Genomic DNA, 72,089 nt, shown 5'->3' on the forward strand with positions numbered 1-72,089 from the left:
GAAGTACAGCAGAAACTACACAACACTGTAAATCAACTATATTCCAGTAAAAATTAAATAAAAAGTGGGCAGAGCATTTGAATACAGTTTTTACAAAGAACACATACAGGTGGCCAACAGGTACATAAAAAGGTGTTCAATATCATTAATCATTAGGGAAATGCAAATCAAACTATAGTAAAATATTACCTTACACCTGTTAAAATGACGAATAGCAAAAGGACAAGAAATAAAGTATAGCTTAGAATGTAGAGAAAAGAGAATACTTGTGTACTGTCAATGGGAATATAAACTGGTGCAGCTGTTATGGAAGACTATGGATTTGCCTTGAAAAATAAAAAATAGAACTGCCATATGAGCCAACAAATCTTCTGTGTATTTATCCAAAGGAAGTTAAAATGCTGACTCAAAATGATATCTGTACCACCATGTTCATTGCGGCATAATTTACAATAGCCAGTAAATAGAAATGACAAAGATCGGTCAATGGATGAATGGATAAAGAAAATGTGGTATATATATATATATATATATATATATATATATATATATACACATACATATACACTTGCATCTCCTTATGTTGAGCACTTATAAAAAAGAAAACACGTGAGTGCTAGATATATTGACACATGGATGACACATGTACACATGTAGGGACAGCCATAATACATTAATTTTTTAAAATGAGGGATAGTTTATATGGGATCTTTATAAAATAAACACATAACATACAACAGAAAGAACAGACCTATGAGTTTATATGCTTACATGATTATTCTAGTAATCACACAAAACTTGCATTTCTCCCCAATGAGGATACCTTTGTCATTTTGACTATATTAATGATGATTTTACTTATTAAGCCAAATATCATCAAAAATGCAATTAAGAAAGTAAAAGTTACCTGAAATTTTACCACCCTGAGAAATGTATTAGCATTGTAGTAGTACCTAACATGTTAGACACAAACACATATCCATGCTGCTGCTGTTGCTAAGTCGCGTCCGTCGTGTCTGACTCTGTGTGACCCCATAGATAGCAGCCCTACAGGCTTCCCCATCCCTGGGATTCTCCAGGCAAGAACACTGAAGTGGGTTGCCATTTCCTTCTCCAATGCATGAAAGTGAAAAGTGAAAGTGAAGTCTCTCAGTCGTGTCCGACTCCTGGCGACCCCATGGACTGCAGTCTACCAGGCTCCTCCGTCCATGGGATTTTCCAGGCCAGAGTACTGGAGTGGGGAGCCATTGCCTTCTCCGACACATATCCATAATTTCCTCTAAATGGAAAAACCTCTTTAAAAATCTAAATTAGGCAATTAAAGTCTTTTAGATGACTGGTAGATCTAGATATATAATTCTTTCATAAGCAAGGAAGAAAGAGAGACAAAGAAGAAAAGAGAGGGAGAAAAAAGATAATTTCATTTCTCAGTTATCAATATTTATAACAATCCTTTCTTATTTGAGCTATTATTGCATACCCTCTAGGATCTCCAAAATAATGTCAAATTACAATGTTCTTGGTAGGGATTCCTGTCATGTTTTCTATTTTAATGGAAACTGAATTTTGCATTTTACCTTTTATGATGACAGCATTTTCTTAGGGATGACTTGTTTTTACTCTTTTGATAGGTTTATTTATATTTTTTGGATATTTTATAAGACTATGCTGAAATTTCTCATATTTTGGATTGATTTATGCTATCAGTTTAGTGAATTATGTTATTTCTTGATAGTATCAGCCAGTGTTCTCCAGAGAAACATTACCAATAAGGAGCATGTATACATATACATATATATGTACAAGTGTGTGTGTGTGATCTGTTTGCCACAGATCATAAGTCTGACCGTTTCTCTTTCTAGGAAACATGACCATTCAGGTACACTGCTCAGAGTTCTGCCCACAGGTGGACTTCCTGTCACTACTTCCTTCAGGGATGTCCTAGAAACAGGCTATAGAGCTACATCTGTCCACATGCACGTGTTGCTTGCATATATAGAATGAACCATAAACTAGGTTCAAGGTTTTCCTTTCTCTGTCAACAGACTGCAGGAAACATCCTGTGAGGGCATAGGTGTAGGCTGGGAGAAAGAATGTAGTATAATAGGAGTAGAAACCACTCCTTCATGTAACTTACTTGTGCCTTCAGTGGTTACTCGAGCCCAATCATGTAGACACGTATCACTTGCATTTAATGATGGAGTGCTGCTGCTCATGCCTGACTCTATGGCATGGTGGGCAACTCAGGCTTCATGGAAAGTTGGTGGCCAATAGTTAAGCATTCATTTTCTACTAGTGCCTACAGCAGGCCAAGATCTGTTTCACAAAAGTGAAGTCCTTTCCTACAGCAGGTGGTAGGGCTTTCCTTAAATTCCAAAGGGGCTGAATTGAGATTCACCTAAAGGGGCCTACCAGAGGCTCCACAAATCACCCCTGTCTGGTACTGTGTCTGTGAGATCACATGAACCAAGCAGCAGAGTAGTTCTGCACAGTAACCTGGACCTGTTGCTGAGCCTTTGTTGTTGTTCTAGTCCCATTCCTAGTACCTTTTTTGATCACTTGGTAAATGGACTGGAGTAACACAGGAAATGGCAACCCACTCCAGTGTTCTTGCCTGGAGAATCCCAGGGACGGGGGAGCCTGGTGGGCTGCAGTCTATGGGGTCGCACAGAGTCAGACATGACTGATGTGACTTAGCAGCAGCAGCAGCAGCAACACAGGAGGAGAAGGGCATGACAGATGATGAGATGGTTGGATGGCATTGCCAACTCAATGGAGATGCGTTTGAATAAACTCCAGAAGTTGGTGATGGACAGGGAGGCCTGGCATGCTGCAGTCCATGGGGGTCACAAAGAGTCAGACAGGACTGAGTGACTGAACTGAACTGAAGAAGCCCAAATGAGGAATATATTGCCTCCAAAATTCACTATGCACTGTGCCTTTTTTTTTTTTTTGGTTTTAGGAGGGGCCAGATGCAACAACTTATTGTTCACCTTAGAAGAGCTATCTCAACATGCACCACACCAAGGGACTCCTAGAAATTTCACTGAGATAAAAGGTCTCTGAACTTTTACTGAATGTATTTTCCATTCTCTGACACACAAAATCTTACCAATAAATAGAGTGTAGGTTATATTTCTTGGTCACTAGGTCCAATCAGCATGTCATCAGTATAATGGACCAGGGTGAAGAAAAATGGTGATCAAGATTCCTGCAAACTAAATTACAGCCTAGTCCTGGAGAGCTGCTATATTCCTAAGGTAGGACAGTAAAAGTGTGTTGCTAGCATATTGCTTCTGGGGTTCCTTATTGACGGAGATAGAGAAAAGGGCAATTGCTAGATCAATAACTGCATACCAAGTACCAGGGGATGTGTTAATTCACTCAAGCAATGAAATCACATCTGGGATAGGGGCTATAATTGGAGTTACCACTTGGTTAAGCTTGTGAAAATCCACTGTCATTCTCCAAGATCCATCTGTATTCCACACAGGGCAGCTAGGGAGTTAAGTGGAGTTGTGATAGGAATCACCAGCTCTGCATCTTTCAAGTCCCTTTAACTATGGAGTACAGAAATATCCCAGTGTGAATTGAGAATTTAATATGTAATCTAAATAGTATGTTAATTCAGGAGGAAAAATTTGTTTCTATTTAAAATGAGACTGTCTGAAATGTGTATCAATTTAGATAAAAAGTAGGCAGAATTCCTACCTCATACCTCACCAAAAAATTACTTGAAATGGATATAAGGATTAAAAATAAAGATAAATATAAAAATATTCAAGACAAGTATAGCTTTGGGAGTGTTTTATAAACAATACAAAAGTTTTAAAAAGGATAATAAGTGTATTTAGATTTTCTGCTAAGTTGTGTCCAACTCTTTGTGACCCCATGGGCTGCAGCACACCAGGCTTCCCTGTCCTTCACCATCTCCCAGACTGTGCTCAAATTCATGTCCATTGAGTCCATGATGCCATCCAACCATCTCATCCTCTGCCACCCCACTTCTCCTCCTGCATTCAATCTTTCTCAGGATCAGAGTCTTTTCCAATGAGTTGGCTCTTTGCCATCAGGTAGCCAAAGTATTGGAACCTCAATTTCAGCATCAGTCCTTCCAATGGATATTTAAGACTGATTTCCTTTAGGATTGACTGGTTGGGTCTCTTTGCAGTCCAAGGGACTCTCAAGAGTCTTCTTCAACACCACAGTTCAAAAGCATCTATTCTTCGGTGCTCAGCGTTCTTTATGGTCCAACTCTCACATCTCTACATGACTACTGGAAAAACAATAGCTTTGACTACACAGACCTTTGTCAGCAAAGTGAAGTCTCTGCTAATCCTTTCATTAATCTTGCATTTCTTCTTTAATAATTAAGGTGATTTTTCCAGTTAGCATAGATTTAGCTGAATCACATAATATTATGAAAATAATTGTAACTAACAATATTTAATATATTAAATACTGACATCTTTTTTGATCTAAGGCATTCTTAGTATGCACTTTCCTAAATATTAAGTATTTTTCTACTTTACATTTTATTGTTTATTTTGAATGGTAGTGGATTATTGTCAGGAAGCATTTAACAGGAGGCTTTCTGTGTGCTGTTTTGGATCTGTCAGGAATTCTCTGTTCCTTATTAATTCCAGAATACTCAGGAATTAAGAGGAGAGGCAAGCCTCTCCCCGGGGCCGAGGAATCCAGGCATTTCCTTCATTAGTTTTTCTATAGGGTGATAAGTACCCTCTTCCTTCTTGTGAACCATACATTATAAGTGATTATTTACAACTCTCTCTCTCTTTAATATGGATTGCCTATACTTTGTAAGATTGGAATTTTAATCTTTATCTTTGCTGAGAATAACTACAGTACATATGCCCACACCATGTTGATTAAAACACTTTTGCTCCATCAGAGCTTTGGTCCCTGTGTCTTTCTCTCTCTCTCTCTCTCTCTCTCTTTCTCCCTCTCTCTCTTTTTCAGGCTGATCCCCTGGAGCACAGAGGCTCTCTGAGTTCACTTTCCTACCTGGGCTTCTAAGACCCTCTTGAGAAGGTGCTTTTCACCTTCACCCCAACGAGAGGGAGCCTAAGGCCTCCGTGAACAGAGCAAGCCCCGTGTCAGGGACTTTATTGGCTTTCTGCATAAACCAAGGAATATCAGCCTCTTTCTCTCTCCTTTACTTTCTTATTGGTCAACTCTGGGCCACCAGGTTCCAGTACATTAAAGGACCTCAACAGATTATCATCAGAGAATGTGACATGAAAAGGATTTTACAATCCTTAAGGTTTATTTTGTTGCTAAGTGATTATTTTTGCAATATTCATGGACATATACAAGTATGTATTATTTTATGAAGCAAGTTATGTGATTATAATACATTTAATATATGTATAATACACATACATACATATTACATATATATTACATATGTGTATAATACATATACATACAATACATATACATACCCATTACATATGTGTGCACAGATGTAATATATATTATTGTATTATACAATAATGAGATCACTATATTATTTATTTTTCATCTGATAGATCTATTTGATTGTGAAAAAAGCATACTCCAATGTTCAAGCAAAACGACATTGTTTTCAATTCTCCTGATAGCTGTAATGATTTTTGCTCTAACTTCTATGTGATTTGATACATTTATTGATTGTCAGAGAAGCCCCATGTGGCTCAGCCAGTAAAGACTCTACCTGCAATGCAGGATACCTGGGTTTGATCCTTGGGTTGGGAGGATCTCCTGGAGAAGGAAATGGTTACCTGCTCCAGTATTCTTGCCTGGGAAATCCCATAGACAGAAGAGCTTAGTGGGCTACAGGCAATGGGGTCACAAAGAGTCAGACACGACTGAGCAACTAACACTTGACTGTCAGAACTTCCATGTAAACTACATATTTTTTATTGCTTGATGTGGCTTTCATTGTTTATTATAGCTAAAATTATACTTTGATATTTTTCATATTCATTAATACTTTTATTCATCTCTTCATTTTAATGTCTATATTTTTCTTTGTTCTATTTTATTATTAAAATTTGCATACATACACAAGTGCAAAATTCCTAAGTATACAGCTCAATGAATATTCACAAATTGAACACATCTGTTTAACCAGAACCTACATGAAGAAATAAAATGATAAATTGTCAGCACCCCAGATGCCTTCCCCTCAAGGAAAGCTGCCTGGATTTGTAATATCACAGATTACTTATGCTTTTTTCACATTTAGTTCTGCAATTCATCAAAATTGATTATTGCATATGGTTTGAAGTAAGAGTGTATGTTTGTGTGTATGTTTCCAATTTTCCCAGTACCACTTCTTGAAAGATCCTTACCCCATTATATAGCAGTGATGCCTTTCTCATAAATCAGTTGATTTTATATGTTTATGTTTCTGTACTCTCCATACTGTTTCATTGTCCTATTTTTCTATTGTTATACCAACACCATCCTATATTAATTTTTTTTTAGTATTTTCAAAGGACAATGTCTGATCGGGTAAGTCCTTTCATTTTTTATTATTATTATTTTTTCCTTCATAATTGCATTAGCTATTCTTGAACATTTTCTCATGAAATTAACAATCAACTTGTCAGTTTTCATGAATTCTTTATCACTTTTATGCCTTTTCTGAGGCATTATATATTAACAGTATCATTAAATCATTTTGAATTTACAGTTAGATGAGTTTTGTTAAGTGTATGTAGATTTACACCATTACAATAACCTAGTTTTAGAATACTTCAGTTGTCCCCAAAGCTTCCTCCTACACCTTTGCAATTAATCCCCCTGCCCCTTATGTTGGGTCCAGGTAACAGCCAACTTGCTTTATATCACTATAGTTTTGCATTTTATAAAAATTACTATAAATGAAGTGAACAAAATTCTTCACAATCCTTCTCCATTTGGACCCAGAAGAATCCAAGGGCCTGTTTGCACCATCTTGGCTGCTGGCATGCTTAATTGAGGTGGGCTACTCTACTCAGGAGAGAGAATCAGATAAACGGTCAGAGAAAAGGGCAGTAGAGACATGCATTTAAACAGTTATTTTTCCCACACATATATTTATTAAATTTAAAAAATCTAGGAAAAAAAGACTCTAATGGGACATAAATATGTACATCTATACAATTATTTAAGACAGATTAATAACTAGTATAAATAGGAAAATAAGTCCCTAGATAAAATTTTAATTTAGAATAGCTAACAGGATATGTAAAGTTATTGAGCTAAATGTTTTTTGGTGTATTGACAAATGGATCTAGAGCACCCATCCATCTAGCCAACTTCATCAAGATTAATTTGAAGCATCTCTTTTTGAGGGAGATTTTCTAATGTGACCATGATGAGTTGGTGTGCTTTCTTAATGCACATTGCCATTTAACTCATTATATATCATTACTTTTTTTTTTTTACTATGTATGCATATGCACAGTATGAACTGTGGTGTTGAAGAAGACTCTTGAGAATCACTTGGGCTGCGAGGAGATCCAACCAGTCCATCCTAAAGGAAATCAGTCCTGAATATTCGTTGGAAGGACTGATGCTGAAGCTGAAACTCCAATACTTTGGCCACCTGTTGTGAAGAACTGACTCATTTGAAAAGACCCTGATGCTGGGAAAGATTGAAGGCAGGAGGAGAAGGGGACAACAGAGGATGAGATGGCTGGATGGCATCACCGACTCAGTGGACATGAGTTTGAGTGAACTCTGGGAGTTGGTGATGGACAGGGAGGCCTGGCATGTTCATGGGGTCGCAGAGTCAGACATGACTGAGTGACTGAACTTAACTGAGGCATATGTCTTCATGCTCGATTTCAATACATTTTTAACCTCAGCTATGTATTGGAATCACATGGGAGCCATTAAAAAAATAATAGCTAAGTCCCACCACAAAAGAACTTAATTTTATTTATCTGAGGTGTGTGTAACTGAGGCATCAGAATTTTGAAAATTTTCTAAAGTGATTTAAATTTGCCATCAGAGCTTGAGATCTTCGGTTCTGAAAGAGCACTAGTTCTCCAACCTGAAGGGTCATGAGAATCACCCAGGGAACTTGGAAAAATTGATGTTTGGAGTCTGTCTCAGACCAATTAAACCAGAATCTCTATGGGTAGGGGATAGGCACTGTTCTATTTTGTTGTTGTTTCTGTTTTGTTTTTTAGCATCTCAGGTCATTGTAATGTTCATTTAGGATTGAGAAGCAGTGATCTATCATTTAGTAAACTGTTAATAAAACAAATTTCTGAAGCCCACCACAGGCAACTGAATCAGAAATTTCAGAGTGTTACCCAGTAATCTATGTTCTGACCATCTCAATAATTAATACAGATATACCTCTAAATTTTGAGAACTGCTGATGTAGCAAGGGTTATTCAACTTTGACAATATACTGGCAGCACCTGGGATGTTTTAAGAAGTACTAATGCCTGGTACTTCCTCATTAGCAGTCTGATTTAATGGTCCTGGAGTATGATCTTGACATTGGGATTTTTATAATATACTCCAGATGATTTTACTGTGTCACCAAGATTGAATACTTACCTTCTACATGAACTTCTTGAGAATGGAGATCATGACATAACTAGCTTTGTAGCTTCTGAATTTTGCACAGAAGGAAACTTGAAAATGAGGGAGAACTTGAAAATGGGCATGGGGTGGGGAAGAGGAGACCAATCATGCTAAAAAGAGTAGGGTATTTTGATTTTTCTGTAAAGAATGCAGGCCAACTGTATAGCCTTCAGTAGTCATTCAGAGATTCTTTCTTTGTATTAACTGAGATGTTCTTCATTTTTCTTTCCAAAAATAAAACATTGGCTTGAGAAAGACAATCTTTGGAAAATAGGAGATACTATGCTACTCCTTATTAATAATTAAAATATAAAATATATTCAAATGTGCAACCATCATTCAAGTTTATAAAAATGTATCCAGCTGATCATAACTGGAAACCATTCAGCACTAAGTAAATCTGTTAAGAAAGTAAGAAATTTAAAATGCATTCACTCCAGGAAAAGATCAGTCATAATAATCTTTAATTATTTATGAAGACAGCTGCATTTCCTTTTTAAAATCTGTTTTGCAGCAAAATCCTTAAATTTCAAATTGTTTTAAACTAAATGCGATAAACAAATATTCCACTGTCTTCAAAAAGACAAAAAGCTTAATAATTAACCAAGTTTAGGACTTATTAAAGACTGTCTAACTTAAATTTAATTAATGCTCAAACCAAGAGGGGGAAAAATTGTACTTTTTTTAATTTGGTAATATAATGTTGAATTTTTTAGCACTTCATTTATCTAATAATTAGTATCAGTTCAGTTCAGTTGAGTTCAGTTTAGTATCAAAAAAGATTAATTTGAAATGTGCTGTTAAAATATTTTTTCTAAATTGTAATATCAAGATAATTGTCATGTTCAAATGAATACAGTGAAAACAATCAACTATGATGTTCTCCTATGCAGTATTTAGTTTCACAAAACAATAATCAAAATTTTATCAACAGTTTCTCAGCATCCTAATCAAATAGAGTTGTTTGCTGATCTTTTTAGAGATTTTACTCATCCTGGAGCTTGACTATAGACTCCTCAAGGGCCCGATTTTTCTCATAACCGTGATTTGCCCTTCACTGATGCAGATGACTAATATATCCTGAACAGAGAAAATGACTGCATTTGTCTTCCAAGCATGATGGTCTTAGTAGATAAGAAGACCCATGGAGATACCAGCTCATCAGACAAATTGGATAAAATGGCTGATGGTTTGGTTAGTATAATACTGAATTCAGTGTTACAATTTTAATAAAGATCTAGATCACAACCATTATCAGAATGTTAAAAATTGAATTAATTATCTTCCTTACAGTCATACAACCAGAGCTCTGCTTATTTCAAGTAAGTTTTAGTGTAATTGGTCAATGTGCTTGGACATGAAACTAATAGCAGGTAAAACCTGAGGCAAAAATATAACTACCATTCAATTTAATACTTTTCCCAAGAGCACATAAATGCTTGGCACTGTACTGTGAAAGTAAAGGGAGATAACTTTAAGTTTTCAGTCAAGATCACACTGTAAAGACCTTGAATGCCAGGCTTTTTAGCCTCTCAGTAGCATCTTCCATCAGAGAAGGCAATGGCACCCCACTCCAGTACTCTTGCCTGGAAAATCCCATGGATGGAGAAGCCTGGTGGGCTGCAGTCCATGGGGTCGTGAAAAGTCGGACAAGACTGAGTGACTTCACTTTCACTTTTCACTTTCAAGAATTGAAGAAGGAAATGGCAACCCATTCCAGTGTTCTTGCCTGGAGAATCCCGGGACGGGGGAGCCCGGTGGGCTGCCGTCTATGGGGTTGCACAGAGTTGGACACAACTGAAGTGACAGCAGCAGCAGCAGCATATTCCATCATAGGTAAATGCCCTTGGGTGGACCTTAATTTTTATAGTCTCCTTTCTGGGTTTGTTTTCTCTCCTGAGTATTGGCTCCAAAATTCTTCACTGCCCCATTAGTACTGCAATGACCTAAAGCAATTAAAAAAAAAATGTTATCCAGACCTTTTAGCTGTTCCCAGCATTATTGCTGGTCTTAACTACCTGATCTGCTTTATTAAAAGGAGAAATAGACATTTTTCCTTTTGTATTTGCTTATTGTATATTTCAATTCTAGAAGCCCTTTCCTTTTGTAAATTCGCTTGATCTATTTATGATTTCTTATTTCCTGACAACTACAAACTTATGTGTTATATTGTATAATAACAATAGTTGTCTTATAATATCTGATCATTCCAACATAGAAGTTTATTCTGTTTATTCTTCTTCACAACAGCTTACATGTTGGGTTATCCTTGATTCAGTTCAGTTCAGTCACTCAGTCGTTTCTGACTCTTTGTTACCCCATGAATTGCCCCACACCAGGCCTCCCTGTCCATCACCAACTCCCGGAGTTCACTCAGACTCACGTCCATCGAGTCAGTGATGCCATCCAGCCATCTCAACCTCTGTTGTCCCCTTCTCCTCCTGCCCCCAATCCCTCCCAGCAGCAGAGTCTTTTCCAATGAGTCAACTCTTCACATGAGGTGGCCAAAGTACTGGAGTTTCAGCTTTAGCATCATTCCTTCCAAAGAAATCCCAGGGCTGATCTCCTTCAGAATGGACTGGTTGGATCTCCTTGCAGTCCAAGGGACTCTCAAGAGTCTTCTCAAACACCACAGTTCAAAAGCATCAATTCTTCAGCACTCAGCTTTCTTCACAGTCGAACCCTCACATCCATACATGACCACTGGAAAAACCATAGCCTTGACTAGACGGACCTTTGTTGGCAAAGTAATGTCTCTGCTTTTGAATATGCTATCTAGGTTGGTCATAACTTTCCTTCCAAGGAGTAAGTGTCTTAATTTCATGGCTGCAATCACCATCTGCAGTGGTTTTGGAGCCCAAAAAAGTAAAGTCTGACACTGTTTCCACTGTTTCTCCATCTATTTCCCATGAAGTGATGGGACCAGATGCCATGATCTTCGTTTTCTGAATGTTGAGCTTTAAGCCAACTTTTTCACTCTCCTCTTTCACTTTAATCAAGAGGCTTTTTAGTTCTTCTTCACTTTCTTCCATAAGGGTGGTGTCATCTGCATATCTGAGGTTATTGATTGTGTAATGCTTATTGGCACCGAAAAAATGTCAATATTGAGAATTTTTGTAGAACAAAATGATGTCCCATCCACAATGATGTTGGTATCCTAATATTTGGAACCTATGAATATGTTAAGATTTTGGCAATGGGCAATTAAGACTGAAAATAGAATTAAGATTGGTAATCATTGGAACTAAAAATAGAGATAGTACTATGATTTAATGAGGTGGGCCTAGTGTAATCACAGATGTCTAAAGCTGGAAGTCTGTTGCAAAAGAAAATATCGAGAAGATACAACTGTCAGAAAGAAGTCAGAACAAAATGGTCAAAGAGATGCAATATTGCTGGCTGCAAAGGTTCATGAGTCAAGGAACATAGGTACTGTATAGCACAAGGAAAGGGCAAGGGAATGGCTTTTGCATAGGAAGACTACTGTTGGACTTCTAATACATAGACTCTATAGCTATAGTTAGGCTTCCCAGGTGGTGCTAGTGGTAAAGAACCCAACTGCCAATGCAGGAGATATAAGAGAGGCAGGTTCAATTCCTGGATTGGGAAGATCCCCTCAAGGAGGGCATGGCAACCCACTCCAGTATTCTTCCTTGGAGAATTGCCATGGACAGAGGTGCCTGGCAGGTTGCAGTCCACGGGGCCAGAAAGAGTTGGACATGACTGGGAGACTAAGCACAGCACATAGCTATAGTTTATTCTAGTCTCATATAATATATAGAAATTTAGATAAATTTGTATTTTTTTAGGCCCCTAAGTTTGTGGCAACTTGTTAAAGCGGCCATAGAAATGTAGTACAGAAATTCCTTGAGATTTCAGGGTAAAATAGCACCTTCATCCAGAGAACCTTTGCGTTTGCATCTGTCAGGCGCCTGGAAGTGATACCCATCCCGGGATTCCTTAAAGCAAGTGAATACTTTGAGCTTCCCTGTAATCATCCTAAACCAGTTTGCAAATGTTAGCTCTATTTATCAACAAGAAAGCCTTTCCTACAGTTCCATGTTGTGGAGAAGAGGAGATATGTTACAAGCCATTGAATCATGTACTTTAAATCTGTGAGTTGTATAGAATATGAATTATATCTCCTAAAGCTATATTTTAAAAATGTGACTGTGGTTTTCTGCTTTTCTAGTCCTCTTATTAATAGGTGCCTGTTTTCATTCTGATATTGGCATAATTTTTCTATTTTTATAAAATATTTCATGGGTTAAAAAAATTATACATGAACATATATATAATTTCATTTTTTTCCAAATGTCAGGAAATAAAATAGCATGTGGACTTTTCTTGTATCCATATATGTGTGTGTGTGTGTGTGTGTGTAGTCATCTTCTCAAAGCTGGTACACTTATTTTAGTTTATATACCATGGTCAGACTCCCATCCATTCTTTTACTCATGCTCCATATGCCCTCCCAGATAATAACTCTACCTTTATTTTGTTTGGTTGTATATTATGTTAGCATTTTTTCTTTAGTCCTTAAGGGTTAAGGCAATAAATGCTGTATAAACATGTATTAAAATGAAAAGTTTAGCCATTTCTATTCAAAAATCATTGGGATTTTGGTAAAGCACTACAGAAAATATTTCCAGGCACAGAAAGGTGATGAATAATATTCATGCCTGGTTTTCATTAAATTCCCACTGACATCTCTTAGGAAATCATTTATAAAGAAAGCAAAGTGATTTTTCTTTTAATTAGGAGACTTTTTCTAAAGCAGTGTTAAGTTTGGAAAAAACTGAAGATATAGTACAGGGAGTTCCCATATAACTCCTTCCCCTGGCAGTTCCCCTATTAGTTTGGTGCAAAAGTAATTGCGGTTTTGCATTGTTGAACTTTGCCATTTGATATTGGAATACATTCTTAAATATGGTTATGCTATACATCATCATGTACATTTATCACTTTATATTTTTTGTTAATGACTTTTTACTTGTTTATTTTATATTTATATTAGACTAGGGAAATAATGTTAAACAAAAAGCAAATGCGAGTGGTTTTCTTATTCGAGTTCAAAATGGTCGTAAAGCAAAACAGACAACTCCCAACATCAACACATTTGGCCCAAGAACTGCTAAGGAACATATAGTGCAGTTGTGATTCAGGAAGGTTTTCAAAGAAGACAAGAGCCTTGAAGATAAGCACAGTGGCTGGCCATCAGAAGTTGACAATGACCAATTGAAAGGATCATTGAAGCCAATCCTCTTACAACTACATGAGGAATTGCCGAAGAACTCAACATCAACCATTCTATGGTCATCTGGCATTTGAAGCAAATTGGAAAGGTGAAAGAGCTTGATGAGTGGGTGACTCACAAGCTGACCACAAATCAAAAAAAAAAAAAAATCACTGTTTTGAAGTGCTGTTCTTCTTTTATTGTATGCAACAACAACAACAAACCATTTCTTGATCAGATTGTAACATGTAAAGAGAAGTGGGTTTTAAGTGAAAACGACAACAAGCAGCTCAGTGCTTGGACCAAGAAGAAGCTCCAAAGCTCTTCCCAAAAAAGGTCATGGTCACTGTTCGGTGGTCTGTTGCCAGACTGATCCACCACAGCTTTTTGAATCCTGGTAAAAACCATTGCATCTGAGAAGTATGCTCAGCAAATCGATGAGATGCACCAAAAACTACAATGCCTGCAGCCAATACTGGTCAACAGAATGGGCCCAATTCTTCTCCATGACAATGCCTGACCACATGTCATACAACCAACTCTTAAAAGTTGAATGAATTGGGCTAAGAAGTTTTGCCTCATCCGTCATATTTACCTGACCTCATGTCAACCTACGACCACTTCTTCAAGCATCTTGACAACTTTTTGCAGGGAAAACACTTTCCAAATGTTCAACAAATCCCAAAGCATGGATTCTTATGGTACAGGAATAAACAAAATTATTTCTTGTTGACAAAAATGTGTTGATTGTAACAGTTCCTATTTTGATTAATAAAGATGTGTTAGAACCTAGTTATAATGTTATAATAGTTATAACCTAGTTACAAAATTCACTGTCTAAAACTGCAAGTAAGTTTTCACCAACTTAATAACATCTTCTATAGTGTGGTACATTGGTTACAATTGACTAACCAATGAAAGTAAAAGTGAAAGTCACTGAGTCATGTCTAACTTTTTGCGACCGCATGGACTGGAGCCTGCCAGGGTCCTCTGTCAATGGAATTCTCCAGGCTAGAATACTGGAGTGGGTAGTTGTTCTCTCCTCTAGGGAATCTTCCCAACCCAAGGATTGAACCCAGGTCTCCCTCATTGCAGGTGGATTCTTTACAGTCTGAGCCACCAGAGAAGCCCTGACTAACCAATATTGATATATTATTTTTTAACAAAAGTCCATAGTTTATATTAATGTTAATTGTTTGTGTTGTACATTTCTATGAGGTTTGACAAAGGTATAGTGTCATATTATCCTCCATTACGGGTTTGAAAAATGCCCTGTGTGCCAACAAATCTATTCCTTGCTCCCTTCTTCAGGAACCTTAGCAACCAATGATCTGTTTAGCATCTATAGTTTTATTTTTTTCTAGAATGTCATATAATTATAACTAATTTCTGGTCTGAGAACATGCTTTGCATTATTTCTATATTTTTTTAATTTGTTAAGGTATTTTTATGGCCCAGAATTTGGTCTATTACAGTGAATGTTTTATGTGAGCTTGTGAAAATATGTATTATGCTATTGTTGAATAACTGTATAAATGTCAATTAAATCCAGTGCTATTCAGTTCAACTATATCCTTACTGATTTTCTGCCTGCTGGATATACTAAATCTTGATAGAACAGTGTTAAAGTCTCCAAATATGATACTGAATGTGTCAATTTCTCCTTGTACCTCTATCAGATTTTGCTACAAATATTTTGATGTTCTATTGCTATGTTAAGTCATGTAGTTTAAGGATTTTTATGTCTTCTTAGAGTTAAATCTTAATTATGTTATGTCTTCTTAGAGAATCCACACCCTTCTCATTATGTAATTCCCTTCTTTATCCATGATACTTGTCCTTATTATAAAATATGATTTATTGGAAATTAATATAATTATTCCCAATTTCTATTGATCTTGGAATAACTTTTTCTATTTCTTTACTTTTAATGTAGTTGTATTTTTACATATATAGTGAGTTTCTTGTAGCAGTATATAGTACGGTCTTGTTTTTGATCCGCTCTTAAAGTTTCTGTCTTTTAATCAGTGTATTTAATCATTTACACTTAAAATGATTATTGATATGGTTTAATTAATGTCTACCATACCTGTAATTGCTTTCTATTTGTTGCCATTGTTCTGTCTTTTCCTATTTTTCTGCTTTCTCATGTTTTAGATACTTTATATGATTTCATTTTCTGCCCTTCATAGAACATAATTTTTACTTCTTCTGTTACATGTTTTGATTATTTTCCTAGAGTTTGAAATATACATTTATAATTAATCTTAGCATGCTTTCAAATAATACTATACTGCTTCAGAGGTAACTTAGGACATAACATTCTCTAGTTCTCCCTCCTGTCCCTTATAAGATTGCTGTCATTCATTTTACATATTCATAAGCTTTACTCATCCAACACATTGTTATTGTTATTATTTTGAATGAAGGTACACATGATTTTTAAGAAAGCCTGAAGTATATACTAATTGATGCTTAGATAACACAAGTACTGCCTTCAATAAAATGCACCACTCAATCTCATCAGTGCAGTTCAGTTCAGTCACTCAGTCGTGTCCGACTCTTTGCAACCCCATGAATCGCAGCACGCCAGGACTCCCTGTCCATCACCAACTCCCGGAGTTCACTCAAACTCACCTCCATCGAGTCAGTGATGCCATCCAGCCATCTCAACCTCTGTCGTTCCCTTCTCCTCCTGCCCCCCATCCCTCCCAGCAGCAGAGTCTTTTCCAATGAGTCAAACCTTTGCATGAGGTGGCCAAAGTACTGGAGTTTCAGCTTTAGCATCATTCCTTCCAAAGAAATCCCAGGGCTGATCTCCTTCAGAATGGACTGGTTGGATCTCCTTGCAGTCCAAGGGAGTCTCAAGAGTCTTCTCCAACATCACAGTTCAAAAGCATCAATTCTTCAGCGCTCAGCCTTCTTCACAGTCCAACTCTCACATCTATACATGACCACTGGAAAAACCATAGCCTTGACTAGATGGACCTTTGTTGGCAAAGTAATGTCTCTGTTTTTGAATATGCTATCTAGGTTGGTCATAACTTTCCTTCCAAGGAGTAAGCGTCTTTTAATTTCATGGCTGCAGTCACCATCTGCAGTGATTTTGGAGCCCCCAAAAATAAAGTCTGACACTGTTTCCACTGTTTCTCCATCTATTTCCCATGAAGTGATGGGACCAGATGCCATGATCTTCGTTTTCTGAATGTTGAGCTTTAAGCCAACTTTTTCACTCTCCACTTTCACTTTCATCAAGAGGCTTTTTAGTTCCTCTTCGCTTTCTGCCATAGGGGTGGTGTCATCTGCATATCTGAGGTTATTGATATTTCTCCTGGCAATCTTGATTCCAGCTTGTGCTTCTTCCAGTCGATCTCATAGTCACTATTAAATGGACCATAATTTCATATTCAAAAAAGTGTATGCATTGATTCAGTACAAACCTGAATGAATGTTAGAATTTATAGAAACATAATTTATGGAGCACTTGGCATGCTCCAGGTACTGTTTCAAGTGCCTTACATACGTTATCACATTTCCTTTTCACAAAATCCTTCTATGCTCTTCACCATTTTATAGTTGAATAAACTAGAGTACAAAATACTTAGAAAACTCGCCCAAGGTCACAGGACATGTAAGTTGTGGTAATTGCAAAGGTAAAATTTGAACCCATGCTTTGTGGTTGCAGAGCATTTTTTCTTTTATATTATACCGCCTCCAAGTATAGGAGAGGAAATATAAAATGATAAAAGAAATGAAACTCAATATTAACTAAGCAGTTACAATGTGCCAGAAATTATGCTCATTATTTTGCATATAATTTCATTTAATTCTAACAACAACCCTAGTAGATTATTTTTTATCACCGTTTTACAGGTGAGGAAATTGAAGTTTTGAAAGTAATTTGACCAAGCACACAGGCCCACAAAGTGGTAGGGCCAGTATTGTAACTAAATTCTGTCTGGTTCCAGATCTCATGCTATGTATATATACTGACTGGAAAATCACCTCAGATTTCTCAGTCAGGAAGTATTTGTAAGATACCTGTCAGGTTATTATGCATTTGAAAATAACAAGGCTTTAAAAACATATAACCCTGTGAAAAATATGAAGGATCCAAGACACACTAACTGAAAATCATAGAAAAGCACTTTGTTATTCTTTAAAAGACCACTGCTGTCATCATCATCACCACTATCCTTATCTTCATCATCATCATCATTGATTTGGCAATTATTAATTTCCAAATTTCCTTGTCTTAATTTCCTTGTCCTCTAAAATGTGATTTATTGCAGTGATAGACTAAGCTAGTTATTCCATTAAGAATAAAATATTTTTCTGAACTTATTTTAACAAACACATATTAAACACCATATAAATGATTGGATCTTTTTCGCCTCTAAATGTGAATAATTTCAATCTCTTTTTCCAAAGCTTTATTAGCTTGATTTAATGATTGTTAAATCTATGGTTTAAGTTGTGAGAGATATTGACATGAAAACAATTGAGGACATGCATTCAAACTTTAAAAAGTCTCAATTCAGGGCAGCCTTTGCAAAATCACCAGATTTTTTTTCCCCCTTCACAGAAACAATAATGAATTTTAAAGCCAAGGTGCAATAACTCATCCTAGTTTGTCAGAATCTGGGCTCAACTCTACAGTTTTTAGGGCAAATTGTTGAATTCTCAATATCACTTAAAGTCTTCTGCTACTTTTATCAAAGACCAGTGATTTAAAGAATAGAGAGACCAGCATATTTTATACCTAAGTGTTTTAATATTTGTGCAAAAAAATATATATAGCATAATGTCAACTTTGTGAATATTTTTAAACACCAAAACTAAAAATTTAAAAATCAGCAAAAAAAAAATTATCTTACTAAATATCATATAATAATCAAAATTACCTTACCTAATCTTTACAAGGATGTATGGGATATCTATTAATTTAATCCCCATTAAATGGAGATAGTTGACACTCAGAGAGATTAAATCTTACCCAAAGCAATATAGGCTCTTTTGGAGCTACGTTTGAACTCAGGTTTCTCTTTCACCAAAGCCTATGCTCTAAATACTGGTTTTACTAGCCACATTGAGTATATAGTCTTGGTTATATAATACAAGGTTTCTTCCTAAAATAGTAATTTTTGGTTCCATCTCTTTACTTCTCTATTCAAAACTGTACCTCATAAGAGAACCCAATTAACTGGGAAATAACACTATTGGTAATAAACGTTCTTTTACATTGATGGAAAAGCCTCTGCCACTTTACTTGTTTTCTTGTTATATAACATGAATAGCTAAGGAAAGAAGAGAAGCTAAAAAGCAAAGGAGAAAGGGAAGATATACCTATCTGAATGCAGGGTTCCAAAGAATAGCAAGGAGAGATTAAAAAAAAAAAAGCCTTCCTCAGTGACCAATGAAAAGAAATAGAGGAAAAAAATAGAATGGGAAAGACTAGAGATCTCTTCAAGAAAATTAGAGATACCAAGGAAACAATTCATGCAAAGACAGGCTCAATAAAGCTAACAGAAGCAGAAGATATTAAGAAGAGGTGGCAAGAATATACAGAAGAACTATACAAAAAAGATCTTCATGACCCAGATGGTTTTATCACTCACCTAGTGTCAGATATCCTGGAATGCGAAGTCAAGCGGGCCTTAGGAAGCATCACAACGAACAAAACTAGTGGAGATTATGGAATTCCAGCTGAGCTATTTCAAATTCTAATAGATGATGCTGTGAAAGTGCTGCACTCAATATGCCAGCAAATTTGGTAAACTCAGCAGTGGCCACAGGACTGGAAAAGGGCAGTTTTCATTCCAATCCCAAAGACAGGCAATGCCAAAGAATGCTCAAACTACTGCACAATTGCATCTCACATGCTAGTAAAGTAATGCTCAAAATTCTCCAAGTGAGGCTCCTACAGTATGAGAACCATGAGCTTCAACATGTTCAAGCTGATTTTAGAAAAGGCAGAGGAACCAGAGATCAGATCGCCAACATCTGATGGATCATCAAAAAAGCAAGGGAGTCCCAGAAAAACATCTGTTTCTGCTTTATTGACTATGCCAAAGTCTTTGATTGTGTGGATCACAACAAACTGTGGAAAATTCTTAAAGAGATGGGAATACCAGATGACTTTACCTGCCTCCTGAGAAATCTGTATGCTGGTTAAGAAGCAACAGTTAGAACCGGACATGGAACAACAGAATGGTTCCAAATTGGGAAAGGATTATGTGAAGGCTGTATATTGTCACCTTATTTAACTTCTATGCAGAGTACATCATGAGAAATGCTGGGCTGGATGAACAAGCTGGAATCAAGATTGCTGGGAAAAAATATCAATAATCTCAGATATGTGGATGGCACCACCCTTATGGCAGAAAGCAAAGAGGAACTAAAGAACCTCTTGATGAAAGTGAAAGAGGAGAGTGAAAAAGCTGGCTTAAAACTCAATATCCAAAAAACTAAAATCATGGCATCTGGTCCCATCGCTTCATGACAAATAGATGGGGACACTTTGGAAACAGTGAGAGACTTTATTTTCTTGGGCTCCAAAGTCAGTGTAGATGTTGACTGCAGCCATGAAATTAAAAGACACTTGCTCTATGGAATAAAAGATATGAGCAACCTAGACAGCAAATTAAAAAGCAGAGGCATTACTTTGCCAACAAAGGTCCATGTAGTTAAAGCTATGGTTTTTCCTGTAGTCACGTATGGATGTGAGAGTTGGACCATAAAGAAAGCTGAGTGCCAAAGAATTGATGCTTTTGAACTGTGATGTTGGAGAAGACTCTTAGGAGTCCCTTGGACTGCAAGGGGATCCAACCAGTCCATCCTAAAGGAAATCAGTCCTAAATATTCATTGAAAGACTGATGCTGAAGCTGAAACTCCAATACTTTGGCTACCTATGTGAAGTACTGACTCATTGGAAAATACCCTGATGATGGGAAAGGTTGAAGGCAGAAGGAGAAGGGGGCAACAGATGATGAGATAGTTGGATGACATCTCCAACTCAATGGACATGAGTTTGAGTAAGCTCTGGGAGTTGGTGATGGACAGGGAAGCCTGGTGTGCTGCAGTCTCTGGAAATGTAAAGAGTTGGACATGACTGACTGAACTGAACATGATGTCCAAGAAGACTTTAAAATCACAAAAAACACAAAGTAATAAGAATAGAAGATGTCTTTTGGACAACTACATAATTTCCATCCAATTCAAGTTTCTTTTCTTTCATTGGTACTGTGGTTCTCATAAATAAATTGAAGATGAAATTCAGAAAATGATGGAAGTTGAAGGGGAAAAAAGAACAAAACAACCCGATTTCCACTGGTAGTTTAAAAAATGCCTGAAAGAAGTACTAAGTTGAAATGTTCATGAATGTAAGGCGAGCCTAAGAAAAAGCCATCATACAAGGATGGTGGAGGGCCATGAGCTGTGAATTTACTTAATTCACCACAGTGTTAAATGAGAACTAGGTAAATCGTACTCAGTAATCTTTGATAACTCCTATCTCAGCAGACACAGGCATCTTTTTCAATGTTAAATCACAGAAGAGAAGTGAGTTTCCAGAAAATAACATTTTTCTATGATTTATCCTTTTAGTTAAAAAAATAGTGTAAACTGGAGCTTGGGGATTTAAAAATAGCTTGGTATATAGAATATTAAGGAGCATATGAACTAATGACAATTTTTATATCTCATAGACAATATAAGTAACCTATGAAAATAAAATAAGGAAATTTCTGGTTCACCCCTTCATCCATTTTGTAGATGAAGACACACAGACCCAGAGAGAGGTAAATACATACATATTCTTATATACTCCTCAGCAAAACACTGTGAAAGAAATTCTGTTATTAGCACTTTGGACAGCTGAGGAATCTGAACTAAGGAGGATGTACTGCCTTTTGTGAAGTCACATAGCTAGCAAGTGGTGGAACGGAGATTTGAATTCAAGCATCCTGGATGTAGTCTGTGACACATAATTCCTTTACTGTTTTGTCTTTGTAGTTTCCAACTTGAATCTTAAAAGTAACTGATATTTTAATCAAAAGTATCTTTGAGTGATCAATTATGGATGAACGTCTAAGTGTCATTACCTTTATTTGGTTTCTTGTTGAAGAGTGGGTGTAAATATACATTGACATTCAGAGTGCCATCATACTAACCCTAACCTTCTCAGTTTTCTTTCATATGGAAATGAAAGAAATCATAAACGACTCACTCAAGCTATAGGATGAGACAAAAATAATTCCAATATTAGAACTCAAACATCCCTACTAACCTATGGACCAATACCAGGGACTCCCAAAACACAGAGGTTTGTCTGCCCCAGGGCAGGACCACAGAAGGGAAGAGACCTCTAATATGCTCAAAGGCCATGTACATGGAAGTTCATCACAAAATCTCTAAGCCCCCAGATATACTGTAAACTATTCTCTCGATAATTGAAGAAAGTTACTTTTCCAGGTGGTCTCTACTGGGAAAAGTGTGGCTTTTGTAAAAAAGTCCTCTGAGGTCTGATTTTGTTATTCTTTCACTCATTGTCTAACACATGATTTTAAATCTGAGAGTATTATTTATATTAATCAGCAATGAGACTTATGATTGAAGATTAGTGAAACCATGGTTTAAGAATGTTCTCATTGCTTCTTTAAATACACATTCTCAAATATATATTCATATGTGCAGATACTACAGAATTTTAATAAGGTGGATTGAATATGACAAAATATATAGGGATATGTCATTCTGAAAATAGTCATGATAGATTTCAGATTTGCATAAATAGTATATGGAAACAAAATGTCTATTACACAATGCTTATAATACCTATATTTTGTCTGTATCCTATAGGCATGATGTATTCACAAGTGTCAGAGAGAGAGAAGAAAAGACAGGTATTCCAGGAAAAGGACATGTATAAGTCTTATACCTAGCTAAGAAGTAAAGATTCTTTCTCTCTCAACCCTTCCTCCCAAGCAACACAACTAAACTTTTTGGAGTTTTATGAATGCCTGAATCCAAAATAACTTTAAAAACCCACTTATATAATGATTGAATGTCCTCTCCATCCTGTCTTATCATCACTCCCATAATCTTCCCATTTCTACTTGTTGAAATCTACCCACATTTCAATATAGAGATCAAATGACATTTCTTCAAGGAATTCAGCTGCCATTAAGCATAACAATGCTCATCATATTTCCCATGAAATACTTTTTGCTTTCTCCTCTGTGCTACCATATTACCTTTCTCAGAACATCATTATAGCACTTACGTGTATTTAAATCAAAACACTAAAGAAAAATTCTCAATGAAAATCTGCCTTGATTGACAGAAAATCAGGGCTGATCACTTTCAATGAAAACTGACCAAAAGGAGCAGGAGCAAGGTTCTTTGGGACACCAACTTCACATTTACTTTTATTCTACATATAGGCTTTCATTTATAGGTGCCAGCCCACTTGGATGGGATTTGACATGTTTTTATGACTTTCTTAGGTTAAGGTGCCAAATGTAGTTCTACTCATGGGGCAACCTGGTTCATTGATTTGAATAAAAGAGAAAGCTCATTTCCAAGAAACATGGTTTGTGTACCTGCTGACTGCCAAAAGGAGTGAAACAAAGATTAAATCATTGCTACTTTAGGCCCAAAAAAGCTGATTTCTAATGATAAATATGAAAACCTTTCATTTCCTGAGTTGCAGCTTGAGCAATTGGAAACCAATTTCAGCTAGTGTCCTCCCAAGAGCATGGTGGTAAAAAGTAGGGTAGCATGTAATTAGTTCGGCTGTTGTAATTGCAGTAATCAGAACTTAGAAGGCTATCTTGCATTACCTTTTAAAAAACTGGATACAGAGTTCAGGGAAGAAGGTAAAATTTTACATTTGGTTTGAAGAATAAGGACGACAGTGCTTTTATATATGTCACTGTTATCATTTGGCAAAATTAAGTTTAGGCCATTTTTAAAGGCGATGGCTTTTTCTTCTCTGGGATATAAACTCACTTTATAACATGTCTACAAAAGTTCAAGCACAACTACATTAGTTCATTGGCATTTTCAGTATCAACTGCAATTATTAATCATTTAAGCAGAACAATGAAAGCCTATTTACTAGGTAATTTGGAAGCTCATCAAATAGAAGTCATATTTTTAATTTAATTCTCACAGATTTATGGAGTTATAATTGAGATACAATAAACTTCATGCATTCCTTAGCAATCAATGCAAAGAAATAGAAGAAAACAACAGAATGGGAAAGACTAGAGATCTCTTCAAGAAAATTAGAGATACCAAGGGAACATTTCATGCAAAGATGGGCTCGATAAAGGACAGAAATGGTATGGGCCTAACAGAAGCAGAAGATATTAAGAAGAGGTGGCAAGAATACACAGAAGAACTGTACAAAAAAGATCTTCATGACCCAGATAATCATGATGGTGTGATCACTCACCTAGAGCCAGACATCCTGGAATGTGAAGTTAAGTGGGCCTTAGAAAGCATCACTATGAACAAAGCTAGTGGAGGTGATCAAATTCCAGTTGAGCTATTTCAAATCCTGAAAGATGATGCTGTGAAAGTGCTGCACTCAATATGCCAGCTAATTTGGACAACACAGCAGTGGCCACAGGACTGGAAAAGGTCAATTTTCATTCCAATCCCAAAGAAAGGCAATGCCAAAGAATGCTCAAACTACTGCACAATTGCACTCATCTCACATGCTAGTAAAGAAATGCTCAAAATTCTCCAAGCCAGGCTTCAGCAATACGTGAACCATGAACTTCCTGATGTTCAAGCTAGTTTTAGAAAAGGCAGAGGAACCAGAGTTCAAATTGCCAACATCCACTGATTCATGGAAAAACCAAGAGAGTTCCAGAAAAAAAAAACATTTATTTCTGCTTTATTGACTATGCCAAAGCCTTTGACTGTGTGGATCACAATAAACTCTGGAAAATTCTTCAAGAGATGGGAATACCAGACCACCTGACCTGCCTCTTGAGAAATTTGTATGCAGGTCAGGAAGCAACAGTTAGAACTGGATATGGAACAACAGACTGGTTCCAAATAGGAAAAGAAGTATGTCAAGGCTGTATATTGTCACCTGCTGATTTAACTTATATGCAGAGTACATCATGAGAAACGCTGGGCTGGAAGAAACACAAGCTGGAATCAAGATTTCTGGGAGAAATATCAATAACCTCAGATATGCAGATGACACCACCCCTATGGCAGAAAGTGAAGAAGAACTAAAAAGCCTCTTGAGGAAAGTGAAAGTGGAGAGTGAAAAAGTTGGCTTAAAGCTCAACATTCAGAAAACGAAGATCATGGCATCTGGTCCCATCACTTCATGGGAAATAGATGGGGAAACAGTGGAAACAGTGTCAGACTTTATTTTTTTGAGCTCCAAAATCACTGCAGATGGTGACCGCAGCCATGAAATTAAAAGATGCTTACTCCTTGGAAGGAAAGTTATGACCAACCTAGATAGCATATTCAAAAACAGAGACATTACTTTGCCAACAAAGGTCCGTCTAGTCAAGGCTATGGTTTTTCCTGTGGTCATGTATGGATGTGAGAGTTGGACTGTGAAGAAGGCTGAGCGCTGAAGAACTGATGCTTTTGAACTGTGATGTTGGAGAAGACTCCTGAGAGTCCCTTGGACTGCAAGGAGATCCAACCAGTCCATTCTGAAGGAGATCAGCCCTGGGATTTCTTTGGAAGGAATGATGCTAAAGCTGAAACTCCAGTACTTTGGCCACCTCATGTGAAGAGTTGACTCATTGGAAAAGACTCTGCTGCTGGGAGGGATTGGGGGCAGGAGGAGAAGGGGACGACAGAGGATGAGATGGCTGGATGGCTTCACTGACTCGATGGAGGTGAGTTTGAGTGAACTCTGGGAGTTGTATCATTTGATGATTTTAAGATATGTATACACATGAACCATCATCAGAACCAAGATAATGAACAGAACCATCACCGCCAAAAGTTCCCTCACACCCCTCTGTAAATGTCATCTCCCTCTTTCTTTCCCTCTATTTCTGGGCAATCACTGATCTGAGTTTGCCAACTAGTTTCTATTTTCAGTAATTCTATAATAAAGTGAATGGCACTTTGTTTGCATCTTTCACTCTATGTGTTTGCATTGAGATTCTACCAGGTTGTTGTATGTTGAAGGACACTTTGGGTATTTCCAATTTAAGCCCTTTGCAGAGGCCCCAGAAGAATTAGTTTCCCAAATTTGTACGAAGAGCCCCAGGTGTTTTTCATGTACATTGTAAAGAACTGATATATAGTTTAACACTTACAGGATGAGTTGCTTCCATCTGAGAATAATGGTGACTCAACCTTATCAATCACTATTTTTTTTCAGTTTTCTTATTGCCACTGATGTAATTTTATAGAACTGTGTTGGGTGAATTTTCAGCTAACAACGTGAACTATGGCCAACAACCCACAATTCTGCAGAATCCCAGAACCTCTGTGTTCACTCACATCAGTTGTTTCTTGTGATATCTTTTGTGGTATGGGATTTGATCATATTGTAAGTATGCACCCTTCTATCATCTTGAGATGGTTGCTCCTTTTTGTCCTTGACATGTCAATATCCTTTGAAATATAATATCCATTTTGGTAGGTTCCAGTCTTTTTTTTTTAATCAATCGTTGTTCAGCAGTTAGTTGTGATTTTGGTGTTCTCCTGGGAGAGGAGGTGAGCTCAAGTCCCTCCTACTCACCATCTAACAGAGCTCTTATTACAACAAGGATTCTAACTCGGTGCCTCTGATGTGGGGCTGAGGCTCTACATTTCTGACAAGCTCCCCCAACATACTGAAGGCACTGGTCCTCTGCTACACTTGCATAGCAAGTCCATAGACTTTCTGACACAGGTTTAAACAGGAAATATATAGTTGACTTACCTGGACACAAGTCATGCATGTAGGTGTCATTAGAACCTTCCAGCTGAGATGCATGATCTTATTGGAAAAGTAATCATTTTTAGATGAAAAACACCAAGTAGCACAGACTCTTAGAGTGCTGAGGGAGACAGAGTTGGGGTTGAGGGGTCTGGAAACTTGTATAGAAGTCAAGAAAGAGAGAGTGGCCAGCAGTCATAGAAACAGCAACAATGTTGTTCAGCTGAGTAAATAACCCATGTTTAAAAGCAGAGAAGGTAGCCTGGAGTATCTGAGGACTGGTTCTGGAATGCCTGTCTCAGGACACTAGACTCACTGGCACAGAAAACACAAACTGCAAAGTCTTAACAAGCCATGGAATGAAATGAGCACAGGCAAACCAAAAATTCCAGAGTGAGCACAGGGTCACACATGTCCAGAAGATAAACAGATGGATTCCCAGATGTGGAAAGTGAACTTACCTGTTCGTCTTCAGCTTCCAGAAAGATCCGAGGAGGGAAAACCCAAGTGTCCTACTCCCAGAGGAAACAGCATGTCCAGCAAGGAATCCAGGAAGGGATGAGGGACCTAAGGGAACTGGAAAACTTGTCAAGGGCTCAGCTCTGCTACCCACATCAAATCTGCTGTAACGTTACACCACCCTACTGAATCAATGAAAGGCCTGTATTCCTCCCAATGTGCATGGCACAGAATCAACAGGTATGAATTAAGTGGCTCCAGCTGTGACAACTGGCCAGCAGCACACTGCATGAAGCCTGCTGGTAAAGGCCCAAATCTCTAAGTGAGGACCCAGATCAGCAGTACCAGCATCACCTGGGATCCTGTTGCTGCTGCTGCTGCTGCTAAGTCACTTCAGTTGTGTCCGACTCTGTGCCACCCCACAGACTGCCTCCTACCAGGCTCCTCTGTCCCTGGGATTCTCCAGGCAAGAACACTGGAGTGGGTTGTCATGTCCTTCTCCAATGCATGAAACTGAAAAGTGAAAGTGAAGTCACTCAGTCGTGTCAGACTCTTAGCGACCTCATGGACTGTAGCCTACCAGGCTCCTCCGTCCATGGGATTTTCCAGGCAAGAGTACTGGAGTGGGGTGCCATTGCCTTCTCCAGGGATCCTGTTGCTGCTGCTGCTGCTAAGTCACTTCAGTCGTGTCTGACTCTGTGTGACCCCATAGACAACAGCCCCCTGGCTCCCCCTTCTCTGGGATTCTCCAGCCAAGAACACTGGAGTGGGTTGCCATTTCCTTCTCCAATGCACGAAAGTGAAAAGTGAAAGTGAAGTCACTCAGTCGTGTCCGACTTTTAGCGACCCCATGGACTGCAGCCTACCAGGCTCTTCCATCCATGGGATTTGACAGGCAAGAGTACTGGAGTGGGGTGCCATTGCCTTCTCCGAAATTCTCAGCCCCACTCGTTCCAAACCTACCAATCAAGCTGTGGGGAGACACCTGCAGCCTATGTTCCTAGAAGCCCTCCAGGTGATCCTGATGCAGGCTCACTGCAGTAGAGTCTATGGGGAGTATGGTGGGGAGACAAGGCCAGCTGTGGCAAAGGACAGTCATTATCAGTGACCTTGATAATTAATGGTTCTTTCAAAGAGCTAGTTAAGAACAAAGCCTATTTATAGTAAGAAGAAAACCCAGTAGAGATTATGTATAATAGTAATAAATAAAAAATGCTCAGTGATCAACAAAGCAGGCAATGATATTCCATGGTAGAGTTTTATCAATGTTGAGGAATCATGTGTAGGACAATGATGTTTGATGCTGATAATGAGAAATATCATGAGTGCAACTCAGAATATATGTTTTAAAATTCTCTCAAGATGTATAATATTTTGGAGAAACTCACCAAAAAGTACTGCCATTTGGTACCCTTGCTTGTGAAGAGATCTTCCCAAAGGGGATAAACAAACTTAAGAAACATAGCATGGCAGTCTAATGGGATCTGTTGCACAAGAACATTGAGAAAGAATTTTGTTTTTAACTATGAACACAAGTGTAAGACACAAAACCCCCCAAAACACGTAGGGCCCTTAATTACAGGCACACCTTGTTTTATGGTATCTTTCTTTATGGGGCTTCACAGACACTGTGGTTTTTACAAATTGACTGTTTCTGGCACCCCTACATTGAACAAGTCTACTGGCACCTTTTCCAATAGCATTCGCTAAATTCATGTTTCTGGGTCACATATTGGGAATCCTCACAATGTTTCAAGGTTTTCATCATGATGACACTTCTTATGGTGTCTTTGATATTACTCTCTCTCTGTATATATATATATAATTTTATGTATTTTTGTATATAAAATTATATATAAATTTATTATGTATAAGCATATATATAAATATATATATCAAAAGATTGCAGCTCACTGAAGGCCAGCTGTTGGTAAGCACACTTCAGTGATAATTTTTATTTAAAGATAAACCTGTAGCTATATTCTATAATATGTATATATTTTATAACGGGTCTTCCCTGGTGACTCAGTGGTAAAGAATCCTGCCAATGCAGGAGACACAGGTTCAATCCCTGGGTTGGGAAGATCCCCTGGAGAAGGAAATGGCAACCCACTCTGTATTCTTGCCTGGGAAATCCCATGGACAGAGGAATCTGGCTGGGCTCACAAAAGAGTGGGACATGACTGAGCCACTAAATAACAACAATAACCTTTGTGATACTTCTACTAGATTAAGTTCTTAAATTCTATAGAAATCTATTCATATTCATTGTGCAAATTCAAGTCATTATCTTGGTTCTAACTGTGAACAGTTATATATTGGTGAAAAATTATTAAAATTTCTCCTTTTCAAAAAAATATTTGGAAGAGTATAATGAGTCAATCCTATCACAAGAAAAAGAGCTGGATTAGATAATAGACAACTTTCTGCCTAATGAATGTATGATTTAACACTAAGAATAATCCAGTAAATTCCCCAGTAAACCAATTTTGAAACATAGCCAACATCTTCTTTTATTGCCAATCCTACCTCCCTCATCTGGACAGATGCTTGTTTTTTTTTTTTTTTTTTTTTTTACCAGTGATATGTGCTTCATTTTATTTGCTTGTTTGTTTTTCCTGCAGTGAAGTTGGAAATGAGAGATGCAATGCATCCCAGCTGCACATGGGTGTCTGGAAGCTCATTTCTATTTAGGAGTCAAAACCACAGCAAGAAAACAAGAACTGAGAAACGAGACCAGAATATGATCATATTGTCTGCTCTATAGATATCCACGGAGAAGGCAATGGCAACCCACTCCAGTACTCTTGCCTGGAAAATCCCATGGATGGAGAAGCCTGGTAGGCTGCAGTCCATGGGGTCAGGAAGAGTCGGACACGACTGAGTGACTTCACTTTCACTTTTCAGTTTCATGCATTGGAGAAGGAAATGGCAACCCACTCCAGTGTTCTTGCCTGGAGAATCCAAGGGACAGAGGAGCCTGGTAGGAGGCCATCTATGGGGTTGCACAGAGTCAGACATGACTGAAGCAACTTAGCTGCAGCAGCAGCAGCAGCAGCAGCAGCATACATATCCAACATATATTAAGTCAGTCTCTCTCTCGCTCTATCTCTAAATACACGCCTTACTAGGATATAAAATCAGCTTTTCCAAACTTGTCGAAATGCAACAATACATTTGAGAGATCTTTTGAGTTAATTCTGAAACACATAATTCACTGCTCACCCATCGCTTCCCCAGGAACACAGTGCGATAGTAACATGGTGATCAGCAGAATGGCTGCTGAAAACTGTCAAAATGATCTCCTCTTGCTTTTATTCCCTGACGGATTTGACAGGTACAATTTCTTGGAGCTTCTTTCATTATTTCAGAACAGAGATGGGCTAGAATGAAATCCCCAACCTGTCTGGCTGCCTGTAGCACGTTCCAAAAATACCTAACCTACCTCTAGGTTCTCAGGGAATTGAAGAGTGAAAGTTCCTTTCATACAGATGTCTTCTTACAGGTGCTGCCTTACAAACTGCACCCATCAGTGGTTGTGACCCCTTAGTGGGAATCAAGATGGTGGTAAGTCTTTTTTTTTTTTTGAAGGCTTCTTTCTATGAAATAGACCTTTTAATTCTGCTCAGACTTTGCTAGAGTAAATGAGAGCCATATCTTGCCACTTACCTCATTATTTTTTTCATTACATAAGACCTCTGAGAAATAAAGCAACAGAGATGACAAGTCATCCTCCAATCTGTGACATGACACTTCAATCATTGTCTCTCTCTAATTCATACCCAGGTGCTCCCATAACATGCTGTGCCTCTAACTGCATTTGCCAACATCTGACCAGTATTATAGTTCTTCCCATTGTCTTATAATGTCTGTCTATCATAATATCAGCTCATCTGTATATTCCTAGTGTTAGGCACATAATAGATGCTGAAAAAAGTATTATTGAGTCATGTTCAATAAAGTAAAACATAGGGTCCTAATAAGTTATCTAAAGGATGCTAATACTTAACTCCACACAACAGTGGTGAACTGCTACATTAATTTAAATAAAATTTTATAAATGTACCCTAAATGAAGTTTGAGGCATCCTAAGATATCTTGGGGTTGGAGGAAGTGTGAGAACTAAAAATCAATTGTAGTTGCTTTCATTTCTTCTCATTGCTCTTACCCCGCTCAAGGCTCTTGTTTTACAACTTATTGAAGGTTTCCACTCCATTATGCTTATCTAATTCCTGGACTAACCAGTCAAATGAGGAAATAACACTAGGTTAACCTAAAAGTTAACAAGGATAAAAAATGGAAAGTAAGGTGAAAGTTTCCTGGTCTAGCTAATTTTAGCATGTGATGATTAGGATACCTAAGACCTATACCGGGTCCCCATGATTTTGAGCTGAGGCACACAAATTGTGTAACACCCATCCACTGAGCTGAATGAAAAACAAGAAATAAGCCCTTTTATTACAAGAATAAATATCAAGTGCTTCTTTATCATCTGAAAGAGTTTCATTCAGATGCAATCAAGACACTTGGACTCAAGTGTACTGGACAGGAGTAACTAAAATCTGATTCTATTCATTCTTGGGTAGTCTTATTGGCAATAGCTGAGGATAAACATGATAGCATCTAACACCTAGAAGTATCAAAATATAAGTTTTTATTTTTCAGTTATTATTATTTTTTTAACCAATCTAGTACAAATGGAATCTCAGCTTGTCCTTTTGTGGGGGAAAAAAAAAGATACTTTATTTCAATATTTCAAGTATATTTTCTTCATGTGTCCTATCACACACACACACACACACACACACATCAACCACAGTATGTTTGGTGTGGTCTACCACATCATAGACTTCTTCAGTTCCTGAACTGTACTAATTCCGTGTCATCATTGGGACTGTTCTAACATCTTCCAATTTTTCTGCCTTCTCCCTTCAATTTTCAAATCACATACTAATGTATGTTTGGTGTGGTCTACCACATCATAGACTTCTTCAGTTCCTGAACTGTACTAATTCCGTGTCATCATTGGGACTGTTCTAACATCTTCCAATTTTTCTGCCTTCTCCCTTCAATTTTCAAATCACATACTAATTTCTCTGTGACCACCTCTCTAAATACCCTCTGTAATTTAGAATACTCCCCTAATCTGCACCCTCAAAGCACTTTTTGTGTTTATTATATAAATTATAGCACTTTGGGCTTAAATCATATTTATATCTTAGTAAAGCTATTTTAGGCTTCCCAGGTAGCTAAGTGCTAAAGAATTCGCCTGCCAATGCAGGAGACACAGGTTTGATCTCTGGGTGGGGAAGATCCCCTGGAGTAGGAAACAGCAACCCAATCCAGTATTCTTGCCTGGGAAACCCCACGGACAGAGGAGCCCTGCGAGCTACAGTCCATGGACCTGCAAAAGAGTCAGACACGACTGAGCATACCCACATGTACATGCACAGCTATTTTACCAACTCCATGTCAAGTTCCAGTGAAGTGGGAACACACTTGATCACTTTTGCATTCCAGTGGCAATTAGCACCTTGTACTTCAAATACTAGTTGTTAAATATACATGGTTGGAATAATATTAAATAGCCATGTTTTCTTTTATGAGATACCCATGGTTTTAATAGTACTAAGTTCACATTTCCCAATTGTATCAACTCCGATAAACAGATTTAATTTTCTTGACATCTTGAAGTCCTTCTGTATATCTTTGCTACCCAAGAAGAGTTAGCTACTTCAGAAAATTCAGACTTGGCCATATGAATAGTGTCTTTACTCTAAACATCTGTAATCCAACCAAATCTCGTATGAATGAAGCAGACCATTTCTAAGAGGGGCATCTTCTATTAGAGTTGGCCCTCATGTTTATACTGTGTAGAATTGAACACAGTACTTTTATGCAAGATCTATGTAAATTTTAAAGGTTAAGATGATGTGGTTGCCATAGAGAAAATGGGCATAAAATGCTTAGAAAGGGAAATAAATGAATATTAAAAATGAAGAATAACACTGCCACTGTAATATTCTCATACTGAGCCAACAGCTGCAGAAACTCAATGAACTCTATGTGCTATTGATAATTGACATCAGTTTTATGCCATAGATTTTATTATAATATTATCAGCAGTGACTTTCATGGACTCATTCCCTCATGGTTTCTAAGAGTACACTTGTAAAAGTCATGGTGACTAAGGTGAGAAAATGTTTTTAAAAAGGCAAAACACTGAGGAACCACTATTGGTTTGAGATTAGCATTCTCAGACTCAACTACTAAAATGGCTCTTATTCAGCCAGAAGATTGTCCAAATTATTCAAGCCAAAAACAGATAGTAAAGCAATTATAATAACTCCAACACTTATTGACAGTTTGTGCTTACATATCATACTAGGAATACTGAACTGAGCTGATATTTTTTAAGGATTGATGGTTAACTACTTACACTAAATTATTAGTGTTTTTCATATGTTCTATTTAATTGTATTATTATTAAATTAATATGTGCTGTGCTGTGCTTAATCACTCAGTTGTGTTTGACTCTGCGACCCCATGGACTGTAAGTCCACAAGGCTCCTATGTCCATGGGGTTTCTCCAGGTAAGAACACTGGAGTGGGTTGCCATGCCCTCCTCTAAGGGATATTCCCAACCCCGGATTGAACCCACGTCTCCTGCATTGCAGGTGGATTCTTTACAATCTGAGCTACCAGGAAAGCCCAAGAATACTGGAGTGGGTAGCCTATCCCTTCTCCAGGGGAACTTTCTGACCCAGGAATCAAACCGGGGTCTCCTTCATTGAATGCACATTCTTTACCGTCTGAGCTATCAGGGAAGCCCTAAATTAATATAGGTGCTTAATTTTAAAGTCAACCCTAAATTAATATAGGTGCTTAATTTTAAAGTCAAACTATTTTAACTGAAACAGCAATCCCAGTCCCCAAGCATATTCTTGCCCACCTCTGACTTCCACTATCTACAGCTAAGTTCTATCACCTAATAAGTTAAAAAAAATTCTTCCAGTATATTTATCCATATTTAAAATAGTAATCATACATTTTTGAGTTTTTATAGATATAAATAAACATATTCTCTTGACTCCCTACTATGCACAGAAAGTTTATCAGTCTTTTATCACTACACTTACCCATCACCCACCCAACATTCTTTTAATCACCATCATTTGGGTAAAGGTATACAGCCATTTTTGGTTAGATATTCAGTTTTCATTTTATTATGACTAATATATAAATATATTTGCACCTGTACCGCTTTGATTATATTTTCTTTCTCATACACAATTTCCTTTTTCTTCAGGGAGTTAATTCTTATATTTCTTGTGTGTTTCTTTGCTTAGTCATCAAAGTATCAGGAATGTCCCTGATACTCCTAGAACAATGGATATAGATATATAGATATAGATATATCCTTCTCTGTACAAACCAGTTAAATTTCTTTTCTAAGTCATTTCTCAAATGGTTTTCTGTCCTCTGGCTCCAATGGACTGGGTTAATCTTTGGTACTGACACACAGCTGTCATTATAAAATGCCTTTTTATAATCATTTATAAATTTACTTCACCTCTTTCTTATACTGAGTCCTATTTGTTTATTATTATATTTTTTCTTAGTTTTTGCCTTCAATTTTTTGGTTAAGGGTATCTTTTAGCAACTGGTTGAGAAAGAATGAATGGGAAATAATTTTTTGAGAACTTGTAATGTCTTAAAATGTCTGTATGTTATTGTCATACCTGACTGAAAGTTTGGACGGTGTGGGATTCTTGGTTGGAAACAGAATTTCACTTACAGAAATGTATAGAAATTCTAAGCAGAGGCAGGTTAGTTGCTCATTGAGTGTGTGGGAGGATGTATGGAGGAACTAGGAAAGGATAGGAAAGAATTTGGGAAGTATAATGGCTATGTTCTCTATCTTGACTGTGATCATGGGTGTGTGGGTATGTGTGGTGTGTGTGTATATAATGTCAAAAGTTACCAACTTGTACCTTTGAAAGATATGCAGTTTATTGCATGTCAATCATGCCTCAATAATGTTGTTAGCAATATTGTTATCCAGCCTTTCATTAAGATTGTAGAATAGAGTTCCATGGCCTGAATAAGCCTTATCATACTCCACCTCCAAGGCTCTATCAGTTAGCAAACTTTTGTTAGTAATCACTACAGGGAACCAGAGGGGAAGTAATCAAGTTATGAACATGGTATATTACAGATTAAAAAAATAAGGACTTTGATAGACATTTTTGTGACTTAATCTATAGATGTTATTTTTAAGTGCTGATGAAGGTAGAATTCTTCAGATGTTCAGTTTTTTTGAGATATCTTCAGGATTTTTGGTTTGAATAATTTGCCAGAGAGAAGTGCATTTAACCATAAGTGGATGGCAGGAGAAGTAGGCCTTGGTGAGAAAATGATGTGTTTGCATTTTGTGTTTAAAGGAATGATTTATAGATTATCCAGTAGGAAATTGGATGTGAAAAAGCATGACAATTTGTGTGAGATTCCTGGGGATTCATTGTGGGATCTGCCACATTCTAACTGCATATCTGTAGATTTATTTAAGTATTATTAGCAAGTATAAATTTATTTATGTTTAAATCGAGTTAAAAGTAACATTTATAGGGTTGAATGTGAGGATTGAATGAAATAATGGCTATGAATGTGATTCATAAACTGAATTTCCATGCATATGGTATTAATAGAGAACAGTGATGACTGTATAGAATGGATGATATATCCTCTGATAGGCTTTGGAGTCAAAAACTTAAACTTGAATCCTAGCTCAATTGTACAAATTTGATGGCACCGCACTTCAGTACTCTTGCCTGGAAAATCCCATGGACGGAGGGGCCTGGTAGGCTGCAGTCCATGGGGTCGCAAGGAGTCGGACACGACTGAGTGACTTCACTTTTACTTTTCACGTTCATGCATTGGAGAAGGAACTGGCAACCCCCTCCAGTGTTCTTGCCTGGAGAATCCCAGGGACGGGGGAGCCTGGTGGGCTGCCGTCTATGGGGTCGTATAGAGTCAGACACGACTGAAGTGAATTAGCCTCAGCAGCAGACAAGTCATTGCTTTCAAGGCAAAGTCCTAATTCCTTAACAGATCATGCTGGGTCCTTCATGGTTTGCCCCCAGCCTACCTTCCCAGTCTCTTCTACTCCAACTTACTTGACCACTCCCCAATCTGGAAGTCAGCCTCGCCACAGCCACAGTCTCTTCTCCTCACAGCTGCATTCCATATTTTCCTTTCAAACATGCTCTTTACACATGTATCTCAGATCAAGAATTGTCTTTCCTTTAAGAATTGAGTGTGAATGCAGTTGCTGCTTCTTTCTGGCTCTTTTGTTATTGGCGGACGTTTGAACCTCTCTGAGCCTCTGTTTCCTCACCTATAAAATATGAATAGGAGAGGGTTGCCATTCCTTTCCCCAGAGGATGAAACATGGGTCTCCTGTACTGCAGGCAGATTCTTTACCATCTGAGCCATCAAGGAAGCCCAAAACAGGAATAATAACACCTAACTCATAATAACCTGAAGGAATTATCAAGTATGGACAGATAGATGCAGTTAGTTGTGTTACTTAAATGTAATCCACAGACCCTCAAAAATACTTGCATTGTATTTATATTGGAGAAAGAAAAAGCCTCTTGAAAACATAAGCATACTTTCACAATTAGCTTCTATTTTTTACTTTATGGGATGCCATTCAGCATGTGGGGATCTTAGTTACCTGACCAGAGATTGAACCCACACCCCCTGCACTGGAAATATGGAGTATTAATTACTGGACCACCACAGAAATCCCCACAATTAGCTTTTGGAAACTGCAGAGCTAAATCAATCTTAATTATTGTCCTACCACTTATGAATTTGGTGACTTTTTCCAGTTATCAAATGTTTCTGAAAGTTTAAATTACCTCCTCTATAAAACTGGGCTGTTAAATGAACCTATCTCATTAGGTTGTTGTAAAGAATTAAAAAGTTATGCGTGCATGTCATTACAAATGATTCAACGTCGTTCCTTTTTATGTCTAACATTCCATTGTATATGTAGAAAAATGGTATTGAGGAGCCTATTTGCAGGAATATAAATGCAGATGTAGAGGATGGACATGTGGACACAGCAGTAGAAGAGGAGGGTGGGATGAATTGAGAGAGTAGCATTGACATGTTAATATGTATACTGCCATCTGTAAAACAGATAGCAAGTGGGAAGCTGCTATACAGCACAGAGAGCTCAGCTCAGTGCTCTGTGATGACATAGAGGGGTGGGTGGGAGGGAGGCTCAAGAGGGAGGGGATATATGTATACATATGGCTGATTCATGTTGCTGTACAGCAGAAATTAACACAACATTGTAAAGCAATTATATTCCAATAAAAAAAAGAAGAAAATAGTCATGAATGTAAAGTGCTTAGCAGTGTTCTTGGAAATTGTATAATCATTATTATGCTTATTAGTTAGAAGCCAGAAAAATACGTGAGTCAGGAGTGGAGCTGCTTATGTCAAAGGATTGAATTATGACATCATAAAGCAAAATTCACAAAATACACTGTTAACATTTAACTACTGACAGTTACTCAAGATAGAAGGAACTACATTTTTTGGTTTAATCCAAACATCTTTTCCCACAAGAAAGAAAATTTAGATGAGGATTTTTTTTGCAATTCCATATATCAGTCTATGTTAGAATAAGGATTTCATCATAGGAAACAGATCATGTGAATGAGCTTGGGATGTAAAAGTTTGGAAAGGTGAGTTGGATCAGACAAAAGTTGCTCACCTACCCTGGCACAAAACAATCAGAGCTTACAGAGAAATCTGGATTGATCTCATGAAAGAAGCCATTATAGAAGTCTGTTCAATAATGTTGATTCTTTGTCTAAACAGCTCTGCACATTCTCAGGGATGCTCTGGTGGTGGGCCTGGGTCACCTCTGTCAGCAGGACTGGTCATCTGAAAAGAGAGCTGGTAATAGCGTGGGGAGGGTAGAAAGCAAACCAAGAGCTGCCAGCACCTCTGAGTCTGTCTCTTACCGCAGCTCCACAATAGCTGTTACTTCACTTCTGCATCTCAAATCTCTCACAACTGCACTTTTGGCTAATTCTAACCTTGAGTCATACAAGGAAGGGGGTTCTGAGAAATACAGCTCCTACTGTAACAAAGTTGAAAATAACAGTTCAGCACAATTTCTAGGTTAGCATTTTCATCTGTTGTTGTTAGGATAATGGGTTATAACTTGTAATACTGATTCTATATACACTGTCTGCCTCAATATAATCACACATACACTTTGGTGGTCTTCCTTAATAAAAGGTGTTTTTAATACTCTTATATGTATAATACATATAACATTATGCTTGTGTGCTAAGACACTAGTGTCTGACTCCTTGTGACCCTATGGACTGTAGTCTTCTAGGCTCCTCTGTCCATGGGGATTCTCCAGCCAAAAATATTGGAGTGGGTTGCTGTTCCCTCCTCCAGGGGATCTTCCTGATCCAGGGATCAAACCCATATCTCTTATACCTCCTGCATTGACAAGTAGGTTCTTTTCCACTAGAGCCACCTGGGAAGCCTCAATATTATATATATATATACACATACATATATATATATATATATATATACACATACATATATATATATACACATATATATATAACTTAATCCTACTATATATGTAAAATCAGCCTGCTATTACCAATACCAATACTATAATAATTAGCAAGTAGTATGATCTATTGTTCAACCGTCCTGGATAAAACAAGAGGTGAGACTTCCAGCACTAAATCCAGGAAAATTTCAGGCAAACTGGAATGGCTGGTCACTCTGTAACAAGGCTTAGTCAGAATTCACATTCAATAACAAGTCTCTTTCTATGATTCCCATGTGTTCCCAGCCTTTATTTTGTTTTTGGGTTATTTCACATATGGGAACTACTGTAAACTTTTCTAAACTCCATACTGAATGGATACAGTGCCTAGAATCAGGTGAACTGTGGACTTCCATAAATTGCCCCTTTGACTACAAGCTCCAGGAAGTCAGTGATCATGTCTCATTTGTTCACTGACACATTCTGAGCATTCTGCCCAGTGCATGACACATGATAGATTGTTGAATGAATGAATTATAAGATTCTGTTCTTCATCAAAGCTTCAGTGTAAGGAGATAATAATAGACACCAGTTTCCCCTGCCCTGTGAACACTGATTCTAAGTAAACAAAATATATACATATACTTAATATCTGCCCTAGGTATCCTTGGATATGTTTATTGTCTGTCTGTACCACAATACTAAAATCTATGAATACATAAACTCTATTTTATTTAGCTTTTTACCATCAGCATCTAGTTCTGATCCTAAAACATAGTAGATGCTCAGTAAATATTTATGGAAAGAAGAAATGTATAAATAAGTAAAACACCTTTTAAATGTATAACTATATGATGCAAATGGTATTAAGTTCATGGAGGTAAGTCAAGGGAAACCTGGTTATATTAATAAAGATAAAGTTTGATACTACCCAAAACAATCTATAGATACAATGCAATTCCTATCAAAATAACAATGACATTTTTCACAGAACTAGAATGAATACTCCTAAAATTCATATGGAGCCACAAAAGAACCCAGATTACAAAAGCAATCTTCAGAAAGAAGAATGGAAATGGTGGCATCATGATCCCAGACTTCAGACTCTACTACAAAGCTACTATAGTCAAAACAGCTTGATATTGGCACAAAAACAGACATATGGATCAATGTAACAGGATAGAGTGCCCAGAAATAAACCCACATACCTATGGTCAATTAATCTATGACAAAGGAGGCAAGAATATACAATGGGGAAAAAAAAGATAGTCTCTTCAACAAGTGGTTTGGGGACAAATGGACAGCTATGTGTAAAAGAATGAAATTAGAACATTCTCTAACACCATATAGAAAAATAAACTCAAATTGGATTAAAGACCTAAATGTAAGACCAAGCATTATAAAACTCTTAGAGGAATACATAGGCAGAACACTCTTTGACATAAATCACAAATTTTGTTATTTGAGGGTAAAAATCAGCAAATTTTTTTTGGATCCATCTCCTAAAGTAAAGGAAATAAAAGTAAAAATTAAAGAATGTACCTAATTAAACTTAAAAGGTTTTACACAGCAAAGGAAATCGTTTATATAATGAAAAGACAACCTGTGGAATGGGAGAAAATATTTGTAAATCTATGACTTACAAGGAGTTATTATCCAAAATATGTAAACAGGTCATACAATTCAATATCAAAAAGCAAACAACCCAGTTTAAAAAAAAATAGGTAAAACACCTGAATAGATGTTTTTCCAAAGAAGATATACAGATGGTCAACAAGCACATGAAAAGAAGCTCAGCATCACTAATTATTAGCTGTGTGTGTATATATGTGTGTGTTCAGTTGTCTCCAACTCTTTGTGGCCCCATGGACTGTAGCCTGCCAGGCTCCTCTTTCCATAGAATTTCCCAGGTAAGAGTACTGGAGTGGGTTGCCATTTCCTCCTCCATGGGATCTTCCCAACCCAGGGATCAAACCCACGTCTCTTACATGTCCTGCATTGGCAGGTGGATTCTTTACATTAGTGCCACCTGGGAAGCCCAATTATTAGATAAATGCTATCAAAACAACAATGAGATACTACCTCACATCTGGCAGAATGGCTATCATCAAAAAGTCTACAAATAACTAATGATGGAGAGGATGTGGAGGGAAGGTAACCCTCTTACACTATTGGTGAGAATATGAATTGGTACAACCACTATGGAAAACAGTACAGAGATTCCTCAAAAAAATTAAAATAGAACTGTCATATGATCTAGTAATTCAACTATAAGAAACACTAATTTAAAAAGATACATGCACCTAAATGTCTGTAGCAGCACATTTTTCTAATAACCAAAATATGGAAACAACTTAAGTGCTCATGAACAGATGAATGGTTAAAGAAAATGCAGTATTTACAAATACAGTGGAATATTAGTCATAAAAAAGAATAAAATATTGCCATTTGCATCAACATGGATAGACCTAAAGAATATTAAGCTTAGTGAAATAAGAGAAAGACAGATACGGTATGATAGCAGTTATATGTAGAATCTAAAAAATAATACAAATAAGTGTATATAGCAAAATAGAAACAGTCTCACGGTTACAGAAAACAAACTAGTGGTTACCAGAGAGGAGAAGGAACATAGTAGGGGCAAGGTAGAGGTGTATTATTAAGAGACACACACTACTATTTACAAAATAATTAAGCAAAAGGGTATAATATCAGATCAGATCAGATCAGTCGCTCAGTCGTGTCCGACTCTTTGCGACCCCATGAATCACAGCACGCCAGGCCTCCCTGTCCATCACCAACTCCCAGAGTTCACTCAGACTCACGTCCATTGAGTCAGTGATGCCATCCAGCCATCTCATCCTCTGTCGTCCCCTTCTCCTCCTGCCCCCAATCCCTCCCAGCATCAGAGTCTTTTCCAATGAGTCAACTCTTCGCATGAGGTGGCCAAAGTACTGGAGTTTCAGCTCTGTGGTTCCCTGAAATTCTGGAATTTGATGGCAGTGATGATTGCACAGTGCTAGAAATATACTAACAAACAATGCATTGTACACTTTAAATGTGTCAGTTGTATAGTATGTGAATTATATCTGTTTAAAAGTGTTATTTTAAAAAAGGAAGCACTGTTTCCCAGCATCTCTATGAATGGGAACTGGAGAGTGACAGCTAAGGATGCAAAGGATTTCTTTTAGGATGACTACAATGTTCTCGAGTTAGACTGTGGTGATGGCTGCAAAACTCTGTGCATATACTACAAACCACTGGGTTACACAGTTTAAAAGAGTGAATTCAATTTTATATTATTTATACACAATAAAATTATTATAAAAAGTCATTTCCTACTCATACTAAATGATGAAAACCAAGGTATACTTTTGAAAGGCTACATTGTCTATATCATTCCAATGAGCCTAAGGTGACCTCAAATGCTTAGAGAGAGAATACTAATAGTATAGCAACTAAATAAAATAATGTCAATACAATACTTGACAACTGAACATATTTATACTCTGGCTTCTGTACTTTCAAGGTTGGCTTGAATTTATATGACATGGTATGATAACTCATCCAATTTTAATATCTAATTTTCTACCTAGACTCTGAATTCCTTCATGGTAGAATGACCTATCCTGAGCCATCATAGAAAGTGGTGAGCATAATGATATATTTTTATGGTTTCAAATTTGTATTCTTCCATTTCTTATCTATGTGACTATCAGCAAATTATCATCCATGACTCCTTTTCCTCACCTGCAAATGGAGATAATGATAGTCCATAATTCCCAGGGTGGTGGTTAAGATTTACAAGTTAATCCACATAAAGTTGTTGGACTGGTACCTGGCACATGTCAACAATCCATACATATTAGCTCTTATTCCCAATAGCTAGCACAGTATTTGGCACATGGCAGGCACTCAGTGAAATTTGATGTGAGTATGATACATATCTACCAGGGATTCCCTGGTGGCTCAGACAGTAAAGAATCCTCCTGTAATGTGGGAGACGTGGCTTCAGTCCCTGGGTTGGGAAGATCCTCTGGAGAAGGGAATGGCTACCCACTCCAGTATTCTGGCCTGGAGAATTCCATGAACTGTATAGTCTATGAGGTTGCAAAGAGTCAGACACAACTGAGCAACTTTCAATCTCAAGATATATTTCATATTTGTTTTAGAGGCTGCATGGGAGAAGTTGAATATATTACGTGATTTGAGGGAATCTGGACACAGAGGCAGAGCCCTGAACTTGCCTGAGCCACCCTCCAGGGCAAGCTCAAGCAATCTCAGTTGGGCAGGGCTCAGAAGGCTGAATCATATGCTTCTATTTCATTTGAAGGGCTTCCTTTGTGACTCAGCTGGTAAAGAATCCACCTGCAATGTGGGACACCTGGGTTCGATCCCTGAGTTGGGAAGATCCCCTGGAGAAGGGGAAGGCTACCCACTCCAGTATTCTGGACTGGAGAATTCACTGGACTAAATAATCCATAGGGGCCTCACACAGAGTTGGACAGGACTGAGTGACTTTCACTTTCATTTCATTTGATTCCTTTTACTCCCTAATAGTCCTGCTTTGGCTGGTGAAAACACAATCTCCAGTTTAAAAATTTGTCTCAATCCTCACTTCTGCTCCTCTAAGTGGCACACCATGTGCAATGGTTGTGATGCTAAGTCTCTTCCGGTAACAGTCAATGATAGTTGGCATTATTGAAATGTAAGGAGCTTAAGATGAAGCTGACTGATCACTTTCTTAAGTAATTAAACAAACAAACAGAAACAACTCTAGTTAGGCAGAAAGCTTGTTTGTGCTAAGAGACATGTACAACTATATTTTGTGTCACCTCTAATTCATCATAAAATGCCATGACACATTTCCTTCACTTACAATAGATTGCAGAAAGAACTTGGTAAAGCGTCCTAATGTTTGCTTCTAGAGATTGTGTATGTGAAAGCTGTTCAAAGGACGAAGTTTCAGTTCTTCTTCTCTTTTTCTTTTTTTGTAAAAGAATCTAGCCCTCTCTTTGTACAAGAATATTCTAAGCCTAGAATTGAGTGCCTTCCAAAAAACAGCTTTACACCATGTGTTCCAACATCGACTCCTTCAGCCACCATAATTTATGGACATCAATTAGATAATGGACTGCTTTGCATGTTTTTATGAAAATGCCAATCGGAAACCTTGGCATCGATGGCAAAAGCCCTCTATGCTGTGCATGGAAGGCGGCCAGCCAAATGGTTTGCATGGAATTCCTTCATCGATCTGTAATGTCAGGTCATAAATGATTCCCTCTGAAAACCGTGATCACCTGATAGAGGCCTCACTAAAGAGGTGTGCAGCTCTTTATTCACACCTTTGCAACCAGGCAGAAAACTCATGGCTTTGGCATTATGGCCAGACAAGGGGCCCAGAGGATCAAGGTCACTAATTAGATCCCATAGATCATCACGCTGACCTTCAAATTACTGCCTCCCTTTAATTAAGACCCAGCTAGATATATCAAACTCACTATGCCTAGATTATTCTTCTCTTATAATAAATTCTGTTTTAAGAAACTCCCCACTCAGACCCCACCACCAAAATAGTGCTATTGAGCTCAAGCCTCCAGTCTCTAGGCTTCCCCAAACATGCATGGGAAATTAGACATAACTTAGATTCAGTCTCAACCTCCTACTCATTAAATGCCTTAGCCAAACAGACACCTCCTGCTTCTCTCCAAACACATTGCCTCCAGCTCTACGGAATTACTCGTAGTTCACAGAGAGCAGCATACTTTTACACACAGTGACCCCTGCTTGAGATGCTCGTTATCCTTCTCATCTTGTCTGCCTACAAAACTGCTTATTTTTCAAGATTTCTCAAGAATCATTTATACTCACAAACCACCTCTGACTACTCCCACCCAATCTTATCCCTACTCCTCACCACACGTGTGTGTGCACACATATATGCACAAAAATACACCCAGTTAGTGTTTCCTTCCTGTGTGCTTCCAAAGGGATTATAATTGTTCCATGCTGTTTCTAAAGTACTTTCTGTCTTTTAACTCAATTAATCATCTTACTCACTCTGTGAACAAGGTATTAATATTGCCTCTGTTTTACAGATGAGGAAACTAAGGCTCAGATAATTTATCGAACTCAAATATTGTTGTTGTTCAGTCGCTCAGCTGTGTCCAACTCTTTGCGATCTCATGGACTACAGCACACCAGACTTTCTTGTCCATCACCATCTCCTGGAGCTTGCTCAAATTTATGTCCATTGAGTCGGTGATACTATCTAACCATCTCATCATCTGTCATCCCCTTCTCCTCCTGCCTCCAATCTTTCCCAGCATCAGGGTCTTTTCCAATGAGTCAGCTCTTTGCATCAGGTGTGCCAAAATATTGGCGCTTCAGCATCAACATCAGGCCTTCCGATGAATATTCAGGGTTGATTTCCTTTAGGACTGACTGGTTTGATCTGCTTGCTGCCCAAAGGACTCTCAAGAGTCTACTCTAGCACTACAATTAGAAAACTTAAATTCTTCAGCACTCAGCCTTCTTTATGGTCCAATTTTCACATCCATACATGACTACTGGAAAAACCATAGCTTTGACTATGTGGACCTTTGCCTGCAGTGATGCCTCTGCTTTTTAATACACCTTCTAGGTTTGTCATAGCTTTTCTTCCAAGGACAAAATATCTTTTAATTTCATGGCTGCAGTTACTGTCCGCAGTGATTTTGGAGCCCAAAAAACAAAGTCTGTCACTCTTGCACTTTTTCCCCTTCTATTTACCATAAAGTGATGGGACTGGATACCACAATCTTAGTTTTTTGAATGTTGAGTTTTAGGCCAGCTTTTCCATTCCTCTTTCACCTTTATCAAGAGGTTCTTAAGTTCCTCTTTGCTTTCTGCCATTAGAGTGGCATCATCTGCGTATCTGAAGTTATTGATATTTCTCCCATCAATGATTCCAACTTGTGCTTCATCCAGCCTGGAATTTCACATAATTTATTCTGCATATAAGTTAAATAAACAGGATGACAGTATACAGACTTGACATACTCCTTTCCAATTTTTGAACTAGTCAGTTATTCCATGTAAGGTTCTAACTATTGCTTCCTGACCCACATACAGGTTTCTCTAGAGACAGGTAAATTGGTCTGGTATTTCCATCTCTTTAAGAATTTTCCACAGTTTGTTGTGATCCATACAGTCAAAGACTTTACCATAGTCAATGAAGCAGGAGTAGATATTTTTCTTGAATTCTTGTGATCCAATGAATGTTGGCAATTTGATCTCTGGTTCCTATGTGTTTTCTAAACCCACCTCATACATCAGGAAGTTCTCAGTTAGAGTACAGCTGAAGCCTAGCTTGAAGGATTTTGAGCATTACCTTGTTAGCATGTGAAATGAGTGCAATTGTATGGTAATTTGAATATTCTTTGGCATTGCCCTTCTTTGGGATTGAAATGAAAACTGAACATTTCCAGTCCTGTGGCCACTGCTGAGTTTTCCAAATTTGTTGGAATATTGAGTGCAGCACTTTCACAGCATCATCCTTTAGGATTTGAAATAGCTCAACTGGAATTCCATCACCTCCACTAGCTTTGTTTGTAGTGATGCTTCCTAAGGCCCACTTGCCTTCACACTCCAGGATGTCTGACTCTTAGTGAGTGACCACACCATTGTGGCTATCCTAGTCATTAAGATCATTAATTTCTTCTGTGTATTCTTGGCACCTCTTCTTAAACTCGTCTGCCTCTGTTAGGTCCTTACTCTTTTTGTCCTTTATCATTCCATTTTTTGCATGAAATGTTCTCTTGATATTTTCAATTTTCTTGAGGAGATCTCTAGTCTTTCCAGTTCTATTGTTTTCCTCTAATTCTCTGCATTGTTCACTTAAGAAGGCTTTATTCTCTCTCCTTGCTAGTCTTTGAATCTCTGCATTCACTTGAGTATATCTTTCCCTTTCTCCCTTGCTTTTCACTTCTCTCTTTCTTCAGCTATGTGTAAATCCTCCTCAGAAAACCACTTTGCCTTCTTGCATTTCTTTTTCTTTGGGATGGTTTTGATAACTACCTCTTGTACAATGTTATGAACCTCTGCCCATAGTTCTTCAGGCACTCTGTCTACCAATCTAATCTTTTAGTAACTTCCACTGTATAATCATAAAGGATATGATTTAGGTCATACCTGAATGGCTTAGTGGTTTTCCCTACTTTCTTCAGTTTAAGCCTGAAGTTTGCAATGAGTTCATGATCTGAGCTTCAGTCAGCTCCAGGTCTTGTTTTTGCTGGCTGTATAGAGCTTCTCTATCTTTGACTGCAAAGAATATAATCAGTCTGATTTTGGTATTGACCAATTGGTGATGTCCATGTGTAGAGACAACTCTTGTGTTATTGGAAACAGGTGTTTGCTATGACCAGTGTGTTCTCTTGGCAAAACTCTGTTAGCTTTTGACCTACTTCATTTTGTATTCCAAGGCCAAACTTGCCTGTTACTCCAGGTATCTCTTGACTTCCTAATTTTGCATTCTAATCTCCTATGATGAAAAGGACATATTTTTTGGTGTTAGTTCTAGAAGATCTTATAGGTATTCATAGAATCATTCAATTTCATCTTCTTTGGCATTAGTGGTTGGGGCATATACTTGGATTACTGGGATGTTGAATGGTTTGTCCTGGAAACAAACTGAGATCATTCTATCATTTCTTAGATTGCACCAAAATACCACATTTCAGACTTTTTTGTTGACTATGAGGGCTACTCCATTTATGCTAATGGATTCTTGCCCAGAGTAGTAGATATAATGGTCATATGAATGAAATTCACCCATTACTGTCCATTTTAGTTCACTGATTCTGAAGATGTTGATGGTCAGTCTCACCATCTCCTGCTTGAGCATGTCCAATTTACCTTGATTCATGGACCTAACATTCTAGGATCCTATACAGTATTGTTCTTTACAGAATCAAGTTTTACTTTCACTAGCAGACATATACACAATTGAGCATTGTTTCTGCTTTGGCCCAGCCACTTCATTCTCTGCACTTCTCCAGTAGCCTATTGGACACTTCCCAACATGGTGGGGTGGGGGGGCGGGCTCATCTTCTAGTGTCTTATCTTTGGCCTTTTCATCCTGTTCATGGGGTTCTCATGCCAGGAATACTGGACTGATTTAACACTCCTCCAGTGGACCAAGTTTTATCAGAACTCTCCACTATGACCCATCTGCCTTGGGTGGCCCTGCATGGCATTGCTCATAGCTTCAGTGAGTTACAAAAGCTCCTTCTCCATGACAAGGTTGTGATCCATGAAGGGGAGAACTTGTATATGGTTACTCACTTGTATATGGTTACTCACAATATGTTGTATAATCAGGATTGAAATGTTAGCTAGCTAATCACTACACTATATGGAGAAGCTTTATCAGACATGTATGTACATTTGAAACATGCATTGACAACTGGTAGAGGTCTTGTGGGAAAACAGGGGTTATCCTTTCTATTAGTGAGTGACTGAGTGAGTGAAAGTTGCTCAGTTGTGTCTGACTCTTTGCAACTCCATGGACTGTAGCCCACCAGGCTACTCTGTCCATGGAATTCCTCAGGCAAGTATACAGGAGTGGGTCACCATTTCCTTCTCCAGGATCCTTTTTATTAAACTAACAAAAACCATATATTGCTCCTGAGGTGGCCCAAGAGAACAGAATATGCCCTGTGAGTTCCAAGTCATTACCCAGGCTTGTTCTGTCCCATGGTCCTATCTGCAACTAAAACATCTCGCTTTTTGAAACAACAAATGTCAACCACCATAAAATTTACAAGACACAATTCTAATCAGAACCATTGTTTGCTGTGTACATTCTCTCACTGAAGTATAAGGTTAAACTGTTAAATGACTTGAACTTAAAATAAAACAAAATCAAATGGAACAAAGTAGAGCTTTAGTACAAAACAATATTGACATTATTTTCTTATTGATCAATTTGTCACATTCTTATTATAGCACCCGTGTGTCAAAGAAGATAGAATGTCAAAACTCTAACTGATTTAACCCATTGGATGCTCTCTCCTGAATATTATTGGGTAGAACAAAAATAAAATTACAATTGGCTCTTTGGACACTTAAGTTTTGGAGAAATATTTTGTTCTTTGCAAAGCCTTGGTATGGAATACAACTTTCAAGTACCTAAGGGGCTCTAGGGGATCTAAGTGTGGGGACCCATAGGACTATACCAAAAAAAAGGAGTATGAAGATAAAGGTTTTCATTTCATCCTTGTCATGTGTTTCCACAGTCTTAAGGTATTTGAGTGCATGAGTTAATACAAAATATAATGCATTAGTCCTGAAGAAAGATCTTTTAAAATGTGGTCCTGTTGCCTAAAATGAAGAAATCTTCTAGAAAAGGATATATATATTTCTTTCTTCCTTTATTCCTGCTCTCATTCTTTCCTTGCTGAATATTTCACTCAAAATGCCTTTAGGCATGCCATAGGAAAGAAGGTGGCAAGTGGGATAGCAGAATGAGAGGTTCTGGGGATTAGTCACATTCAAGGGGATTAAGTAAAAAAGTAAATATATTAACCTAATGGGATCCATGCTTTTCACTGAAAGGATTTAACTTTATGGTCAGGGAGAAAAATTAGAATGAACTCTGTGGTATAGTATTAGACTAGAATCAGAGGTGTGAAGTTATGGTTTTCAATATATAGAAAGAATTAGAACTACATATCGCTCTAAGATTGTAAATACATAGAGTACACTTAGCATCCAAATCTTTGCTTCTAATTACCCCTCTCAGCACTAAAAGGAACCAGGGCTTCTTGAAGAAATAGCTGATTCCAGAGTTAAGTTGCAGAAGGTAAATAAGCACGTAAATCCCTGGGTTGGGAAGATCCCATGGAGAAGGAAATGGCAATCCACTCCAGTATTCTTGCCTGGAGAATCCCATGGACAGAGGAGCCTGACAGGCTACAGTCCGTGGGGTTACAAAAAGAGTCAGGTATGACAGTGACTAAACAACAATATCCCATTGTGCCAGGAAGGAAGGGATTGCTCTAATAGAAAAATGTCAAAGGAACATGTTCTTAGAATATCAGAGGCACTCCTACTGGTCAAATCTTAGAAAATTTAAACTTAGAAAAATAGTGATAGATTGCAAAAGTTTATCCTGTGGTATAAAGTAGAAATCCATGAGTCCTCACTGTAATAAATAAATGAATAAATAGGAGAGATGGGAAAATTCTTCCTTAGAGTAGAAAACAAACAAGTATTGAAGCAGTGATGGAATTAGAAAATCACCACTTGGTAACCATCATGGTAGTAAATAGTTCAGTCAGGAACCAATACATGTGAAAATCAGTGGGTGAAAGTAGGAAGAGAAAAATAATATTTGAGCAGTCTCAAGTATCTTCCTATAAATTGCATACTAATGACAAGAAAAAGGTACTTTATACCAAGAATCCTGCAGACAGCACCTTATTCATGTGATCCAAATTATCATCAATGATGGAATAAATGTACAAGATGAGATAAACATAAATTGTGCACTTCAGTATTGCTTCTGTGATGTTCCTGCCAAACACATGAATCTAATAGTGAGAAAACATCATGCAAATGTCAATTGAGAGACAGTTTAAAAAATAGCTGGCAGATAATCTACAAGTCTTATGGTCTTAAGGTCAAGGAAGAATTTGAGAACTGTTCTGGATTGAAAGAGACTGAAGAGATATGACAACTAGGTGCAATGCATGACCTTTGATTGGATTGTTTCACTACAGAGGGCATTACTGGTAGGGTTGGTTAAACCTGAATAGAGACTCTGGATTTTTTATACTGTTCCATCAACTCTCTGCTTGAAATTATCCCAAAATAAAAAGAAAAGATACAATCTGCAATATTTCATAATTTATAAATAAAAATGAAACAATTACTTTACACTTAAATATGTATAAAATATCTAGTATGTGCCAGATACTGAGATTGACCCTGAGCATAGCAATATAATGAAGACCAAAAACTCATTTGAAGGACAGAGGTGAGTTTGAGGAGGAGAGGAAGTTTGGCAGATATGAGAGAAACAGTATGGAAGAGGAATAGGAAGCTTGACTCCACCACCCAGAGTCAAAGATTTTAAACTCCACCCCTACCACCATGATCACCCCCATGTCATCTACGAAAAACTACTTAATCTTGCAGTATGTGAGATTGCTCATCATATAATCAAGATCATAATAGTAACTCATCAAGTTGGTTTCAAAAATCAAAGATGATGACTATGTAAAGTGTCAGAGTTCCTCGATCTTAAAAGGTATTCAATAAACAAAAGCTACTAGTTGCAGTATAAAAATAATAATAATGCAATAATATTGTCTGGTCAGTGGTTTTAAAAAACATGAAATATGAGTATAATATAAAACATTCTAAAAGACACATATGAAGACATATACATTGGATGTTAACTAAGTTTATTGAGATAATCATTTCATAATATATACATATATCAAATCAATATGGTATACAGTTTACATTTATACAGTTATATGTCAATTATATCTCAATAAAACTGTAAGAAAAAGGCACACAACTTTACTTTCAGTTCAGTTCAGTTCAGTCCAGTCGCTCAGTCATGTCCTACTCTTTGCAACCCCATGAATCGCAGCACACCAGGCCTCCCTGTCCATCACCAGCTCCTGGAATCCACCCAAACCCATGTCCATTGAGTCGGTGATGCCATGCAACCATCTTAATCTCTGTCATCCCCTTCTCCTCCTGCTCTCAATCTTTCCCAGCATCAGGGTCTTTTCAAATGAGTCAGCTATTCTCATCAGGTGGCCAAAGTATTGGAGTTTCAGCTTCAACATCAGTCCTTCCAATGAACACCCAGGAGTGGTCTCCTTCAGAATGGACTGGCTGGATCTCCTTGAAGTCCAAGGGACTCTCAAGAGTCTTCTCCAACACCACAGTTCAAAAGCATCAATTCTTCGGTGCTCAGCTTCCTTCAGAGTCCAACTCTCACATCCATACATGACCACTGGAAAAACCATAGCCTTGACTAGACGGACCTTTGTTGGCAAAGTAATATCTCTGCTTTTTACTTTATCCATGCCTTAATCCACATAAAAGCTTAGATGTTCCCACGTTCAAACCTAGTACCATATACGAGATATATGTTGGCAATGTCCAACATGTGTCTGGACACAACCACCTAGACAAGCACAGTAAACATCTCCAACTCACTTATACACTAACCTTCTAGGTGTCAATGAGGCTGCATTTGTTTCTGGAGCTCCAGGTCCTCCTCAAATCTCATGTGGTTGTGGCAGAATTCGTTTTTTTGAGATTTAGAAATGAGTACCCACTTTCCTACTGGCTATTGGTTGGGGGTCACTGTCAACTCATAGAGACTGCATTCAGGTCCTAGTCATGTGAACTTCATACAACACACAGCTTACTTCTTCAAAGCCAGCAGGAAAATCTCTTATTCAGTCTGCTAAAACAGATTCATATATACCATAACGCAATAACAGGAATCTATGCCATCTCTTTGACATATTCTATTGATTAGAACCAAGTCACAAATTGTAACTGCATTCAAGGTGAAGAAATTACACAAGGACCTCTAACTCAATCACTCATTGTCTGCAAGCTTCACCTACCACAGTATGTGCTAGCATTATATCAGAAAAGGGAATACATTTCTGAGTGGTCCTATATTTTGACCATAAATTAGACTATAGGATATAGGAATATGAATGAGTGAGTCTGCTGCTGCTGCTGCTGCTGCTAAGTCTCTTCAGTCGTGTCCGACTCTGTGCGACCCCATAGACAGCAGCCCACCAGGCTCCCCCGTCCCTGGGATTCTCTAGGCAAGAACACTGGAGTGGGTTGCCATTTCCTTCTCCAATGCATGAAAGTGAAAAGTGAAAGTGAAGTTGCTCAGTTGTGTCCGACTCCTAGTGACCTCATGGACTACAGCCCACCAGGCCCCTCCGTCCATGGGATTTTCCAGGCAAGAGTACTGGAGTGAGGTGCCATTGCCTTCTCCGATGAGTGAGTCTAGGGGGATATATATGGATTTTGTAATTGAATATGGCCATGGCTATTTGTTGCACACAGCTCTCAGTATGCTTTAAGGCATGATAATCAATAAAGAGACAGGACTTTTATTCCTTGTATGAAGGTGCATATGCATGTCTGAATAGAGACATGTGTGAGTTCAATCATACACTAATAAGCACAGCTATGTCTAAAGGTAGGATCATTATTGGTGCACATAGAATAAACATGAGTACTTGAAGCTGAGCCTGAATATATGGGTATTATTTCAAGTTTACCTTTGAAAAAAAAGAAAAACTATGTATTGGCTTTTTTAATCATTTACCACGTTGGGATATATAGGCATAGTGCCAAACTAAGCAGGAATAAAAATAATAAATTGAAAAGAATAACATGTAGAGAAAGAATTTAAAGCGATTAATTAATTTATACACTTTGTTCCATAGAGTACATGGTTCTGAAAGATATAAAGACTGACGCTGCAGAGGTGATTATAAAAAAAAAAGTTGCTCACCCTTTTATTTCTACATTTGGTCTATATTACTACCCTAACACCCACTCTAGTGTCCTTGCCTGGAGAATCCCAGGGACAGGGGAGCCTGGTGGGCTGCCGTCTATGGGGTCACACAGAGTCGGGCATGACTGAAGTGACTTAGCAGCAGCAGCAGCAACTGATTCTAACCTTAACTACAAACCAGTATATATTTTTACAAAACCAGGATGCTATGGTCAAGTAATATGGTACCATGATGTGATTTTGCAAAGTGGCATCTGCTGCAAAATGTGATCTCTCAAAAAATAAAGGTGAGAGGGTGATCACACCATCTGTGTCACTTTGAGGGAACTGACAATTAATTTTAAATTACTTTCTGTCAGACCTTCAAGTATTACAAGGTATTTTTTACTTATACATACAAATTTGCAATGCATGAATATTTTAATATAGTGTATTTTTAGGTCCAATGCAAGAAATAACCATTTTCAACAACTCTACTGTCTTTCACTGTCTAGTTAGAGATGGTGAACCAATTGAAAAAAAAAAAAAGATTTCCTTCACAACTCAATAGGTCTGGAATATGGACTTGGCCTAAATTTGAAAACCACATTACTATAATACAAATATATTATTTATTTGTATATTTATTGAATTATTCATCAAAAGACCCCATTGAAAATGTGGATGCCTTGATGGTAAAATTTTAGCACCATGGAAAATGTATTCATATGGAAAGAGCATCAAAAGAAATTTATTAAAATGAAAATGGCATTGATTACAATACTGAAATACAAAGATGAATTTATATAGGATCACATGTCCCGCAAATAGCTTTGCATAAGTTTTCTCAAAATCTGGGATGTGGGATCAAGATGGGGGCGTAGGAAGATCCTGAGCTTCCCCCCACACTGGCACACCAAAATTACAGCTATACTCTCTGAGTCTCTGAAGACTAGCAGAAAAGCTCTTTGACAGTTATGAAAAGAAAGGAAATAAAACCGCATCAAGGCAGGTAGGAGGGGCAGCAGGTACACCCTAGTGTGGTGACCCACAAGTGGGAGGGATATTACAAACTTTTAGGTTCTCCCCTAAGGAGTGAGGGGTTCAAGCCCCACATTGGGCATTCCAGCCCTGGGCATGAGCGAAATAGGTGAAGATAATTAAGAGGTACAAACTTTCAGTTATAAATTATGTAAGTCACAGGGATATAATGTACAGTATAGGGAATATGGTCAATATTATAAAAACCTTATATGATGACAGATGGTAACTATACACATTCTGGTGATCACTCTGTAATGTATAAAAATATTGAATCACTATGTTGTACCCCTGAAACTTATATAATATTGTAAGTCAACTCTACTTCAATAAAAGCAAAACATAAAACAACTACAAACATTTTTTTGAAAGATTTCTTAAAATCTAAATATACAGATTTAGAAAATGCCAAGAAGTCTTTTATAGGTAGGCAAAATTATTGAGTCACATAGTTCAGGCCACTGGCTTCTCTTTTTATATTAGGTAATAAATTGTTTGGAAGTAGTATATCATGTGGAGAAGGCAATGGCAACCCACTCCAGTACTCTTGCCTGGAAAATCCCATGGATGGAGGAGCCTGGTAGGCTGCCGTCCATGGGATCACACAGAGTCGGACATGACTGAAGTGATTTAGCAGCAGCAGCAGCAGCAGCAGTATATCATGATGTGTATTAAGAGTGTTGTTCTTCACTCATGTCAGTCTTTGTGACTCCATGGAAAGCAGTGTGCCAGGCTTCCCTGTCCATCACCAACTCCCGGAGCTTGCTCAAACTCATTTCCATTGAATTGATGATGCCCTCCAACCATCTTGTCCTCTGTTGTCCCCTTCTCCTCCTGCCTTCAATCTTCCCCAGCATCAGGATCTTTTTCAACGAGTCAATTCTTCATATCAGGTGGCCAAAATGTTGGAGCTTCAGCCTCAACATCTGTCCTTCCAATGAATATTCAGGATTGATTTTCCTTAGGATTGACTGGTTTGATCTCCTTGCAGTCCAAGGGACTCTCAAGAGTCTTCTCCAGCCCCACAATTCAAAAGCATCAATTCTTTGGTTCTCAGCCTTCTTTATGGTCCAACTCTCACATCCATGCATGATTACTGGAAAAAACGATAGCTTTTACTGTATGGACACTCATTGCCAAAGTGCTAATCCATTCAGTTATGTCCAACTCTTTGAGACCCCATACACTGTAGACTGCCAGACTCCTCTGTCCATGGGATTTCCCAGTCAAAAATACTGGAGTGGGTTGGCATTACCTTCTCCAGGGTATCTTCCCAACCCAGGGATTGAGCCTGCATCTCTTGTATTGGCAGGCAGATTCTTTAACACTGTGTCACCTGGGAAGACCCCCCAAAATATGGGATATTTCAAGAATTTCCATGTCATCTTTGTGCAGGGGCCAGGCTAAGCTTCTCTGTATCATTCCGATTTTAGCATATGTGCTGCCAAAGTGAGCACATTTTATATGATACTCAGTTTTAAAAAGTTGTGTTTATACATTTTGGATATTAGGCACACTAGTGTATACAGAAATCAAAATACAATCTTGTATGCCTGAAGCATATAATGTTGTAAACCAAGGTTACCTCCTCTAAAGTCATGTTTTCTTAGGATTATTATATGATTTTTAAGACTTTTAAACATTTTCCATGTGTTCTAAGATTACTTTTGTGTGTTTTACAAAGTATAAACTATATAAATATTCAAGTAAAATCAAAGGCTAGGTATAGAATATCTCCCATCTAGAAAAATAGACTACTTACATGACTTTCAGAGTTACTTTATTCTCTGTAATCATTGTCTCCAAGAGAAAGGGAACCAAAGTGGTGAAAGCTGGATCATATGCAAGGATGTACCCACTCTTGTTGATTACAAAATGCATTTCATATTTGCAAAGGCAAAGACTGAATTGTATCATTCTAATAGTTTGGATGAGTATTTGGAGAATGTGCCATATCAATGTGGCATTTCTGAATGATAAAGAATCACATCTCAGTTGGAATCACAGATTATTTTATAAAAATTAAATGAATCTTTTCTACTGGTGCTTTGGGGAATATTAGAATGAGTATTAGAAAAGCTAATTATGTATGTACGTTCACTGCTCCCCTTTGTACATTCTGTCTCCACAAGGATCGGTGAATCATTAACACATAATGCGGCTTGCCAAATGCTTGGCATCAAGGATGGCACTTTTAAGATTATTGGAAGCACTATGATTGAACAGAGAATATTGGCTCCAGCTTCCAAAATTTCTCTCTGCAATGAGGCACAGTCGTATCCATGTAAAACGTGGATGAAGTATGTGAAATGCAACTGGTCCACCAATGTGACCAACCAGGGTCTCAGGTAAAGCAAACCTGAAAAGTTTTGCTGGGCCTTCTCTTACACTTATCCATTGACTGACAGTCTCTTCTTCACCTGATTTGGTTCAGAAATTCCCTACAGTATTATCCTAAGAGCTGACCCGCTTCTAAATCTATTTTTCCTTCTCAAGCTATTTTGTTATCCTACTTACATTCTCTTAGCATCCACTCTTTCTCTGCTCTTGCATTTCTATATTTTTATTTATGTCTTAGTCTTCAAAAATTAAAGCAATCTCATACTTTCAAACAGACTGAGAAAGGATAAATCCTCACTGAACTGATTTATAATTTCCTTGTTACACAAACATGCTTTACTTTTCTAGAGAAAGTAATTGATTACATGAGTAAGAAATTGTCATGTGAAATAAGAAGTCATCACCATATTTTCAAAGGTTTTAATTTTTTGAGAATCTTAATATTCTGAGACCACTTTAAAAAAGTATACTTTTTCAAAAAACTGTATTCTACGTTTCTAAGTCATCTGAAGATGCCTACAAGATATTTTTTCAGGATTATATAGTCAGCTATTTTAATGCTGTGTCTGTATGTGTTTTCTGTTCAATTATTAGCAATATGGCTTTAATGGAGACATAGCATACAGTATTATGCTATAATTTGCAAGGAGGCCCTTTCTTGCAAGGAGATTCCTTGTACCGTGTAGGTGATTATCCTAAAATATAAAACAGTGAAGTATAATAACAAAAATTGCTAACATTTACTGGGGGCTTATTCAACCCCAAGAAACTGTTCTATGCCCTTTATATGTATTAACTCAATCTCACAACCTTATAAGATATTGTTATCATTATTTGGCACATAAGGAAACCAAGGCATTCTGTGGTTAAGCAGCTTGCTCAAAGTCACAAGGCTAATAAAGGGTAGAACTAGGATTCAAATCCAGAACCTATACTATTAACAATGACTGTGCTATTCTCATTAATATTTATAAAGACTAGCAGCAGCAGCAGCTTGCTATTCTCATTAATGTTTATAAAGACTAATTTTGGAAGTTCTTATGGAAATGTGCAAGGTTAAGAGTTATATAGGAGAAATATTATTCTTTAGTTGACTCCAGTGCAAGTCCATGTCATTGGGGCATTTAATTTCTCCCCATGTTTACAATTTTCTAAGCACTTCCATTATTAATAATGGTTAAAAACCAAAAATAAGGAGCCCTAAGGGCTTCATAATTGCCTTAAGCTCCTGAAAGTGAGAAATCTGCTTCAAGGTGGTGGTAGATTTACTCCTTTTCAACATCATGAAAATTGCCAGATGCTGTCAGTAACTAACCTTCTCTCCTGGCTTAGTTCATAGGTGGAACAATATCATTTATTTCTTTGTCATATGCAAAGCAAAGACTCTTATAAAAAAAAAAACTTGATTTCTTTTTTATAAATCCATTTATTTCTGCATTTCCAATTTTGCTTTGGGGGTTTTCAGATAGATTGATTAAGTAACTATTGATAGATAATGACATTACTTTTGGAATGTATCAGCAGAATGCTTCAATCCTGGCCTTCTTCAGGTTTGAACACACTTATTGAAATTAAAGCTATTCATCATGTTAATGCTCTACTGTCATTTATAGTTAAGACATAAAATTTTTCCATCCTCTTGGAAAAGGCAACAAGATAAAATTGACATTGGTAGAGAGATAAGGCATCAGCCAGTGTCACTAGATAAAGATAATTCCTTCAACAGTGAAAAAGAGAAAGCTTTCTTATTAAAATTTTGCACTAAAATATGTAGTATTTCAGAATCAACATTGCTTACTACCACTCCAAGTGGACAGTCCAATATAAATAATATTATCATCTTATCATCATTGTGAGATATAAAAGTAAAGTAGAATGTTGCTATAAATGAAATGTTTGCATTGAAATTTAGCCCCATACATAATAGTATTCAGAGATGAGGCCTTTGGGAGGTGATTTAGGTCCTGAGGGTGGAGCCTTCTTGAAAGAGATTAGTGCCCTTACAAAAGAGACCCAGAGAGTTCCTTCCCACTTTATGCCATGCGAAATAACAGTGAGAAAACAACTGTGTATGAACCAGGAACCAGGACCTCACCAGACATAGAATCTGCCACCACCTTGATCTTGGACTTACTAGCCTCCAGAACTGTGAGAAATAAATGTCTGTTGTTTACAAGCCACTCAATATTTTTATATAGCAGCCCAAACAGAATAACACAAATGTTAAACTAGGAATTTTATCTATTGTAAATACTATTTTTGTCTCATCTCTTGCCACCTTACTACTTTTCCAATCACAGCGGTCCTCTGACAATTTCTTGAACACACAAGTGTCTTTCTTGCCTCAATATATTTTGGTAGACCTGGAATTCTCTTACTCCCTCTTTTAACCAAGGTTGGTCTTCTCTTTTTAAGATCTCACTTTCAACATCACCCCTCAGATAGATCTTCTCTAACCATCTTATTGAAACTCCCCCCAATTGTATTTTGTTATCTATCATATAAAATTTTTTTCCCTTCAAAGTACTTATCACAGGCTTTATTGTATCTGTACCAAATTTTTGGCTCTCCTACTAGAGGGTGAGTTCCACAAGTAAAGAGTCCTTAAGAATCTGGTTCATGGCTATATTCCTTGTGCTTGCCATTTAGAAGATACTCAGTAAATAATCACATGATAAATAAACTCATTTGCAACACCACCCATTGTCCAAATGACTGAAAATTTTACTTAATATCTAGGTAGTGGAAGTGTCTGAAAATTCAAGTTGAATGTCTGAAACACTCAGCACTTCATCATATTCTACAGAAGGAATGAATTTATAATAAAAGTATTGAGGAAAGATGTAGATTCTACTGAAGAATTCATAGGAGAGAAAAAGAGTGTGTTGCTATTTGACTTCCTTTCTCCACAGTCTCTGCACTCATTTTGGCTAACTGGGAGCACTGCTTCTACTTTTTCGTTATGTAGCACTCAGTCTCTGCACCGCTCCACCATCTTCCTCTTCACTATCTTTCTGAGGAATTCAGCTGTGGGCTCAAATCTGTATACCAAGAAACAAGAATCTTAAATATAATAAGGCCCAACCTTTGAAGGAAATGCATACTCCCAGGGAGTCCAAAAAGAAGTGTTACTGCTGAGAGGTGCTCTGAAAAGTGAAATTTTATCCAGTTTGTGACATCTCTAAGTGTTGAGAGTTTTTTGTTTGTCATTTTTGTTTGTTTTCTTGCATTGGATCTGGAAAATATCAATCCTGACAGCCAGAGCTGTGCTTAGAATCAAACAACTTTATATATATATATAAACATTACCTAACACATCTAAAGATTGACTAGACTAATGGTGTATGTTACACTCTGTACTAGATATCATGCATGAAATAGTGGTTCCCACCCAAGAGCAGCCTACAATTCCCATTAAAAACTACAGAGCATGATGCCAGTTTAACAAATTGTATCAAATAATTGCATGTCTGTACTGTCTCAATGGTCATGATTGTTTATGAGTAATTCTGAATTCTTAAAAAAAGCACTGAAATAGTAAATTCTTTATATAATTGATGTAGTATTTCAGAAAGTTTATGGTTAGGGGATAGGATGAAATTTTTGTTGAATAAAGCCAGCCCTCTTTTTCCATTAGTTAATTTTATTCCAATTTAGAGTGAACATTTTAAAGAAGGAGTTCTTGTCTAGTTGTTACTCAGGAGTCAAAGTTTCATTTACTACAGATGTAAGTCAAGTATGTCCTGGCTTAGACTAGTGGTCAGGTCCATAGTATTGCTTATCCTTCAACAGCCCAGATGCTAATGTCTTTCCAAAACTCTCATAGCTGTGCTCTAGCCATACACCTTCCAGTTTCCCAAAAAGCCTAAAAGAACCATGCCATCTCATCCTGCTGATCTGAATAGTTACAATCTAATAGGAAATACAATATGATACTCACACTGCTGTGTGATAAATGCTAGAAGAATGAGCATAAAAAGCTATTGCACCATAGATAAAGGACACCTATGCTGAGCTTGGAGCATCAGGGAAGTCTTCTAGGAAGAGACAGTAAGTGCTTAGAGACCTAAAGAACAAATAGATGCAAACCAGATGGAAATTAGCCTGTAGAAAGAAAAAAATAGGATTTCTATAAAGCCAGGTAGACATCATACAAAATGGTCTAGAAATAAGAGAGGTACTGCATTTAGTTTCATCTTGTGAATGCATTGGTAGAAAATTACAAGGGAGGAGTAGAATGGAAAATAGTGAGGTTACCAGGGGCCTTGGGTACCAAGACATGAAGTTAAGAGCCATTTAAGGGTTTCAAACAAATGAGTGATAAGTCTAATTTAAGTGTTTACAAATAATAGATTAGAGAGGAAGACTGGAAGCAGAGAGACCAAGAGTTGGAAGCTGCTTTATGAATTTAGGATCATCTAGACCAGGCTGGCAGTGGATTAACCAAGGAAACAGCTGGCAGAGGTGTTCAGAAAGAATAGGAGGGACAGATGGAGATGCGAATGACTTCCATTGTTCTAGGTTGGATCATTAGATGAAGGGACCTTTCCCCACCAAAGGCAATGCGAATCAAGACCCAGATATTAGTCCCCACTCCACTAATACTAGCTATGTAACCTTCCCCAAGTTCCTCAACCTCTGCAAGCTTCAATTTCTGCATCTGTCCAATGGGAATGCACTGTCTTATACCACTCACAGGGCAGTGCAAGGGCAAGATATTTATAAAACCTTTCCAAAAGCCAATGTAAGGGATTATTAATGTACTCTTTGAACCATGGACTTTGTTGACTAGCCATATAATGTCTGATCATCTTTTACTGTCACATCTATGTCACTTGTTTTCCTTCATTCTGATGTAAACACTCAAACTTGAAAACTTTGTTTGGAAAATTAAAGATAATATGGCTAATTGGGGCTGAATAAACTTTTGGAAGGCAGAAACTGCAGTGGTATTGGTCTTCTTTTAACAGGGATACATTAACAAGAAGCTACCTTCTCTCCTGTTGAGGAGGAAGATGCTGTTTTATGCTGAGTCTCTCAGTCGTGTCCGACTCTGTGGGACCCCATGGACTGTAGCCCACCAGTCTCCTCTGTCCATGGGGATTCTCCAGGCAAGAATACTGGAGTGGATTGCCATGCCCTCTTACAGGGGATCTTCCCAACCTAGGGATCGAACCCAGGTCTCCCACATTGTGGAAAAGATTATTTACCAGCTGAGCTACCAGGGAAGCCCTGAGAAGAGATAGGGAAGAGTTATAAACTCCTGCCATTAAAGAAAGGCTTCTAAGCTGAGTGAGAAATGACTGCAAGTGTCTTCTACATTCACCTCCAAATTAGAAGCTTTCTCCACTACAAAACTTTGCCTTGAGTCTGCATGCAGTCTAGCTAGCTGAGCTGGGAGTGTCTCTGACATGGTTTAATACATATGATGTCAGAACAACATAACACAGTACTGGGTACTCAGTGGATTCTTAATAAATGGTTTTCAAAGTAACTTAGGATTGTAAAAGTCTCACTTGGGTAAAGAACCCTCAAGGGATAGTTTTGGCCAGCAGTGCTTCAAGTGTCAGAGCAGGAGACTGACAGGCAGTGAGTCAGGAGGAAAAAAGAAAATCTCAGAAAACTAGTAGAACACTTCTTTTCCATAGCACAATACCTGTGCTATTAAAATAAAAATTATTTTCCAACTGGCAAAAAAAGACTTAATCTCCCCCCCCTTTCCAATAATATATTAGTTATGAAAGAGTGTGATCAGGCTTTAGTAACTACTGCTGAAGAGTAATAGAAAGTTAAATATTCCTGCAAATTTTCATTTCTGTCAGTGACTGTAAGTGTAATCTATTTTTTTTCCCAAAACAGACATACTGGCAGGTTATTTAGAAATTCATTTTTAAGGTGACATCCATGATTGTACAAATCCAGGAAGCTAAGTTTTAGTAAAAGCACTAATCAAAGCTGCAAAATGGTAAGCATCATTTCTATCTCCTGAAGAGAGAAAATTGAACAAAATATGACATTTTTTTTTAAAGGTGCCTGTCTGTTATTGTGGCAGTGTCAGAGAATGGTTAAACTTACAGACTCTGGAACCACATAGTTTGGGGCTCAGGGCTCTGAGCTTAGATTTATGACTTTAGGCAAATGAATCTGTTCAAATTCTTTCCTTCAAAATGTGAATACTAAATGGATAATTTTATGTAAAGCAGCTATTGTAATGCCTGAAGATATGTATCAATACAAGTTAGTTTAAGGAGATAGTATTACTATTGGCATTCACATTATTATCAGTACCATTTGTTGTGACCTAATTATTGCCCTAGGAATTGAACAGCAGTTATCTTATTAAATGTACCTATCCATTCTTTGAGTTGGGCATTCTTATCCCAGGGGAGAAAGAAGCAAAGTTTGTCAGTGGTTGATGTGCTAGAAAAACTGACTTGGTTCCCAGATGAAGGCCCGCTTATGAGGCCTGACAGATAATTCAGGGTTTTTCCCTGATGGTAGGAAGCAAAAGACATGAGGAACTGCAGTAAGTGTGTTCATTGTGCTGCTTTCTGAACTGTGTTCCTTTTGTCATGTAGAATAAATATGCATAAAGTAATCATCCATCCCTTGGGTTTTCTACTCTTAGTTCTTTCCCCCCTTCCACATCTGCCCCCAAGTGGCTGCCATCAAGGTCCCACAGGGGCCAATTATATCTGGCTCTGAGTGACAGAAGCTCCACCTACCTGAGGCTGGCTCCGGGCACGGAGCGCACCTGCACATTCACAGCCCAGTAAGCACTCCCAGGACTGGGGTTCCCGGGGGGTCCTGAGCTCAATAGCAATATGGGTTGTCAAAAGATGAAGTCAGAAGCAGATGGCAAGGAAACATGTACCTAGTTCTGCAATTTCCTTCTCTCCTAGAGCCATGCCAATCTCCACACTCCTGTCAGAGTTACTGTTTTCAAACCCTGATCTGGTCATCTGAGTTCCTGCTTATGAATATTGTGTGGCTTCCATTTCTTTGCAGGGTAAAGTAACACTTCATGAGGTTGTATCTTCCCATCTGCATTTCCCATGATGTTCTTTATCTACCACATAGTATACCCTCTAGTCCCAGTAAGTTACACATAGTCCTCATGACATGATTTCAGATTTCTGTGCATTGTACATGATATGCTCGATGCATGGAGTTTGGCTAATCATTTTCTCTACTTTCTTTTAGGTAAGTTCACCAATCATCTCCCCTGAAAAGTTCTCCCCAACCTGTCTCTTGCTCACCCCTTGTGAACAATATGATGGCACTTAGTATTTAATTTTTAAATGATTGTACTCTATGTGTCTTTTTTTTTTCAATTACACTATAAGCTTCTTTTTATTTAAAGTATATTTTTGTATTTTGCTCTGATTTTAAAAGTAACACAGGCAAACTGGAAGGTTATTTAGAAATTTGTTTTTAAGGTGACATCCATGATTGAAAAATATGTAAAAGAACATAGCATGAAATATTTACCTGCAGCACTACTCCTCAGAGATAGCCAGGTTTATATTGAATATGTTTATGTTTACACATACACAGACATGCACAGTGAATTAAAAAGGCAAAGAACTGGTGTAAAGAGAATGAGTGAACTTCCAGATATTTAAGTTGGATTTAGAAAAGGCAGAGGAACCAGAGATCCAATTGCCAATCATCCCTTGGATCACTGAGAGAACAAGAGAGTTCCAGAAAAACATCTACTTCTGCTTTATTGATTATGCCAAACCCTTTGACTGTGTGGATCACAATAAACTGTGGAAAATTCTGAAAGCGATGGGAATACCAGACCACCTTACCTGCCTCCTGTGAAATCTATATGCAGGTCAAGAAGCAACAGTTAGAACTGGACATGGAACAACAGACTGGCTCCAAATCTGTAAAGGAGTACGTCAAGGCTGTATATTGTCACTCTGATTATTTAACTTATATGAGAATACATCATGGAAATGTCGAGCTGGATGAAGCACAAGCTGGAATCAAGATTGCTGGTTCAAATATCAATAACCTCAGATACACAGATGACACCACCCTCATGGCATAAAGTGAAGAACTAAAGAGCCTCTTGATGAAACTGAAAGAGGAGAGGGAAAAAGTTGGCTTAAAACTCAACATTCAGAAAACTAAGATCATGGCATGCAGTCACATCACTTCATGGCAAATAGATGGGGACACAATGGAAACAGTGATAGACTTTATTTTGGGGGGTTCCAAAATCACTGCAGATGCTGACTGCAGTCATGAAATTAAAAGAGGCTTACTCCTTGGAAGAAAAGTTATGACCAACCTAGATAGCATATTAAAAAGCAGAGACATTACTTTGCCAACAGAGGTCCGTCTAGTCAGAGCTATGGTTTTTGCAGTAGTCATGTATGGATGTGAGAGTTGGACTATAAAGAAAGCTGAGCACTGAAGAATTGATGTTTTTGGACAGTGGTGTCGGAGAAGACTCTTGAGAGTCTGTTGGACTGCGAGGAGATCAAACCAGTCTTAATTTCTAAAAGAAATAAGTCCTGAATATTCATTGGAAGGACTGATGCTGAAGCTGAAACTCCAATACTTTGTCCACCTGATGTGAAGAACGGACTCTTTGGAAAAGACCCTGATGCTGAGAAATATTGAAGGTGGGAGGAGAAGGGGACAAAAGAGGATGAAACAGTTAGATTGTATCACCGACTTGATGGACATGAGTTTGAGCAAGCTCTGGGAGTTGGTGAAGGACAGGGAAGCCTGGCGTGCAACAGTTCATGGTGTGGCAATGGACACGAATGAGTTGGACACGAATGAGCAACTGAACTGAACTGAACTGGATATTGATCATTTTGCTCTCATCCTTTAAAGATATCATTAGCATGGTCCTTCAAAAAAAAAAAAGAACAATAACCAACAACAACAAAAAAATCACTTACATTAGACTACAAAACTTAAAGATAAATAAGTATATGACCATTGAAGCTTTAATACCTAGCAAATTAACTGCACAATAAAGCATTAAAATGTAAATAGGCAGGTTAATTCATATATTAGGCAGACATGTTCATGAATCACGTTTCATTGTTTTGTTACAGAGTAATCATATTTAAATCTAAAACACTATTTCACTGATCCTAGAATTTGATCCTCAAGATAATATTGTGAGGTCTGCTTAGAAAGTGTCAAGAACCCTATTTCACAAATGCAGAAACTGAGGAGGAGAAGTTGGGCAAAAAGCTACAATTTCTAGGCATGTAATAGGGGAAAACAAATCTAACTCCGTATCAGCTCTCTTTCTTTTCCTGTGCTGAGTCACGGTGGTTCTGCACCTTTTGTAAAAGAATAGTGCCTATAGCCTGAAATATACAAGATAGCATACTCTCAGAGCTTTGATCTTTAAAAGTCCATTCATATAAAGATAAGAAGTTGCAGAAAAGAGAGTAACATTTGTCTTTTTGGAGGTTTACAAGAAGATCATGACCTGACCTATGTAGACAGGTACAAGAACAAAGGAGTCTAACATCAAGAAGTCTGCAAAAACTAACCACACCCTTCCCTCACCTTGTCTTTAAAGGTTTTTTTCTGAAACCTTTCAAGGAGTTTGGGATTTTAGGGCACAAGCCACCTGTCTCTTTGCACAGCCCTGCAATAAATTTTTACCTGTTCCAAACTCCAATGTTTCAGTTTGTTTGGTCTCACAGTGTGTTGGGTGCACAAATTTGCATTTGGTAATAGGCATAAAACTCAGTGATATAACTCAACCCTCTGATTTCTTATTTCTAAGGCAGTTCTTTATTTACTATATTATTTAGCCATAATTTGAAGTGAGAACATTGAAACAAGGTGGAAGACTTAGAGCAAATCTCTGACTTTTGTATGCGTTTAGCACAAGTAACTGCATTTGATTGTTGGAGGGGTTGACGGCCTGGAGTTTGATTCAAATTTTTAACCTTATGTGGCTTTCCTCTAAAGTATCAGATTTTAGGATTATTTTGACACATACAAAAAAAAATCAAGTCTATTAATATATTCAGCAAATAGCAGAAAAGCATGCTGGAGCTAGAAAGATTTATGATAAAATGTATTAAAGATCTGGAAAATAATAGCATCCATCAAAGACTAAAGAAGTGGGATTCTTAAGCAAAAATGATAATAGAAGGGAAGATTTCATAATGGTCCTTCCATATATTCTGAATTATTATCAAGAAGAAAAAAATCTTTTTTTTCTGTATTACATCAAAGGTAAAATGAGAACAGATAAGAGAGACGTAAAAGAATGATGAACTTTCTGAATGGAACAGACTCGACATGAGCGATTCCTTCACTATTTTTAACAATGAATTGAAAATTATTTAAATTTTTTCTACCTATCTTCTAGGGAATTCCATTATGAAATTCCTCAAGGTAATTAATCTGAATAAATCCAGCCATGCAGAGCCAGAATCCAAGAAAAATTACCAACTGGGAATATGAGCATAATAGAAATAATCAAGATGCTCTGTCATGGAATTGCTCTAAACTGAGCCAATTCCACATGGTTGACTTGATTAAGTCCTGGTAAGTTGATCATTAAGGAATCAGTCAAAATGGCAGACAAAATTCAGAATAAGAGGGTAAAAAAAAGAAATCAATCATAGTCTGGTCATTGTAGTCAAGCCAGAGAACTTGGATATTCTGGCAGTAAGATATAATGAGTATCTAAATAAATATAGAATTAGTGTTTCAGAGAAGCATGTAGACTTTTAAACGTTTAGTTTTTAAAATTTTCAAACACATTAAAATGTAATAAGATTTATACAATGAGTATTCATATTCCCATCACTTAAATTCCATGATTATTGTTAGTTTGCTGAACATTATATGTGTGTATATTACATGTATACACATGTACTATATATTTTACTGATGCATCAAAATGAATTGCAGATTTATTTTTGATACTTAAGCCCCACTTATTTCAGCACACAAATTCTAAATGTAATATATACTCCTACATCACAAAATATGACATTTTCTAAAAACAAAATTAATGCTACTTCCTTAATATCATTTAATGCCTATTCTATATTCTGATCTATTAATTTTTTCTCCAAATATCTTATCATTTCCTTTTAACTTTTGAAATACCTTTAGACAGAAAATAATTGTACAGAGAGTTCCCATATACCCTTCACCCAGTTTCTCATAATGTTTAAACATTTTATGTTTATAGAAACCAGATAATTGACATTGGGCCAGATTAGAATGCAATCAATAACAAAGAAACTTAATCGTCTCAGCAACACTGTAACATAGACATTGTCATCATTTCACAGATGAAAGAACTAAAAAAAAAAAGGAAGTTTACATTTCTATCCCTGGGTTAGAAATTTGAATCGCAACCCCTATAAGATTCTTAGTCTCTAAAGTTCACGTACTTTTCACTACATGATGTTGCTATATATATAATGGGGTCAAATAGTTGAAAGAGAAAAAAATGATACTGTTTATCACTTAAAGCTCATAAATTAGAACTAGAAGTTCCAGATGCTTTCAAGTATCACTGATAAAATTCATTAATACTTAAACATTTAAAGAGCTTATATTATGAAACTTACATTTTGTAAAAATTAGTGATATTCGGCCTATTCGTTCTTTCTTTTCCATTCAAGCAAAATTCCTTTGGCTTGTATAGTTATATAAGTGGTGGTAATTAACTCTGCTTAAAATACTTTCGTTTTTGTAAAATTATTTATTTTTTAAAATCAGGCACAGTGATCATAACAACTAAAGCTTTGGAAGTGAGAAAACTGGGACCCAGAAGAATTACATAATTCTATAAAGGTCGCATAGTAAGCAATTAGTAAATATAGGATTATGACACATATTTTTCTGATTCCAGTAAAATCTGTTAACTATATTAAGGTACTTGGCAAATAGCAAACATCCAATAAACGTTTTTTAATGAATTAAACCTCAGGTGTTTGAAGATAAAAAATATGTTGCATAAACCCTTGGCACACATAAAGGATACATATTTTTGGTGTTTTTTTAAATAATTTTTTTAATTTTCATTGGAGGTTAATTACTTTACAATATTATAGTGGTTTTTGCCATACATTGGCATGAATCAGCCATGGGTGTACATGTGTTCCCCATCTTGAACCCCCCTCTCACCTCCCTCCCCATCCCATCCCTCAGGGTCATCCCAGGGCACCAGTCCTGAGCACCCTGTCTCATGCATTGAACCTGGGCTGGTGATCTGTCTCACATATGATAATACACGTTTCAGTTCTATTCTCTCAAATCATCCCACCCTCACCATCACCCACAGAGTCGAACAGTCTGTTCTTTACATCTGTGTCTCTTTTGCTGTCTTACATATAGGGTCATTGTTACAATCTTTCTAAATTCCATATATATGCATTGATATACTTTATTGGTATTTTTCTTTCTCACTTTCTTCATTCTGTATAATATGCTCCAGTTTCATCCACCTCATGAGAACTGATTCAAATGCATTCTTTTTAATAAATGAGTAATATTCCATTGTGCATATGACCCACAGTTTTCTTATCCATTCATCTGCCAATGGACATCTAGGTTGCTTACATGTCCCGGCTATTGTAAAGAGTGCTGGGATGAACATTGGGGTACATGTGTCTCTTTCAAGTCTGGTTGCCTTGGTGTGTATGCTCAGCAGTAGGATTGCTGGGTCATATGGCAGTTCTATTTCCAGTTTTTTAAGGAATCTCCATACTGTTCCCTATAGTGGCTGTACTAGTTTGCATTCCCACCAACAGTGTAAGAGGGTTCCCTTTTCTCCACACCCTCTCCAGCATTTATTTTTGGTAGACCTTTTGATAGCAGCCATTCTGACCTGTGTGAGATGATACCTCATTATTGTTTTGATTTACATTTCTTTGATAATGAGTGATGTTGAGCATCTTTTCATGTGTTTGTTAGCCATCTGTATGTCTTCTTTGGAGAAATGTCTGTTTAGTAATTTGGCCTATTTTTTGATTGGGTCGTTTATTTTTCTGGAAATGAGTTGCAGGAGTTGCTTGTATATTTTTGAGACTAATTCTTTGTCAGTTTCTTTGTTTGCTATTATTTTCTCCCATTCTGAAGGCTGTCTTTTCACTTTGCTTATAGTTTCCTTCGTTGTGCAAAAGCTTTTAAGTTTAATTAGGTCCCATTTGTTTATTTTTGCTTTTACTTACATTACTTTAGGAGGTGGTTCATAGAGGATCCTGCTGTGATTTATGTTAGAGAGTGTTTTACCTATGTTTTCCTCTAGGAGTTTTATACTTTCTGGCCTTGCATTTAGATCTTTAATTCATTTTCAGTTTATTTTTGTGTATGGTGTTAGAAAGTGTTCCAGTTTCATTCTTTTACAAGTGGTTGACCAGTTTTCCCAGCACTACTTGTTAAAGAGATTGTCTTTTCTCCATTGTATATTCTTGCCTCCTTTGTCAAACATAAGGTGTCCATAGGTGTGTGGACTTTTCTCTGGGCTTTCTATTTTGTTCCATTGATCTATATTTCTGTCTTTGTGCCAGTACCATACTGTCTTGATGACTGTAGCTTTGTAGTAGAGCCTGAAGTCAGTCAGGTTGAGTCCTCCAGTTCCATTCTTCTTTCTCAAGATTACTTTGGCTATTCGAGGTTTTCTGTATTTCCATACAAATTGTGACATTATTTGTTCTAGTTCTCTGAAAAATACCATTGGTAGCTAGATAGGGATTGCATTGAATTTATAGATTCCTTTGGGTAGTATATTTGTTTTCACTATATTGATTCTTCCAATCCATGAACATGGTATATTTCTCCATCTATTTGTGTCCTCTTTGATTTCTTTCATCAGTTTTTTATAGTTTTCTATATATAGATCTTTTGTTTCTTTAGGTAGATATATTCCTAAGTATTTTATTCTTTTTGTTGCAATGGTGAATGGAATTGTTTTCTTAATTTCTCTGTTTTCTCATTGTTAGTGTATAAGAATGCAAGGGATTTCTGTGTGTTAATTTTATATCCTGCAACTTTACTATATTCATTGATTAACTCTAGTAATTATCTGGTGAAGTCTTTAGGGTTTTCTGTGTAGAGGATCTTGTCATCTGCAAACATTGAGAGTTTTTACATCTTCTTTTCCAATTTGGATTCCTTTTATTTCTTTTTCTGCTCTGAGTGCTGTGGCCAAAACTTCCAAAACTATGTTGAATAGTAGTGGTGACAGTGGGCATCCTTGTCTTGCTCCTGACGTCAGGGGAAATGCTTTCAATTTTTCACCATTGAGGATGATGTTTGCTGTGGGTTTATCATATATGGCTTTTATTATGTTGAGGTATGTTCCTTCTATGCCTGCTTTCTGGAGGGGTTTTTTTTTTTATCATAAATGGATGCTGAATTTTGTCAAAGGCTTTCTCTGCATCTACTCAGATAATCATATGTTTTTATCTTTCAATTTGTTACTGTGGTGTATCACATTGACTGATTTGTGAATATTGAAGAATCCTTGCATCCCTGGTATCAAGCCCACTTGGTCATGATGTATGATCTTTTTCATATGTTGTTGAATTCTGTTTGCTAGAATTTTGTTAAGGATTTTTGTATTTATGTTCATCAGTGATATTGGCCTGTCTGTTTTCTCTTTTTGTGGCATCTTTCTCTGGTTTTGGTATTAGGGTGACGGTGGCCTCATAGAATGAGTTTGGAAGTTTACATTCCTCTGCAATTTTCTGGAAGAGTTTAAGTAGAATACGTGTTAGCTCTTCTCTGAATTTTTGGTAGAATTCAGCTGTGAAGCCGTCTGGTACTGGACTTTTGTTTGCTGGAAGATTTCTGATTACAGTTTTGATTACCATGCTTGTGATGTGTCTGTTTCTTCCTGGTTCAGTTTTGGAAAGTTATACCTTTCTAAGAATTTGTCCATTCCTTCCAAATTGTCTGTTTTATTGGCATATAGTTGCTGATAGTAGTCTTTTATGATCCTTTGTATTTCTGTGTTGTCTATTGTGATCTCTCCATTTTCATTTCTATGTTTGTTGATTTCTTTTTTCTCCCTAATTTTTCTTGATGAGTCTGGCTAATGGTTTGTCTATTTTATTTATGTTCTCAAAGAACTAGCTTTTAGCTTTGTTAATTTTTGATATGGTGTCCTTTGTTTATTTTTCATTTATTTCTGCCCTAATTTTTATGATTTCTTTCCTTCTACTAACCCTGAGGTTCTTCATTTCTTCTTTTTCTAACTGCTTTAGGCGTAGAGTTAGGTTATTTATTTGTTTTTTCTCTTGTTTCTTGAGGTAAGCTTGTATTGCTATGAGCCTTTCCCTTAGCACTGGTTTTACTGAATCCCATAGGTACTGGTTTGTTGTATTTTCATTGTCACTCGTT

At 37.4% G+C, this 72,089-nt stretch overlaps 1 long non-coding RNA gene and 1 other non-coding gene across 2 annotated transcripts; both read right to left on the bottom strand.

The window, feature by feature from the left end:
• Positions 1-10,399: 10,399 nt before the first annotated feature.
• On the bottom strand, positions 10,400-27,665 carry LOC123331730. Its single transcript, XR_006548474.1, has 2 exons — positions 27,210-27,665; positions 10,400-10,538 (listed from the first exon to the last, which is right to left on the bottom strand). It is a non-coding gene; the product is annotated as an uncharacterized LOC123331730 (long non-coding RNA).
• Positions 27,666-55,736: 28,071 nt separating this feature from the next.
• Positions 55,737-55,843, bottom strand: LOC112582466. The gene has a single exon (XR_003106995.2). It is a non-coding gene; the product is annotated as a U6 spliceosomal RNA (small nuclear RNA).
• Between the last annotated feature and the right edge of the window lie 16,246 nt (positions 55,844-72,089).

This window comes from Bubalus bubalis, chromosome X, assembly GCF_019923935.1.
Source record: "Bubalus bubalis isolate 160015118507 breed Murrah chromosome X, NDDB_SH_1, whole genome shotgun sequence".
NCBI classification, from domain to species: Eukaryota; Metazoa; Chordata; class Mammalia; order Artiodactyla; family Bovidae; genus Bubalus; species Bubalus bubalis.